Consider the following 70,460-nt stretch of genomic DNA (forward strand, 5'->3'; position numbering starts at 1 on the left):
CCGGCTGGAGATGACGCACTTCTTGCTGAAGATTAAGGTCTGGGCACGCTTCTTGGGTCTGGAGATCTTGACGAACATGCACCCAACCATGAGGGCGTCGATCATGGAGCCAATGATGGACTGGGCCATCAGCAAGAGGACCCCCTCAGAGCAGTTGGCGGTCACAATGCGGGAGCCGTAGCCGATGGTCCGTTGACTTTCCACCGAGAAGAGCAAGGCGGAGATGAAGTTGTCGATGTTCTCGATGCAAGACTTCCACTCGACGTCCCCGATGTGGTTGATGTCGTCTCGTATCCAGGCATCCGTGTAATACATGATGCCAAAGACCACCCAGGTGACGATGTAACACATGCTGAAGAGGAAGAGGAACCAGCGATACTTGAGGTCCACGATGGTGGTGAAAATGTCCGAGAGGAACCTCTTCTTCTCCTGAATGTTGCCTAGGCTGACCTTACATTTCCCGACTTTGGTGACGTAACGTTGCCTCTCGTGTTTATTCCTCCCCACAAACTGTCGGTCGTCTTCGATGAGTTTGCAGAGTTTGCTCTGCCCTTTCTCCGAGGTGGGCATCGAGATGACGCTGCGGGTGAGGATCTTGTTCCGGGAAGAGTTGACGATGTTGGGCACGCTGAAAGCATGCTGGGGGTAGAGTTGGGCATTGAACTCCCGCAGGAGAGAAGGGGGCAGGGGGTCGGTCCTGGAGGGCCAGCAATATTTAGGCAGCTTGTCTGTGCTGTTGGAGAAAGGAGGCTGGTGCTTGGGAGGCCCAGCCGCACTGAAGCTGGCCTGCTCCACCATGCTGAGTCTCTTCTGCAGAAGGACCGACCGGACGTTGGGGACAGGCGCACTGCAAAGTACGGGGTGGTAGTTGCAAGACACGGTGCTTCGGTTTGCGCTCATGGTTGTGGCTCGCGGGTGGCGCTTGTCCGAAGCTGTCGTCATTTCAGCCTGGGGAGGGGGGGAGGGGAGAAAAACCAAAGGACAGGTAGTCCTTGAGTTACGACCCCAACTGTGCCCAAAATTTTCTGTTGCTAAGCAAGACATTGGTGGAAATTTCCCCCCCACACACACACTTTTACAACCTTTCTTGCCACAGCTGTTAAAGTGAATCACCGCAGTCGTTAAATTAGCCCCGTAGTCATTAAGTTAATAACATGGTTATTAAGTTAATTTGGCTTCCCCCCCCCTTAAGTTGCTGGGCAGAAGGTCGCAAAAGGGGATCACATGACCCCGGGACACTGTGACCGTCATAAATGTGAGTCAGCCATCAAGGCATCCAAACGTAAACTACACGACCATCGGGATGCTGAAACAGTCGTAAGTGTGAAAAATGGTCATAAGTTACTTCTTCCAGTGCTGCTGTAACTTTGAATGGCCACTAAACGAACCGTTGTAAGTCAAGGACTACCTGTAATTCATTAGAAGCCCCCAGATGACTTGACTTCCTCCTCCAGCCTAAGGATAGAACTGCCCTGAAAGTTTTTCGCTAAAGCACAAATCCTCATTCGTTTCAGTTTAAGAAAAACGGCCCATTCCTTCTTGCTGACTAGGCATTGGTCAAACATCTGAACTTCCCTGCAGTTCTGCCTTAACCTCAGCAACTTTAAGATGTGTAGATTTCAACTCCCAGAATTCCCCGGCCAGTATGAGAGGTGTGAAGTCTACACAAAAGTTGCCAAGGTTCTGAAACTCTCCATGAATGTATAAATCAGAGAAACGGTGGGCTGGTCACCCATGCCATCGGATCTCATTCCAACCTGTCTTATGAATATAAATCAGAATATAATAATTTAATTAGACTACTACTACAGGTGTCCTCTAAGGTTACTTTAAGAGGGACAATCCTGAGATACCAGCTGTCATTCACAAGAAAATAGGAAAAGTGAAATGGAAGGAAGATCTGGAGCTCTGGTCTCCCAATCTTGGCGACTCTAAGACAGAATTCTGGGAGTTGAAGTCCACAAGTCTCAAAGTCACCATGGTTGGAGATTCCTGATCTAAAATCACTCTGGAGACTCTAGAGCAGGGGTCAGCAACCTGTGGCTCTGGAGCCGCATGCGGCTCTTTCACCCCTCTGCTGCGGCTCCGTCACTCAAAATATGCATCACAACCACCAATGTGCGACACCTGCTGTCACGCGATTTATTGAGCTTTTCAATCCCCGGTAGGCCAACCATGGATAAATCCAAGAAAAGAAAAATTTCAGAAGAAAACAGAACGTTTAATTCAACTGCATATGCTAGTTTTGTGGCCGCTCAAGAAATAGTCAGGCACGGGAAAGATTTTGTGGCTCCTGGTGGTTTTTTTTTTTCTGTGGGAAACGGATCCAAATGGCTCTTTGAGTGTTTAAGGTTGCAGACCCCTGCTCTAGAGGCACCTAGCAACATTATTCAGTGCACCTACCTTTGGAGAAGAGATCCCATGGCTGTCTGTTTCTGTGGGAGGCCGTGGAAGATAAGCCAACATGTACTTTGCGGTGGGGATCTTAGCTGGAGGGATGGAATTCCTGCGAACCAAGGATTTATCATATTTCAGCGGCTCTTCTCCGATATCGCCGTAAATGTAGGGGTTATTTTCGAGTTGCAATTCTATGTTGCTCCTACAATTAGGAAGCACCATGGCTACTTGAGACCAAAAGCTGGTCTAATCCCAAACATCATGTTTCCTCCAAGGAGGGAGCCTTTCAGAGAAGATGGGAAAAAGAATAAGCCATGATTTGGGTAGGAAGGAAGAGAAAATGGTCATTTGAATAGAGGAGATTCTAGTTCATTCCCTTTTTCAGGCACCAATCAAGGTGTCTTAATTCAAATTTTTGAATCCAGATTTATGATTCTTTACTCAGAGATCAGACTTAAAACTATTCAAACATTTCAGGGTTCGGTTTTATCGATTATATAGGTTGATATAAAGAAAGTGAGAAGGATATAAAACAAACCAGAGATGGATGAATGAAGAACCTAAGTAAATAAAGCATTAAAATGGGGCAGAATAAATTTGATTTTTTTTAAAAAAAAAAAAATCAGTTCTAACTCTCTTATAAATGCCCCCAAAGGGTAGCTGGGGGATGTGAAACTTTCACTATAGCAACAAAAATTCACATCTGCAAAAGCTACACAGAGTTTTAAAGCCTTCCTGGTAATTAGGACGTTTCTATCATTCGTTTCTCCAATTTTGACAACTATTGTGGACTGATGGATTTGTAGGGCCTCAGCCACTGCGTACAATAATTAAGTAGTGCACCAACATCTCAAGGAATACTGATTCCACAGGCTTGACCTGTTGAACTATCAAAAGCACCAATACTGATGAACAAATAATAAAGTAGTATTGTCCTACTGCTGTAGAAGATAGAGAAGAAAATTCAAGTTGAATGAAATGGATCTGGAGATCAACGTTCAAATACACCCTTGTAAGCCAAGAGCTTTTGCAAGCCTGATACCCCAATTTTATTCCAGAAGCACCATCTAAAATAAGAGTGCTAAATACTCGTCTTTTGAGGCAGATTAGGACATCAATCCGGATAACTATCCGCTCACCTACAAACAAGAAGTTAGCCGCGGAGAAGCATACAGCTGTAATGTAGCCTCCTTATTTCTGGGCCTACCTCGCTGGGGTAGCAGGGATTCCCCCCCAGACCGAAAGAGACTGGATCCTAAGCAGTCCGAAATCTGGGAAGAACGTGAAGTTTCCCTCCCTAGTTTTAACTGATTGTTTGCTACAGTTTGGCTGTGCGTGTCCAAAGTTGCGTTGGACTGTCGACGAGTTAAAATGATGGCCTTAAAATCTTGGCTGTTTGGTCACACTGGGTGAGAGCCTGGGAAGATTGATTTTATATAACATCCCCCCCCCCTTGCATTTTATTGAGTTGTGTACTCCGTTTGTCCAGCAGCCCATCTCAAACCAGTGACAGTGAGTGACAGTGAAGAGCAGATGGCAAAACCAATTTCAGGCCGGAAGAGCAATTCACAGATGGCAAAGGCAGGAGATTCTCAGCTTTCTTCCTCTGGATTTAGAGCCCTCTGGGCATGTGCCAGGTGAAGATGTGGAGCCAGGATCTCTCTTCACGGGGGGACGGAGTCATCCAGCAGTCAGGCGGACACACAAATGTCTCTTTTTTTGCACCTTTTTTCTTTCCATACCCTGCCATCCTTTGGATTTGTTTGGGGGCGAGAGCTTTCTTGGGAGGAAGCCCCTCCCTCCCCCAAAAAAAACCCCAAAGCAAAACAATTTGAGAATAGGAAATAACAGATTGCGGTTTTATGAACTCCACCTGCAGGAGCTGGGACGATACGGCTGCTTTGGCTACATGCAGGGAACCGTATCATACCGAGGACCTGGAATTTTGGAAGGTTCTGGGACGATGCCCAGTCTATCCTTCCCCGTCGGGGTTGCATCCATTATACTGGGGCGGCAACTGTCAGAACTGCCAGACGAGATAATTCTGGGAAATGATTGTGCCAATAGAGTCAGGGGGCTTCAGAAGGGGGAAGAGCTGAGACAAACCCTCCCCAAATCAACTCTGTATTTCGCACCAGCTGAAGTTTTAGGAGATCCCTCAAGGGCATCATGGACGAAGGTGGAGGGCAATGGCAGGAACGGCCATTTTGGGCTGAGGAGAAGGCAACCTTGGAGGAGTCAAAGCTCGGCTTCCAGAGGTATCCCCAACCAACGAGTAACTGGGGAGTAAATGGAGATCATGGGAGAGGGGTAAATGGGGGAGAGATGGAGACCCTCACCCTCCTTCCTGACTAAAGCAACTGAAGGACCCACTACCACAAATACAAGTAATTGCCAGGGGAATCCTAGACTGGAAGAATCTGTCTTCGGAAGAAGGACCCAAAGAGATCTCTTTAGCCCAAACTGGTCCTAAATTGAAAGGAAACAGGAAGCAAGATCTCATATATTAATTTACACGCCGAAGGATGGCCCCCTCGGTCCATAATCTCTATTCTAGACATGGCTGGTGTTGAATGGTGCACCTACCTCATATTTGCTGCAGGATGTGATCTGAGGGCCAGGTCAGGGAGCTCCAAAGTTATGGGGAAGCCTCTTGTTCTGCAGAAATCTGTCCGGCTGGTCCTTCTTGAGCCCTCCAGCTGTGCTCAAGAGCAGAGGTTCAATTTAAGCCGCATCCTTCTCCCAGAAAGATTTTCATCCATCCTGGAAGGGCGAGCCATCTCCGTCTCCCACTCGGAGCCTTCAACATTCACAGAAGTGAGGAAGGGAGCCAGAAAACTGCCTTTCAATTCAGCCTTGCAAGGAGAAGGTCATCAGTTAATCTGCTTCAATGACATGCAGAATTATCTCAAGATGATTTAATCAGAGGAGGAGGAGGAGGAGGAAGAGGAGGAGGAATAACGCTGGGTGGGAGACTCGAGTGCCCATAGGGTTAATCTGCCAGCACTTCCGTCCTGGCGAAAAATGTCCATGGGCAAAAGAACCCACTTCTGCCCAGGCTTTGCAAGAGACGATGACATCTGTGGGACACAGAAAAATGCTAAGACTCCATGAGAATGACTGCTTACAGGAAAGGAAACACCGGGAATAATAATAGTAATAATAATAATAAATATATATACACAAAGAGAGCTCAAGAGGAAAACTGGATTTCACCCTGAGTTTCATCTCCTCCACCTGGAAAATTCCTGAAAAACTCCTGTGGAGAGATTAAACGTCTAATTTTACACCTCCACCTACCTATAAAGGCATTTAAGGAGACGCACACCCAGGCAAGGCTAGGCAGAGGAAAAACCAGTTAACCGAAACGCTGGAGCCTAATCCCCAGAAGGAGTTCCAGGGAGAACGTTTGAATGACAAAACCATGAAGTGGTGAAAACTTGGGTGAAAGACACGGCAGGCTTAAGGAGTCCCGTGGGGCTCCCCGTGACTTTTGTTTCTCACCCAGGACCGTTTCACAACTTCTTGCAGGCTTGAAGTGAAGTGGGTTGAAAAGACACATCCCAAGCCAGCATCCAGGTATGAACACGGTTGCAATTTGCGAAGGCCTCGTTGTCCTCGCTTGGCCAATTTTTGCTGCTAAACTCTTAAAACAAGCAAATCAAACAGAATCCCCATTTTCCTCCCCAATGTCACCAGCTTCTGAACCTCAACATTCTAGGGGTATTCCCTGGTCTTACAAGGATACTTCACAGGAAGGAACTTCTCCTCAGAGGGGTTAAGAGGATCCATCAGAAATAAAGTGAAGTTTCAATTCTGTCGAAATTAATATTTGAGGAGGGGAGAAGACACCTGGACGGTAGGAGCTGAAGTCTACACATCTTAAGAGTTGCTGAGAAACTCTGTTCTAGAGATTCCTTGACTTGCCCAGATATGAAATGGAGCAGTGTTTTCCTTTTTTACATTTTTATTTTTATTATATAAAATATAAAATACAAAAAAAAGAAGAAAAGAAAATAGGAAATAGGAAATTAAGCGAGGGAAAGGGAACAGGGAAAGGGGGTGTGTGAAATACAAGGGGAAAGAGAAAAAGAAAGAAAAGGGGACATTGACTTCCAACGAGTACAGTACAAGATAAACACACTCCAGCCTCAACTTTTTGCTTTTACACATTAATATATAACTAGCCATTTCTATGAGACCAAATCTTTCTAATCAACAACACCAAAGTTTCACTTTTTTTTTCCTTCACAAGCACAAACTCCAGAAGTGACATCCAAATAAGAACATACTTTTCTCTTAAAATAAAGTGATCAAGTTAACCATTCCTGCTTTATCTTCCTTGCTATGGAAATAACGTGTATTTCTATTTGCACCTAATAAACTGTCACCATTTTTATTTACAAAATGCATTGTATTCTTTCAAATTCTTTGGCCTAAAAAAAAAAAAGATGGAGCAGTATTTATCCTAAGCCTCGCAGGGTCCCTTTTTCCTTTTCTCTTTCCACCTGGTGGCCCTGAGATTGGGATGGTTGGGGCGCCCTCTTGCCCCACCTCAGCCCAGTCCGACAGGAAGGACTTAGGCAACGCATTTGAGCAATTTATGGGTCAGGGCAGGGAGTCTGCAAAGTGGGTGGAACGAGACTTCCGCCCCGTGCATATTCACTCTCCAAGGACCAGTATTTTGCCCTGGAGGATTCTTGCAAACTGAGATGCTGCTAATGATTTTAATATTAAATCCTGTCCGGTCTAGTAAGGTGGTAAGCCAAAAGTATTGCAGCAAGATCTCGCTGATGTGACTTGGTCCATTTTTGCAACGAAACATGTAGATAAAAGACGAAGAGAGGTCTGGATGAGGCAGAATGGTGAGCTTGGATGCTCTACTAATGTCTGATTGAAGGAACCTGCACAATGAAGAACGGTTGCAGGAACTGGGTACGTCTAGTTTAATGAAAAGAAGGATTAGGGGAGACATGATAGCAGCCTTCCAATATCTCAGGGGCTGCCCCAAAGAAGAGGGAGTCAAGTTATTCTCCAAAGCACCAAAGAAGGCAGGACAAGAAGCAATGGGTGGAAACTCATCAAGGAGAGAAGCAACTTAGAACTAAGGAGAAATTTCCTGACAGTGAAAACAATTAATCAGTGGAACGAATTGCCTCCAGAAGTTGTCAATGCTCTAACACTGGAAGTTTTTAAGAAGAGGTGTGGTAACCATTTGTCTGAAGTGGTGTAGGGTTTCCTGCCTAAGCAGGGGGTTGGACTAGAAGACCTCCAAGGTCCCTTCCAACTCTGATTATATTATATTATATTATATTATATTATATTATATTATATTATATTATATTATATTATATTATATTATATTATATTATTATTATATTATCATATCATATCATATATCATATCATATCATATCATATCATATCATATCATATCATATTATATTATATTATATTATTATTATATTATTATATTATATTATATTATATATTTATTATATGGAAATAAGAGACTGCTCAACCCCTGGAGTTGGAAGCCTTTCATGACCCGTGGAGGTCCTCAGCAGCCCCTCCTGACCTAAGCTGCAGCTTGAACCCTGGCCTTCCTTTTTAAAACAGGAATCAACCCAAGGGTGCAGCTTTACAATCCCTCCTGAAGGGATTTCCCAGCCTTACTTGGGATTTCCTTGTCCAGGACCGCTGCCTTGTCTCTTTTTCCACCTCATTTCTGGTTCCTACCAAACCACCTTCCAGCTCCTGAAATAAACACCAGCCCGAGCTTCAAATTGTGAGGAACAAAGAAGTTTGCTGCTATCAATGGATATCAGAAACCACTTTGCATCTGGTGCAGTGGGTGGGGGGGGAGGAAAGAAAGCTGAAGACGTTATGAAGTCACGGCCAAGCACTGTTCTAAATCCAGGTGCCAGAGAGGAGAAAGCCATCAAGCTGTAGTCAAACTTCCTAGGGAAGCCTTGAAATAGCAGTGGTTAACTTGCTGGTTATATATAGCTGTTGAGCCCCTGTTGTAAACGGCTCAAGGTTTATTAATACATACAGGAAATCTTAATTACTTTGACGGTGCTCTCTGGGAACAAGTTGGCAAGTGGCATTTGCTGCAACCTTAAACTTCATTGTCCCAAAGGTGCTTTTTTTCCAAGAGGCAACTGGACTTTCTGGTTTTTCTTGGAAGAAGTTTCGCTTCTCATCCAAGAAGCTTCTTCAGCTCTGCTCTTCGGCTCATCCAAGAAGCTTCTTCAGTGAGTGGAAGAAGCTTCTTGGGTGAGAAGCGAAACGTCTTCCAAGAAAAACCAGAAAGTCCGGTTGCCTCTTGAAAAAGCACAACATGGGACAAACATGACCTGGATGACGGAGAATCTCCATAGACTTCCATTTCTTCCTTCTTACCACCCTCTCCTTCCTTCCTTCCCTCCCTCCCTCTCTCCTCTTTCTCACTTCCTTTGTTCCTTCCCCACCATCCAGCCAGAGCTGAAGAAGCTTCTTGGATGAGAAGCGAAACGTCTTCAGAGAAAACCCCCCAGAAAGTCCAGTTGCCTCTTGAAAAAGTACTTTTGGGACAACCAGAACCTGGGTGACTGAGAATCTCCAAAGACATTTAAACTTCATTCGAGACGCTCCAAGGTCTTCTCCAACGTGCAACATATACCTTAATTCCTGAGAAAGGGCTCTTGTAAGTCCAATTACCAGTGTTTATCAACCTTAAGAGATGTCCGATGCCTGGACTTCAACTGAGAGGATTCCCTGGTCAGTACGCTGGGAGTTGAAGTCCAGGCATTTTAACATGGTCAAATCGGACCTATACAGACAGAGCTCCAAGTTGGATCATTAAGCTGAGTTTGCCTCATTGTGAGTTCATTGCTAATACTTGGGAGGTATGGATGGTTGTGTTTTCCTGTCAGGCTACCCTTAGAGGCAGTATTTTTGATCCAGGAACAGCGGTGAAATCCAAATCTTTTTACTAATGGTTCTGTGGGCATGGCTTGGTGGGCATGTCAGGGGAAGAATATTGCAAAATCTCCATTCCCACCCCACTCCTGGGGCCAGCCAGAGGTGGTATTTGCTGGTTCTCCGAACTACTCAAAATTTCCGCTACCGGTTCTCCAGAACCTGTCAGAACCTGCTGGATTTCACCCCTGTCCAGGCTGGGATGAATGGATTTGATCCACTCCTGGCTTTTCTTGGAGTAGATCCAGAGAAGTCAATGGGATTCAAGTGTTAATTCAATTCTACTTGATTTATATATGGCTCTGCTCCGGGTATGATTCAAGCTGTCTGCTCCATTTATCCCTCAAGATCTAGTGCTGCTATTAACCATGCTGGGTTTCCTTCTTTGCACAAGTCATCCTTCGCGCCCTGTAAGATTTCATCATTCACTTGTTCTGCCACGCCTGAATTTTGGACCTGAGTTTTGGGACAAACTGGTCGAGTTGACCTGAAATGTATTTATTTATTTATTTATTTATTGCATTGTCACAATACATCCTGAAAGATGCCAGCCTCTCCCTTTGGTTCGGTGAACTTGGATAGCATTCTGGTTTCTGCACTTGTGTTTTGAGCTCCCTCCAGCTCAGGTGAGCCCGTGAGATGTGCTGGCCTCACCTGCTCAGGTCAGCTTTGCATTTCACGGCCTGGGATCTGACTGAGATTCAGAACTGTTGAAGTAGCATCAGTTGTCCTGTTGCTGTTTTTATTGTGGTTTTCAAGCGACTAACCAGTAGCTAAAGGGTACCTGGAGAGGAGTTGGGTTTTGTTTTGTTTTAAAACGTTGGAAGAAGAAATCACGGCACAAAAAGAAGGGGGGGGGAAAAAGAAGCAATAAGAAAAGACATAAGTCGACTACACTGTACAGGAAGTCCTTGACTTATGACTACAATTGAGCCAAAGCCTTCTGTTGCTAAGCGAAACATTGAAGCAAATTTTGCCCCATCTTACAATCTTTCTTGCCACGGTTGCTAAGTGAATCACCGCACTTGTTAAGTTAGTAACACGGTCGTTAAATGAATCCGGCTTCCTCACATTGACTTTGCTACTCAGAATTTCACAACAGGTGATCACATGACCCAGGGGGGTTACGACAGTCAGTAGAGAGAGTCACTTGCCAAGCGTCTAAATTTTGATCACAGAACCGGTGGGGATGCTGCAACCGTCATAAGTGTGAAAAACGGTCATAAGTCGGTTTTTCAGTACCGTTGCAACTTTGAATGGTCCCTAAATGAACTGTTGTTAGTCAAGGACTATCTCTACATCCTTTGTTCCTATCACTGGTCCTTTGATCTGAAAACTTTCTCCCCGTTTGAGAAACAATTGCAAGGAAACTGCAGCTCTGACCTCCTACAATTTTCTTGGGGGGGAGAAATAGATGTAGGATTTAGCCTTGACAACTTCAAAAGATTAACAGCGAGGTGTAAACTGGTTTGGTTAAGAGGAAGCAGATAATGAAGGTATGTTTGTTCTCCTGCTGAATGGGTCCTAATTGTTAGAAGTATAATTACCTGTGTTGAATATGGAAAGACGGGGCAGGCACACCCAGAGAGAGAGAGAAACAGGGACTAGCTCCTTGCTCAAAAGCTCAAATAAGCACTCAGCTTACTTTATAAATTGGACCGGGAAGCTTTTTTCCTCAACACAAACAGCCAGAAACCCCACAGGTGCTTACTCTGCCTTCCAGCGGTACAGAGTCAAGATAACTTATTGGCAGCACCGTCACCAATCCCAATGGGATAGTTTCTAATAATTGGGAAAAGAGCTTCTCGGATGGCTTTGCCCTGAATTCCAGAAAAGCATGGAATTCCTCCCCGAATCATCTTTCAAGAGAGACCCGCTGTGGACGGCGCAGGTTTTATTTTGGGCCTAAAAGAAGAGAAGATAACAATGGTTTGATTTTCCAGAAAAGCTCATCGGAATTCCTCTTTTTTTTTAAGAAAGGTGAGGTTTTCTTTTCTACTCACTTTGTTTATAATTGATGTTAGCCTTCAACAGGCTAGAGCAAGTACCAATATTCCAGTCTAAAGATCAAACTCCTGGAAGAGGAAAGCAGCAGCAGCAGCACCTTACTTGCTATCGGAAGAAAGATGAGTAGGAAAGAGACAGTAATCCTGCAATAACAAGGAAAATCCTTTTACAGATAGACGTTGTTTGTGTATCGGCTTATGGAAGACGACACCTGGAAGGCAACACACTTCCAACTTGTGTGAAATCCACTTTGTTTTTGCGACACGGACTAGCTTCCATTATATTATATATATATATATATATATATATATATATATATATATCTCAACCGGCTTTGGAAGTGCCTGTTCATGAACGTGTACGAACCGAGGGCATAACTCGTAACCAATGAAACTCATTATTTGTTACACCATCCAGGAAGTGAGAGACAGGATTTTAGTCCTTCGGTATCATCCGTGGATGGCTTTGTTTGTGTGGCTTGCTGAATGCAAGGCGTCTTGTGTTCGAAAGAGATTGGAAAGTGTGTTTCTGGAGCTCAGCAAACGGTGAGATTTCTGCTTTCTGGACTTGGAAGGGTTTGTTTTAAAAAAAACCAGGAAGCAGAGGGTTGGGTTCTCTTTTTGCTTTTTTATTTTTTTTAAAGAAAGAAATAAGGCCAACCAGGTATGAAAAAAGACTTGTGGCCACACCCAAGAATTAATGCTATCAGAATCAGTTTCTCCACCTATACTGTTAAGAAAGAAAAGAATTGGCACCACATCAGATCTATTCTGTCCTTGCAGCCAATTATAGCAGGTTCCTGACAGCATAAAATGCTGCAGGAACGTTTTCATCCACGCTTTGGACAAAAAGCTCAAAGGTCATCTTAAGAAGAGGCCATCCAACACTCCAGGTATGGATTGGCACCAGAGCACCACCATTCAGCTGAGTGGCCTGCTCGTCTCCCTCTTCGGTTGGCTCCTGTCGTGCGTGACGACTTACGTGCCTCTCTGGAAGAGCCTCAACTTGGAACTCAACGACCTTGAAATCTGGAATATGGGCCTTTGGCAGACCTGTGTCAGTCAAGCGGTCTTGCAGTGTGAAAACTACGCTTCCCTCCTGGCCCTGCCTTTGGAGATCAAGATTTCCAGGGTTCTGATGGTGACTTCCAACGGACTGGGCTTCCTGGCATTCTCCTTGGCTCTTTTGGGATCAAACTGCCTGAAGACCAGCGACTCAAGGCAGAAGAGACCCTTGGGGATCACAGGCGGCGTTCTCTTCTGCATTTCTGGAATGACAACTCTTGTTCCCATCTCCTGGGTTGCCTACAACACGGTGCAAGACTTTTGGGATCAAACCATACCAGATGTCGTTCCGAGGTGGGAATTCGGCGACGCCCTTTTCCTGGGCTGGTTTGCTGCATTTTTCCTCCTGTTGGGTGGCTGCCTTGTCATCGGTGCTGCCTGTTTCCTAAAGACCCCGAAGGCATCTAAGAGGCCGGCAATCCACCACAAAGGGAAGATAGCCACGCTCGCCATCCAGCATCCACACTCTTCCCCTAAAATTGCAGACCTTGTCATCTGACGGCCCTTTCCTGAGCTTCTGGATCCCGCCTGGAATGGGACGATGGTTCAACGCGTGGAACATTGAAGAGCTAGGGTTTAGGTTTCTGCAAAGGATGGCTTGGGAAATCACACTGACAAGGGGACAACCCGGCATCGTGTTGTGTTGTGTTGTGTAGCTTGTTCTCCCTAAGTGCAAATTAGAAATGTATTATTGAGTATGTGCTGTTCCAGGGTCCGTGGGCCTGTATCTACTCTTATGCAGAAGACAATGCTTTCTCTCCTCCCTGCCCCCACCTTTAATCTTTTGGAGAAGCATGACATAAGAAACACCCTGGTTTAATGATGGAAGGAATGTCAGTCGAGGATAGAATGTCTGTAAAAATAAAGGTCCATTCAACAAGCATTGTTAGGCTTTAAAAAGCAATTAAGCGCTTACAAGAAATTGGAACTCTCTTACTTGGCAAAAGAGGCAGATCAGCAATCTTGGGCAGAGACTTTGTGCTACTCGGATAATAGTTTCAGAAGGGGGAAGAAGAAAGCAATCTGTAAGCCAAGGCACTAGGTGAGCTTCCACGGATGAATTCAGGAGCCAGCCTTGTTTTGTTCAGCCAACTCTCCTTTCGAATAGTCTTAGCATCTGAAGCCTCCTTAAGGCAACCTCTCGTCGACAGGGGACTCAGCAGCTGGATTGTTGTGCCACCCTTTTTTGATAGAAAGGTCACGTAGGAAGAGTTTCCAACTTCAAAACAGTTCTAGAGTCAACCTTCTGCAATCGGAGGCATGCGCTGGCAGGCTGCCAACCTCTTTGGGGATCACAGCCAGAGGTGATGGAGCAATTTATTTATTCCCCAAATCTAAGGAAATTAAAGGGGTTGTTGGTTTGTGTGTGTGTGAAGTAACTGTCACGGGCGGCATTGCCTTGAGGCTTCAGAATTACTGCTGAAAATTAGAAGCAGTAATTTTCTTCTAATTTTACTAAGTCTGTTTTCAGGGATAGAAACAAAACCACAAATACCTTTAAATAGGGTAATATTTATTGCACTTTGAAACCAGAAATCTCATCAGATTTGTATTTCCCATCTCAATTTGTTAGCATTCTAATAAAAAACAGATTGCTCTAAAAGATCTTGAGGAAAAAAATATAACCATTAAAAGTGTGACTTATGCAGCTTGGTTCTGTCCTGACTTCAGTGCATACTTTGCCAATACTACCCTGGTAATTAAACTTCGGTGATCTGACGTTCAAAAAATTATTTGGGGGAAGGTTCAAGGAAGCGGCTTCCAATCTCGGCCTTCTGCTGGTTCTGCAGTTTTGTCCTCCTCTTCCTCCTCCCCTGGCACAAATGCCAGTGCTTAAACCAGCAGCCAGGGCAACAGCTGCATGCCAAGTGGCTCACCCGTAAGAATGGCTGCCTAAGAGAGCAGAGGGACTGCTAACACTGCGAGAAAACCTTGTTAACAATTAAGGTTCCTTCACCCAGATCTATCCTGTGTGTTATTTAACCCCCTGCCGATGGCTTGACTTATGCCCGAACTTGCTGTACTTGAAGGTCAACAAGGATCAAGTGCCCCTTGCCAGTATTTTCCATGCAGTCCTCCTCCCAATTAATTGCACCATTCATGGAGCCCAGCGGTGCCGTATTAACATACTGGGGGATCAACATGTGTGGCAGGTGCCTTTAAAAAGTTCACGGGGTCCACACAGAATGCGCTCAAGAAGCCCCTGAAACCACTGGCCTGATCAAGCGCCAACTTGGCAAAATGGAATTGTCTGTATACAACGCTTAGTGTAAAAGGGCAGATTTCTCCTAAAAACTCTCCCCACAAGCTCCTTGCAGGAACTACAGTCAATAATTAGCAAGTGGGTCTTCCAAAATCCATGCCTGCATGCAACTAGGGCATGTCCGAGACCCCCACCCCTGCCACCTCTTTCCTAGACATGCACAGCTGTTCGGGCGGAAGGAGGAGTCTTTCAGTGCAGCCCCCCTGTCACTCGAGGATCCATCCTTCCCCGGAGTCGTCTGGCAACCGGATTCCGCTCCTGGGGTGGGGGGTGGGGGCTCAGGGGGCCTGCGGGGCTTGAGCCGAGAGAGCTGGCCGCTCTTATTTCACGGCCACCGCTGAGGCCCTGTGAATGGACTCCATCACAGCTGCGAATCGGCTGCAGAGGTCGTAGGGTGAGTTGGGGCGGATCTTGGGGGGCTCTTTGAGAACCACCCCTTCCGGGGAACAATCCAGCAGGCGGGGCAGGAACTCGCCCAGCTTCATCTGCAACTTCTCTGCAGGAGAAGAAAGAGAAGGTTAAGGACCACCAGCAAGCTTGGCCCCTTCAAAGCAGCTCCTCAGTAGCTCCGCGTAAGATGGAGGAGACATCTCAGGTCTGTCAGGAGAGGGACGGTATGCTGCCAAAGAGCTTCTGCCAAAGAGCTTCCCACTAGAGCAGTGTTTCTCAACCTTGGTAGCTTATAGATGGGTGGACTTCAACTCCCAGAATCCCCCAGCCAGCAGCGCTGGCTGGGGGATTCTGGGAGTTGAAGTCCACCCATCTTCAAGCTTCCAAGGTTGAGAAACACTGCCCTAGAGGAACCTGGAAGGAGGTCAGCCCCATCCTGCCAGCAACCTCGGAGAACCCCTGGGGAGCTTGTGAGGTGACCGTTTTGCCTTTGAGTGGTTGTTATTCTCACAATCTTGGCTTTCTTTATGATTAATTGTTTTAAGGGTTGTCGTATTGTTTTAGCGGTGGCAGTTGTATGTTACCCAGAGTTGTGTTCGGGGTGTTGGGCAGCTACATAAATTTCTACATAAATAAATAAAAAAAAATACAGCATCTTAATTAATCCAGATGACCTTATTTTCTTTAGCTCTTTTTTTTTTGTTCCCAAGAATGAGCCTTTCCCTCGGGCAGAACCACCTGCCTCCCAGAAATCTGGGATTTCTTCTCTCAGGCTTCTCTGAGGAAACTGGATGGGCTGCTGCGCTTTTGATGGCTCTGGATCTCCAGGGTCAGCCTGCTGCCACAAAAATGGAGTAACCAGGAGTCTCCTGAATGCACAGAGGTTGCGCCTTAACCACTTCAGGCCACAGAGAATGCTTTGCTGCAACTCCTCCCCAAGAAGCAAGCTCAGGCATGCCCCCTCCCTCAACGGAGGAAGGCGTTGAAACTTGCTTGCACTGGAGTAACCATCAGTTGACAAGCTTCTCCTCTTAAAGTCACAGAGAACTCCAGGTCCAGAGTGATTTGAATCTATTATCCAGGACTATCAACCACACAGGATATATAACCTGGTCCTCCAGAGGGAAATTCAATCTTCCATCATCTTCCGAGTGTTGGCAGAGCTAGCAGAGAGGGCCAAATGAGCTGCCTTTATCAACGAAAATACATCCCCGTTTTATGGCTGCTTGGAAACTGCTTCTAGATGTTGTGCTTGAGGCAGGGGGGAAAAAAATGAAACCCTGATTTGCTGATAAGTTTGTTGCGATAGAAACGGCTGGTGTATTCCAAGCATGCAAAACTAAAAAAACCGAAGCTGAAATGTTATTACCTTCATTCTACTGAGCTGAAAAGAATTGGAGGTTAATGCTTTTCTTTCTGTTGTTTCCTATTTACACTTTGCACTCTCCCCGCCCTCCCCTTCCCCATTGTCCTACTATCATTATTTTTACTTCCATTTTGATAACTTTAATAAAATTCTCTATACACTAAAAAAAAAACCACCCACCCACCCACCATTGCAATGTAGAGGAATGAGTGGAGAGACCAGCAGATAAAAGTCAAAGCTTCGTGAATATGCAGATGATTCCTTACAAGTACCAACAAACAGAATCCCGAGAGGCAACGAGAGCAGGCAGAAGGAAGTTGGTGTGGTGCCCAGGACACCTGTCTTACCACCCACGTCCTTTCCCAGGTAGGCACACCAGCGGTTCCTCATGACTTCGATGGCGTCCAGGTCGTCTCTGGAGACATGGTTGCTCATGATCAGGTGCATGCAGGGGATGATGAGCTCGTTCAGGACGCTCACCCCTTCGTCCACTTCCTTCCCGTCGTTGCTTTCGAAGAGGGCGGCTGCAGCGTCGTTCAGCCTCTGCGGAAAAGCACCGGCGGGAGTCGGTTGGTGAGGAACTCGAGAGAGGCCCGTCCCAGCATTCAGACGGGGCGTTTTATTAAAATAATATTTATTAAATTTCCAAAGTTTAAAATACACAGTACAAAAAGAAACATAATACACAAAAAAAGCAAGAAAAAAAAAACACACACACACAAAACAAAAAATATAAACAACCAGAAATAAACATATCAAAATTTCAATACTAAGAACAACTTTTCTGCATCGGTGTCTCTAACCTATTTAGCCTCTTTACACAAATTCTGCTTCTAAATATCTCTATCTTAAACTTACATCTTTATTTAAATTATCTTGATTTCTATTTACAATTTGATCTCATAACAAAAACATCCCTTAAGTTTTATGTTTACTCTCCAGCCAGGAATACCATTTATTCCATATTAAATAGTACTCGGTGTCCTCCCTCTCCTTCATTTTCCTAGATAATCTGTCCATCTCTGCACATTCGTATATATTTTTTTTTATTATAATTTGATCTGGAAGGGTGTCTGGTTGTTTCCAGTTTTGTGCTATCACAATTCTACTTGCCGTTAGTATGTGTAATATGATATATTGTATACTTTTCTGCATTTTCCCTTCCAGAATATCCAGGAGAAAGAACTCTGGCTTTCTTTCTATCTTCTGCCCTGTTATTTCATCCAGCCATTTTTTAATCTTGCCCCAAGATTTCCTTAGGACAGGTCCACCACATGTGGTAGAATATCCCTTGTTTGTGTCCACACCTCCAACAATTCGGACGGGACGTTTTAAAACAACCGAGCCTGGGTCTTTGGCCCAGCTATTCCTTTTCTATAAAGCGGTATTTCTCGAGCTCGGCCACTTGAAGACGGCTGGACTTCAACTCCCAGAATTCCCCAGCCAGCCATGCCTCTGAAGGCCTGGAAGGCTGAGAAACACAGTACAGTTAGTGCCGCGTTTGTCAAGAGGACTGGGGGATTCTGGGAGTTGAAGTCCAGCCATCAAGAGAACCGGTTACGCGCAGAATCTGTTGGGGAGGGCTAAAAAATAAAAAAGGAAATAGCCGAAAGAATGACCCCCGAAGTTAAACTGGTGTTAAAGTTCTAAATTTTCAACAACTTCTAAATTAAGAGCAGCAGGCTGGGAGGATAACCATTGGCAGGCACTTGATGTGAATTTTTTAAAAAATACAGGTAGTCCTCAATTTACCACAATTTATGTTGCTAAGTGAGAAATTTGTCAAGTGCGTTTTGTCCCATTTTACGACTTTCCTCGCCACCTCTGTTATGTGAATCATTGCAGTTCTTAAATTAGTTAACAGGGTGGTGAAGTGAATCTGGTTTCCCCACTCACTGACTGACAGACTTTGCTTGTCAGGAGGTCGCAAGAGGGGATCACGTGACACCCCCCCCGGGACACGGCAACTGTCATAAATGTGAGTCAGCTGTCAACTATCCGACTGTAAGTCACGTGACCATGGGGGGGGGTGTGCAGCAACGGTCGTAAGTGTGAAAAGTGGTCGTAAATCCCATTTTTCAGTGCCGTTGTAACTTCAAATGGTCAGTAAATGAAGTGTTGTCAGTCGAGGACTACCGGAGCATTCATCGATATCCCATTTTCAACATAAGCCCGAATGACAGCGAGAGGAATGATGTGAAAACTCTGGCCCCCACCTGCCCACCCACCCACCCACCCGCTTGAAAGAGTGGGAAGAAGGGGAAGGTTCCCGTGAATACCCACCAAGAGGCACTTCCTTCTGTAAAGAGCGATCAGAGAGGAGTCCGCACCCCGGTTGGTTCCTTTGGCCTGCAGGACGGTGTTGGTCTCGTAAGCGTACACCAGGTAGGTCAGGGCCTCGCAGTATCTTTAAGAGGGCAAGAAAAGAGTGTGTGTGTGTGTGTGTCTCATATCATCCAGTCACTGCGATGGACGGATACACACACATCCAGTCTCGGGTGGCTCACAACTGCTCCACCTTCAGGCCATCCTTTTTTATTTGATTTATTCTAGAGCAGTGTTTCTCAACCTTGGTAGCTTGAAGATGGGTGGACTTCAACTCCCAGAATCCCACAGCCAGCAGCACTGGCTGGGGGATTCTGGGAGTTGAAGTCCACCCATCTTCAAGCTTCCAAGGTTAAGAAACACTGCCTTAGCCCATCACGAACCTTCAAGGCTCATAAAGTAAAATCTTTCTCTGCCAAAGAGAAATATTCAACCCAATATATAGGGAGTCCCCAACTTATGACCACAACTGAGCTCAATTGGGGGATTTTGGGAGTTGAAGTCCACCCATCTTCAAGCTTCCAAGGTTGAGAAACACTGGTTTAGAGGCAAAAGGCTTCATCAAGGGGAGTTTAACTGAAGTCAAGATGTTTTAGAATTGCCTCCTGTACTTAAAATCGCCAGAAATATATCACTGTTTCGATCCGATGAGGAGGAAAGGTAAAAAGGTTCCCCTCGCACATATGTGCCAGTCGTTCCTGACTCTAGGGGGCGGTGCTCATCTCCATTTCAGAGCCGAAGAGCCAGCGCTGTCCGAAAACGTCTCTGTGGTCATGTGGCCGGCATGACTCAATGCCAAAGGCGTATGGAACGCTGTTCCCTTCCCACCAAAGGTGGTCCCTATTTTTCTACTTGCATTTTTTACCTGCTTTCGAACTGCTAGGTTGGCAGAAGCTGGGACAAGGAACAGGAGCTCACTCCCGTTATGCAGCACTAGGGATTCGAACCGCTGAACTGCCGACCTTTCGATCGACAAGCTCAGTGTCCTTCAGAAGTGCAGGAGGAATTTGAACAACCTGCCTCGGTTCCCGCCCGTGAGAACGCTCAGGGTGTTTTGAGTCGCACATATTTGGCTTTCTGGACAAAACAGAACTTTTATTATTGCTTATTAAAATCGAGTCGTTTCTCCTCGGATTGTACAAAATTGTATAATGATTTGGCTAAGTGCACAAAAGGGAGGCAGAGTGGCCCAAACCCAATATTGCCCATTTGTAGATGACTCAAGATATGTCGGGACACATTCACCACGCTCTGTCTGTCGAAACATCAACTCAACAGGCCTGAAGCCTTCAGCAATTCCTTCCTAAAATCTCCGCGGATGAACTTACTGGTTTTTCTGATAGAGCTCCAACCCCGTCAAGAGATAAACGGACACCTTGCGGAACAAGCTGTAGTCTTCGTGCCATTTCTGTCCAGAAACAGAAAATACAAGTTTGGTCATTGTAATGTTGGACTCCCCACTCCCTCCTTCCATGTTGGTGCTTCTGCCCTGCCGTGGCTTGCTTGAAACCAAAGGTGGCCTCCGGCATCCCCAAGTCATGCCAAGAAAGAGAAGAGGTAAATGATTCAATTTAGATGCGTACTGTGGCTAAAGGTAAGCTAACGGATATGCGTAATGAGCACCCCAAAGTGTTATTTCAACAGAGCAGGCTGTGACCAGAGAATCAGGAGCTGGTCTGCTTTTCGCCAAAGCTGTGTGTCTCTGTGTGTGTTTTGAAAGTCAGGACTTTGTACCTTGTACTCTTCCATGTCTACCTCATCTGGGCCAATTCCTTTCAGCTTTTCTCGTGCCACCTTCATAATGCTAATGGACCTGTTTCCCAGAACAGAGAGAAGGAATATTGTGAATCCAGGTGGAGTGGCATCTAGACAGACATTTTCAATTTAATTTGCTTCCATCAAAACTGAGGGTCAGTGCTTTCCCAGTAACTCCCGCGATACCTGGAACCCAAAGATGGTTCCTTTAGGTCTCTCAGGCGTGCCCTAACCCGAATGAAACATCTGCAAGCAAACCACCAAGTGCCGAGAGCATCAAGGATGCCACAGAGCTCAACCGTGAGCTACAAACTGTCTCCTCGCGTCCCTCTCTACCTTCTTTGAACCAACCTTTCATCGTAGCTGAGGTTTTTGTCCGCAAACTGCTCCAGTAGGGTCCGTTCCACCACCTGCTTGGGGGCATCGTTCTGCAGCAAGTAAACTAAGACGTGCTGAAGGCGGGGATCATTCTGGGGTGTTGGGGTCTCTCTCGACAAGGAGTACAGTCTGGAATATTCTTCATGGAATGCCTGGGGAAGTCGGTGGTTGAAACGGTTATCGTTCTAGCTTGTTATGAATCCATCATGTAGTTTCTCCCCTTGTTTTGCAGCTGATTCAAAGGGGAGGGAGATTTCTTTGTCCCTGACAGGCTACGACTCTACAGCAGGGGTGTCAAACACAAGGCCCTTGGGCCAGATCCGGCTCATAATTTAATAGTTTATTGTCACTGTATGCATATACACAGTATACCCATACAACGAAATTCACTTAACACCCAGAGACCAAGCCCAACTCACATAACAATCCCCAGACACCCTCCCACCCACCACAAATTCCCCACCCCTAAAGCCACCCAAGCATCTACACAACAGACCAAGTAATGCTGTCCAACAGCTGACTGATGGTGGCCCTTTAGTTCATTGTTGAGTGCAATTATAGCTCTGGGATAAAAACTATTCAGAAGACGTGTGGTCCGAGTTTTAATTGTTCTGTATCTCCTGCCAGAAAGCAACAGTCTGAACACAATGTGGTTGGATTGGCCCATGGAGCCATCCTGGAAAATGTAAGGGGCCAACTCGCGTTGCTTCGGCCTGGTCTACCCAGTGAGAAGAGGAAACATGCCAGTAGTTTGGGGAGTGGCATCAAGCTGGCCATGCCCGCCCAGTCGGCCCCCCCGCCAGGTCAACCACAGCCCTGATGCGGCCCTCAATGAAATTGTGTTTGACACCCCTGCTCTACAGGAACCTGCTGGATGTGCCAGAGACAGCAAGATAGTAGAATGAACAAATGTCCTCAATATTAATCCGGTCCAGTCATAAAGTGATTACTGTTTAAGATTGTCTACAATAGCTCTTTTTAGCTCACTGTTTATTTTTGGGCATTTTCCTATTTTATTGCTCTTCCATGCTGATCAGAGAAGGCTGCTTGTACAGCATAGATGGATTCTAAGTGTCCAGAATTCCTACAATTGTAAAACACAAGGGCCACTTCAGGCGCTAAGGGACACATTAAGGTGTATGTGATCTGGGACAAAGGAATAAAGAATACATGAAATTTATCTTGAAAGTATTTTTTTTTTCCTAGCTGTGGAAAGGATTTCCACAAAGGAGTTGGATAGCTCCCACTTTCTGCTTTGAATCCAGAAGACTTCCAGATTTCTGGCATTTCAGCTGGGAGGATGAACCTTTCCTACTTAGAATTTTGTATAAATAGGAAATGGGCTCAGATACCAAGCAGATACACTACATTAGCAGGCGGAGCAAGTAATCCCCTCTGGAGGGAAGTCCCCCTCTTCTGTCTTGGATCCGTGTTATTGGTCTAAAACTCTCTCCCTAAAGGACGGGTCAGGTGAGGCATAAGTACCACTCCTGCAGAATCTGGCATCCAGCTGGGCACCTGGCCACCACCTGCTTCTGCCTACCATCCCATTCCAAGACAGCAAAAAGGAAAGGAGACAGGCCCCCAACCCAGAGAAGAGGCCTCATCCCTTGTGGACAGAGAAAACAAGGCACGTGCGCTTAGGTGTAAAGTACTACCTTGACTAGCCCTGCTTCAGACCCATCGCGATCAAAGGTCTGGCGAGCTTTAGCAATGGCCAGGATCACCCCTTGCATGGCGGGGCTTAGCATCACCTGCCACAGAGAAGAGGAAAGAGGAAAGAGAGAGAGAGAGACAGGGGGGGGGGGGGGGAAAGGCTGGATTGAAACAAGGATATTGTTTTTGGGTGGGTCCCCCATTTCCAGATTCTTAGAAAGTAACTGACAGAAGAGACTCTATAGCTCAGGGTTGAAATGAGGGGTCCTTGGTGCTCTCTGAGCTTGGTTGTGATCTTGCAGACATTTCATGACCCAACTAGGAAACATCATCAGTGCTACAGGGAGTGGGGATTGGACTTCTACTACTGATGATATTACCTAGTTGGGTCATGAAATGTCTGCAAGAAGACAACTACGTTCAGAGAGCACCATGGACCACACGGATAACCAACAGCGATAAATAAGGAGCCACATAGCCTCTCCATACAGCACAACCACATTGTCAACCCTGAAGGGAATCTGGCCAAGGCCCTCTCGGAGGCTTCAGGGTTGCCACGAAGCTGAAGGAGAGGCAGGGAGGGGCAGGGAAATAGCTAGGTGGGGTTTTGTAGCCCAAAACAAGGATGTTTTCCTGTGGGAACCACGGTCACTCCGACAGGTGGCTGGCCAGGGGAGGAGCGAAGTCACCAAGCAACCGGCCAGCACCTTGATTGGACAGAGTGATCAGCGACTTGGGGGAAAGGGGAAACTTTTACTTTTTAATCAGGTGAAAGCCGTGGGAACCTTCAGAGTCGGCTTTCGCCAGTTGTGCCAATATGAGGTATCCCATAAATTGTCCTTTGAGGAATCTGCCTGCCTTGAGAGGTTTTGCTTTCTAGGGGTGCATCACTTGGAGCGCTGGCACACATTTTCCAGGCAGACCCAGCTGTGCTGCCTGTTTGTGTGCCAGTTGTGTGTTGATAACCAACCACCGATAAAGCCCCGCGGGAAAGGAGAGGACGTTTCGAAGTGCGGCTGGGGTTTTCCCGCTTTGAGAAGCAGGCCATCAAGAGCAGAACGGGCATTGTGACTAGTCCCTCTCCTCCCAGAGACGGTACCTCCTCGTTATAGCCATCCGCATCCGATCTAACTAGGATCTTCCCCACACTGGGAATCTCCACTTCCGAGACTTGAGAGCTGGGCGGGGCAGAAGGCTCCCTCCGCTCCGCTTCCGGGGGCTCTTCTGCCTGCGGCGTGGGGTCGGCTTCCTCTGAGGGGTCCTTCTCTGCATCTGCCTCCTTGGGCTGTGGCAGCACCGAGGGGAGGAGGAGAGGGAGGAGGAGGAGGAGGAGAAGGGAGTGAGAGGAAGGCAAGAGGCGCAAGCAAGAGAGGCCCAAGGAGGGCAAGAGGCTCAGCAGGGCAGGTGGAAGGAGGAACGCCAACGATGAGCCTCACCTGGTCAAGAGCAGCTGGGATGCCATCCTTCTCGTAGACGTCGGCTGCCTTGGCGATGGCTTGGGCAGTTTGCTCCTTGGCCATCACGGCGTGCTCGGAGGAGAGCGAATGCGGCCCACACTCGCGGGGGAAGGAGCGTTCTAGAAGGAGAAAGGAAATTCCAGAGGAATTTTCCATGGTTTACGCTTTCCCAAAGGTATTACAGGGAGCTGTTGAGGTCGAGGCTGGCAGGACCCAAATCTGCAGCTAAAGGATGCTGGGACTGCTAAAGGCTGAAGGGGGTAGTCTCCAGAAGACGGCCAGGGGGGAAAAAAGGAGCTACTAAACAGCACCCACATTTAGCCTAGGGAAGATTCAGGGGAAATCAGAGAGAAAAATCTAACTTTGGGAGCCTGCCCCAGCTAGCACCCACTACAAGGATCATTGCAGCTGGGGAATTCTGGGAGTTGAAGTCCGCCAGGCTTAAAGTTGCCAAGGTTGGAGACCCCTGCTCTAGGACATTTGAGGGGACCGCAACAGAGAACCCAAAACAGATGGAACGGGCCCATCAATGTGTTTCTCTCAGCCTGGTCAAAGCTCTCTAGGCTTTTTTTGCGTGACAATCCTTTCCTGGCCTGCAATTTCCACTCCCTGATTGCTGGTATCAGAAGGCGAAGGAAGATCGCCTTCCCCTTTCCTCACCTTGACTTGAGTCGGAAGACAAGCTCTGGGACTCCAGAGGTTCAGAGGATTGTTCCATCTGGGCCATTTTGCAGGACTGCTCTTCCAGCTCGGCCATCTCCTGTTCTACCCTCCAGTTGTCTTCTTCGATGTAGCGTTGAAGTTCCAGAGGCAGCACTTCTACTTCTCTCTCCGGTTGTCCATCGTCATAAACTGCCAAAGGAAGATGAACAGAGGGTCTGAACACCTCTTGGACAACAAAAGCAAGGGAGGCGGTGAAGGTTGATAGTTGCCCTTTTCCTCTTATTAGGATGCTGTGGCCGCAAGTTGCTACTGGCTGATGGTTATATAGTGTCTCCAGCATCGAAGACCAGGAGGGATCTGTGGTGCTGTGTGTGCACGTACAGGGCCAAAAAGATGAAGAGTACAAAGACTCCCATCTCTTTCCTGCCTTTGAGACCCAATAATTGAGGAACTTTATGTATATTTGTACCTTCATGTCAGTCTTGACTCCTGGCAATTGTATAGACCCGGGATGGTGGACTTATGGCACGTGTGCCACAGGTAGCACATGGAGCCGTAACTGTGGACATGCGAGCATTGCCCTAGTTCAGCTCCAGCACGCAGGGGCACACCAGCCAGCTGATTTTCGGGCCTTCCAAGCCCACCGGAAGTCAGAAAACAGGCTGTTTCTGGCCTACGGAGGGCCTGGGGAGGGGGGAGGCCATTTTCACCTTCCCCAGGCTTCTAGAAAGCCTCTGGAGCCTGGGGATGGCGAAAAACAGGCCTTCCGGTCCCACCAGAAGTTGGAAAATGGGCCGTTTCCAGGCTCCAGAGGACCTTGGGTGGGGGGGAGACCGTTTTTTGCCCTCCCCAGGCTCCAAGAAAGCATCTGGAGCCTAGGGAGGGCGAAAAAACGGCCTACTGGGCCCACTGTGCCATCCTGTGCGGGGGGGGGCGCATTGAATTATGGGTGTGGGCACTCGTGCGACCCCCGCTTTTGGCACACAATGGCAAAAAGGTTAGCCATCACTGATATAGACAGATTCATCCAGTTTTCAGATGGGGTTTGCCCTTCCCGTCTTCAACTGACCCCAGACTGCTGACCGATTCCTAAATTTATTCCTCTTGGAACTAAACTGCTTCTATCCCCAAATATATCAAACCGGGATGGCGAGAGAGATTCTCCTTAACCTCCGCTCATTTCAAGTAATGCATCTCCCCACAAAGGCAGAAGGTATAAAAGAAGAGACCATGGTCCACTCTCAACCAGAGGACAAGAAAGCTCTTCTTAAGCAGCCCTTCTCAACATATCCAGAGGCCTCCGGCCCCCGAGAAGGAAGAGGCCTCGCCAAGAACCGAGTTCAGATCCTCACCTGCTGCGAAGTGTGGTAGCTTTTTACTAACATAAATAAGGCAATAGGCGCTAGCATTTTTCAAGCCGCCAAACGAATCCCTTTCGAGTTCCTCCCAGGAGGATTCAGCCACGGCGATGTCGTTGTATTTAAGCCACGTCTTCTGAGGCAGGCTGTAGATGTAGGCCCAGTAATGGCCAGCGTTGGCCTGGCCTTCGTGGACCAACACAGCATGCAAGTGATAAGGGACCTGGAAAACACACACACACACAAACGCAGACGCCATCGGTTCTCGGGTTTATTTTTAGAGAGGTGAAGTAACATGACCATGGGAAGATTCGATGAGGCAAATTCTCAGCTGTTGCGCCTGTAAGAACGATCCATTCATATAATCAAGGCTTAGCACAGATTCCTTTCCAGGGGGGAACTTTCCATGTTGGTAAGCAGGGATGCAGAGACCATTTGTGACCAGACCAGTCAGGTCCAGAGCCAGCCACCAAGGACACGCCCAACGGACTGACACTCAATGGAAGCCATTTGCCAGAGAGGACTCTAGCAACTAGCAAGGCCTTGACGGGTGATCCTGTTGGGGATGGAAGAACTCAACGCTGTACAATTCAGAACACACCCAAGCTCCTGTTGGTTATCTACTAAACCAGGGGTCTCCAAACTTGGCAGCTTTAAGACCTGTGGACTTCAATTTCCAGAATTCCTCAGCCTGACTGACTGAGGAATTCTGACCGTCTGACTGGCTGAGGAATTCTGGGCGGTGAAGTCCACAAGTCTTAAAGTTGCCAGGTTTGGAGGCCTCTGGAATAGAGGGAAAAGGCAGGAGCTCTCCAAACAAAAAACAGGATGTTCCAGCTCTTCCATTAAAATGCTCAGCCTCTGCAGTCTCTTTGGAGAGGCAGTGGGGAACCAATCAGGCCAGTTATGATACTCAGAAGTTCCACCTTGCATTTCAACGCGTGGCAAAAAACAGCAGGCAGGTACAAGTGCCTGTGCTTTAGCTATGATTGACATGAAACCGTTTTCAAAAACAAGGTAAAATCATTGTTTGTAAGAGAATATAGTGTCTGAATTCCCAAGCATTTCCCAAATTAAATCCTAGAAATTTAATTTGAGACCTCCAGGCTAATTTTATATGGAGCAACAAATTACCTTATCAGAAAAATGGAAAGTATTAACTGATTCAACCACGAATCCCTCCCTTTCTTTTATATGACAACAAGGTTTTATTCTGGGGGAACTGGTGCCAATACGAGGTCAGAAGCACTCACACAACCAGGAAGAAAGGCAGACACCCTACCTGGCAGAGTTGAGGGTCAGCATAGACATGATCCATGGACTCAGAAAGCATCAGCATGGAAGTCTTCAAGTCTGTCAATCAAAACAAAAGACTAAACGAGCGAGCAACGGTTAAGTTTTCTTAAAGAAAAGGAATTTTTTTTTTACCAATCTCTAAAGATGCTTCAGACCACAAGAGACTGATTGTGACTGATCACAGGTGTCCCTCAAAGTTGCATGTCAGGTCAATTTGTGGAAAGCAAGGGGAATGACCCATTCTCCACCCTGGAGAAAATGCTCATATTCAGGGAAAGGGTGGCCCTGAATGATGGCTGGATTTATGGAGGGGACCTGGATGATTCAAGAGTTTGAAGGTGTCCTCTTTGGCCCAACAAAATGTTGTCCTTCACCAAGGAAACTTCAGCCCTCGGCCCAACCAGGAAAACTGCAAAAATGCTCCGAGAGAGATGAGTTATGACTTCCTATCCCACAAACAGAAAGAAGGGACTTAAACACTGTGAAAGGTACATGGTATCGCCTCTCGCCACCTTCTCCAGTTCGGGGAAAGAGCGGAATGGAAATCATCCCGTGTGCAAATGGGAAAATCTCAGCTGCTAAACAGCAACTCTGGAGTGACATGTGAAATTATCTGGGCGCAGACCTTCTATATCTTGCTCGACTTCTTCCCTCCACTTCTGCAGGCAGGAAATGACCAGGCTCATCTCATCTGCGGAGACGGCCCGAGGAGGAACGGGCTCTTCTGACATCTCCCCTGGGCACCTGGGTGGAGGGAAGGATGTGCTCAATCAGCGGATGGGAGCTGGGGATCTTGGCCGGTGCTGCTAGCGCTCCTCAAAAGCCAGAGATGGCAGTGGGACTTAAATCAGGAGGACTGCTTTAAAAAGGCAGCTGACCCAACATGCATTTTCCTTTTAGAGGAGTGTTTCTCAACCTTCGTAGCTTGAAGATGGGTGGACTTCAACTCCCAGAATCCCCCAGCCAGCGCTGCTGGATGGGGGATTCTGGGAGTTGAAGTCCACCCATCTTCAAGCTTCCAAGGTTGAGAAACACTGTTTTAGTGTTTCTAAACCGGCATCATTTCTAGGGGCCAAAATAATCAGATGTTATCACCTGATTGCTTCAATCTGGATACAGCCATGATGGAAAGCATGGACCAGGTTTACCTGCTTGGCTCGGGATGGGTTTCCGAGGGTTCTTTTTCGGCGTTAGTTTCTGCTGTTGTCAGAGTCGCTGCGCAGGACAGCTTGGTCCTTGCAAATTCAAGAACGGACTGCAGCATATCCGGCAAGGGGAAGCGGTCGGAGCCAGAGCCGTATCTCAGGTACCTGATTAGGAGGAAACCATCATCAGTCCCACTTCAAAATCATCGGTCTTCCCTAACTCGATTTAGCAAGGCCTTCCCTTTCCAGGGGATCAAGTAGCAACGGCACCTACTGTATATACCGCTTCAAAGTGGCTTTACAGCCCTCTCTAATCGCAGATTTACAGAGTCAGCCTCTTGCCCCCAACAATCTGGGTCCTCATTTTACCCACCTCGGAAGGATGGAAGGCTGAGTCAACCTTGAGCAGGTCAGGATTGAATTCCTGGCAATATTGCATTCTAATCACTGTGCCACCATGGTTCAAAACTATCACATCGGTGATAAGAAGTTTATTTTCCTTTACCCCTTGAACATGGGGCAAATATTAAATCATGGTTGACTACTGATATTTTTGGAGTACGAGTCCCATTTTCCTGTCCTGCTCCTGGACCTCTTCGAACAGATTCTTCAAATGTTACAAGGGACAGAAGCCTCTCCTTCCGGGGCTGCATTACAGAAGTAGAATAGAGAATGAGCTGGCAGGTTGGCTGTCATGTCTGAAGAAGCACCTTGTGTGCAGCTCTCCGGAAAATCTGAAATAAAACTACACGGGTAGGGAGAAGCTTCTAAAAAGCCATACCCCTACCCAAGGACAAAAAGAGGAACTGAACAGGGCTTTTTTTCATGACAAGGAAGGGCGCCCTTCTTTTGGGAGAAGGGCGGTATACAAATTCAATAAATAAAGAAAGAAAGAGAGAGAGGGCAGCTGGTTGAGCTTCAGCTCAGGTATTCTGCAAGGGAAAATTCAGAGTTTGAGAAAGACTGCCTACTTTTCCAACTGCTGCTGTAGAGCCGTCATCTGGTCTTTCAATTTCCCAATCTCCTCTCTTTTTGCTTGAATAATTTCTTTATTGCCATACATAAACCTAAAGGAAACATAGTTTTGACAGCTGCGTGCTCTCCCTTATCGCAACCCCACAATATCTTTTTTGCAGGTTTGGAAGTCTCAAGACATAAAGCTTCCCCTCCCCACCCCTCCCCCCACCTTTCTTACCTATCCATGTAAATGACTGGCGGGAATTCTAGCTTGTTGTGAATCTTCTCCGGCTGCCCAAGGGATTGATTGAACTCAAAACGGGAAAGTTCAAAGGTCAGGACTGGGGGGAGTTTTGTAAACCAGCGCTGAAATAGACACACAACGGGTTCAGGTGGATGGGTGTTTCTTTCATTAACAGTCTTCTCCTGTTCTAAGCAGGAGAAACAATTACTTAGATCCCACTTCACGTCATACCCAGAAAAAGAGAAATCACTGTTGGAGTTCAGCAAATTTGATTGTATGATTTTGGTGGGGAAAAAAAAATCAGCATTTCTCGAGACAGGAAGGCCTCCCACGAATCACGTGCTAAGTGCCACAAAGCAGATGTACACAACTTCAATGGGTTTGCAGCCGTGTTTCACAACACTGGCCACTTACGGACTTCAACTCCCAGAATTCACCAGCCAGCACAGCATGTATGAATTGAAGTCCACACATTTTAGGATGAGAAACACTGAATTAGAACCGCATACAGCAAATGGATGGGCCAAGTCTCTTTTTTTTAGGAAAAGCGGGGGATCGGAAATTTTAAGGGCAAAATTGGTGCCTCCCACCCCCACTTTCTTTCCACACCCATCAACATATTTAAAAAGGTGAAAGTCCCCAGGCTCATCCAGTCTGGAGGATTGCAAAAGTGGAGGGGCACTTTGGCAACCTGCTCCATAGGTGCTGTGCTCCTGCCTCAAATGCTATTTCCTAATTTTGACAAAACCGTTTCAAACTGAACATGGGATGAAAACAATGTCACTGCAATTCTACAAGCCCTATTGGAAAAACTCCTGCCAAGAACTCCGGCTTTTAATAGACTCCTCTCAACTCCTGCCAGACGGGCCCCTCGTGATCAAAGCGGCACCTCCCCTTGGAAGCTATTTGTGGCTAGTCTGTTCTACTGGAAGAGATGAAAAGGTGCTGCAACGTTTTCACTCTTTCCGATGTATTTGGGAGAAGCCCTTCGCCTCCCCTGGTTCTCTGGTTGCATCACTGAAGAAGAAGTGAAAGGAATGCCTTTCACTAAACCAGTCAAAAAAGTTTCTCAGCTGGACATTTTGTTCTGGGCCAAAGGCAGAGCGGCTGGAGCCATTCAGATTCCCCTGGATACAAATGGGAAGACTGAATACTCCCATTCCTCCCACAGGGCTGAAGGGTTTCTGAGGCGAATGTCTACGCAGATTCTCAGTCATCCAAGTCATGGTTGCCTCAAAGGGGCTTTTTCCAAAAAAAACAAAACAAAACTGGACTTCCTTGGTTTTTTTCTCCGAAAATGTTTTGCTTCTCATCCAAGCAGCTTCATCAGTTCTGCCTGGGTGGTGGGAGGGAGGGAAGGGAGATGGGAGGATCCTGTCAGAATTCATCCTCCCATCCCCCACCACCGTCCAACCAGAACTGATGACGCTTCTTGGATGAGAAGCAAAATGTCTTTTTCTTCCTCAAGGGAACAAACATAGTCCAGTTGCCTTTCGGAAAAGCACCTGTCAGGTTTCGATGTCATCTCACATTTACTCTAGTGCTGACAGCACCTTTAAGATTTCTTAGGTGCTTTAAATGTTTTCCACATATTTGGTCTTTGGACCACAAACTGAACTACAATGCTTTGGTTAACATCTTCCAGGCAGATGTAGAAAATGTGCAAATCCTGAATTCTTCTCTTCTCTCTATTCCAGTGTTTCTCAACCTTGGGGACTCCAAGAAGCCTGGACTTCAACTCCCAGAATCCCTCAGTCGGCCGTAGGAACCACAGGAAGCAAACTAGGATAGTCCTGAACAGATTCCCAGTATATTGGATGCAAGCAACAGGATTACTTTAGGACTAATTAAGTTAAAGCCAGATTTTTGGAGAGTGAAAAAAAAAAAAGAGAGTGCAACATATACTCAGATACAAAGACAAAGTTACAAACAAGAAAAGCATACCATTAAATCAAAAACTGTAGTTTTATCCCCCGAAAATACGGAGGCACTGGCTCTTTCCCACGGGCAGGCTTCAACAGAAAGAAAAATATTTTTATCACACTCGCACCCCAGACACAACACGCGAAATATAAAGGTCGCACGCTGCATGGTGTTAAGTCGTTCCACAGCATTCCCTTAACTCCAGCGTGCTCTCGTACATCATATTCTATGTTTTCAAGTTGGTAACTGACAAGTTTGTCCCGGCTCCGTGGGAGTTGTGTAAATGCCACAACACTCACCTCTTGCGTGTAGGTCAGCGCCTGCTTGGAAGGGCCTGGCTCGCTCTCCTTCTCCACCAGGGCTCCTTCCAAGCATTCCTGCAAGTTCTTGTAGCCGTTGACCTGCAGGGGGTACTGGCCAAAGGTCTCGATTTTGGAAAACTGCTTCCCTAAATAGGGGAGGGGAGACGCCCATCAATTTAAGGAGAACAAAACCAAATCCCAAACAGATCCTCCTTTGAAGTGTGGTAGATATAAAACCCAGAGGAGGCAGCAACGGCGCTGAGAAGACTGCCGGGCCAATTCCCAAGGCCTTCCAGCTTACCTTCGTGAACTCCTTCGGTGAGGAAAGTCCCATAAAAAAGCTGGACCATGGGGTTCTCCGATTTGTCCTGGGAATTCCTGTCGCAGGAGGAGAAAGCAAGGAGAACAGGAATTGACTATGGAATTGGGTTTGCCTAGTCGAATGAGAAGAAGGATCCGGGGCGACATGAGGGTAGGGGTCCAATATTTGAGGAAGAGGGGCTCAGCCTTTTCTCCAAAGCAACTGAAGGCAGGAGAAGCAGCAGTGGGTGGAAACTAATCAAGGAGAGAAGCAACCTGGAATTAAAAGAGAAACTTCCTGATAGTGAGGACAATTAACCACTGGAATGACTTCCCTCTCTTCTTCAACTTCTGTGGCCGCTCCATCACCGGAGGCTTTCGAGAAGAGACTGTACAGCCACTTGTCTGGAATGGTATACGGTCTCCTGCCTGAGCAGGGGGTTGGACTACAACAGGGGGTCTCCAACCTTGGGAACTTTAAGACTTGCGGACTTCAACTCGCAGATTGCTGGCTGAGGAATTCTGGGAGTTGAAGTCCACAAGTCTTAAAGTTCCCAAGGTTGGAGACCTCTGGACGGGAAGACCTCCAAGGTCCCTTCCAACTCTGTTATTCTGAAAGCAAACTCACCATTTTTCTTTAAAGAACAGGTTGGTAAGACCAATCCCCAAGGCGATTTGTCTGGAAGCTAAGCAATGCACTTTAGGGGATTCATCTAGATCTCGCCAAGCTTGGGGGGGGGGGCAGATGGGAGCTCAGGATGCAACGCCCTTCCCTTCTAGGGGTCCCCCATTTCTACAAATAGCCCTCATAGAGGAGCAGACTAGAACACAGGGGCTTCCTATAGGCAGGCAGCCGCCAGCTACAACCAGGAATTCAGCCCAGGACTCAACCCTTCCTGAACAGCCGTATGTGATGGGATATTTGTGTGTCGATTCCCTCACATGTACAGTGCTTGGTCATAGGGAGTCCGGGTGTGAAACCTGAGACCTCGGGAATTTTAAGAGCTCATTTGGTTACAAGCCAACTGTATTGGCGTTCGCCATCATTGAATTCAGGTGCTCGGAACAAGTCAAGTTACTCGAAGTCAGAAATACACTTTTACTTCGTTCAGGATCGCCCACATGCCCACTCAGGCCCCCCTGACACCTGCCTGTAGCACACAGAGAGAATCACACCATCCTATAAAGTGGAAAACAACAGGCATTGGGGTTTTTTGTTAAAAAAAAAAATCTTCACAGCAAATTCTGGCAACTGGGCGGCAGCTTCACAAAACTAAATCGCCGAAGCTCCTTTAGACTCACTCGGCCTCCACTGTCAGTTGGAAAGCATCTTCCAGCCAGTCCAGGAGTTTGTGGGTGAACTCGCTCACATCTTGCTAAAAAAGGAGACAAAGGGAGCAGCAAAGGTTAGCTTCTGAACAGTTTTCTTCACTGTTTTTATATAACATTGGATGTCTTTCATTTTTCATTTTCAAACGACTTTACACATTTTTAACGTTTCTGGATTTTAGAGTTGTGAACTGCCTTTAAATTAAAATTTCTCTGCTGGCTGGGGAATTTTGGGAGTTGAAATCCACACAACTTAAAGCCAGCCAGGTTGAGAAACACTCCCGTACAGCCTAGTCCAAGTTAAAGACCATCCTTGCCAGGGTGATCCTGGGTTGAGGGGCAGCCTGGATCTGGGAAGACCCCGAGGGTGCCTTCACCTGTTGCTCCTCGGGAGATCTGAATGCCCCTTTGAGAAGTTCGAGGGCCGTTGTCGGGTCTACAAATTTGCGGCGTGTTCCCAGCATTAAAGCAAAGAGATATTGGAGTTCCTGCATGAATGCGATGTTCCTCTTTTCCTGCAAAACAACAAGAGGTGCCATAAAAAAGCAATTAAACAACTGGCTGAGAAAGGGTCCTTGGTCAGAAAAGTGGGGCCAGTTCACATTCAGAAGTTATATTCGCTGGAGTGGTGGGTGGCGCACAATTCATACAAGCCGGACTCCCTTCACAAACCATCTGAAGCCAAAACTAACCAGGGCACATTGTGGCTTGGAATCTTGTGTTGATTCATACCAGACAGGATTCCCGCAATAAATGGCTGGCTTTGCAGCCGAGAGGAGAGGAAAGAGACTGGCATCACCAGGGGTGCTGATGGGAACAGGGCTATCCAACAGCACCCCAACCCGTTTACTTCCTCCAAATTCACCACCGAGAAAAATTCCAGAGAAAGCCTTTGGGGGGAGGGGGGCAGCAACCCCAGCATCGTCTCTCCAGGTCAGAGTTCATGATCACACATCCTGTTGCCACCTGTCTGTTTTTAGCTCTTTGGGGTCATTCAATCAAAAGGTGACCTGTAGCGGGGAGGGGAGCCCAAACAAATAGCATCGGCATTCTAACAAATGGGACCTTAAGAGGCCCAGACTCTGATTAGGGTGACAGTCAAGAAGACGGAAGAGGTTCCAAACTTGCTAGAGAAAACTAAAATTGGGAACATTAATCATACCATCGAATCACAGCTTGTGTTCTAGATTCTGAACACGGGAGAGTCCTTAAAATTTCTGGAGAAATCAGAAATGTCTCTTTCATCTTTTAACTGCCTCCCACCCTTGCAGGTTGTCAGTATTCGGCCAGCCCTGTTGTACCAACGTGGCTCAGGAAGACGGGTTCCCCTCCCGTCACCCAGGAGTCACTTACACTTCGGCTGCGGCAGTTGTCCAGGATGGCTTCGGGCAGGGAATAGTTGAGGACCAGGTGCCGGAATTCTGGCAGCTGGAAGAGAGACTGACAGCACCCCTGAAATTAACCTCCCGCTCCATCGGTGACTGTATGTCAAGTCTATATAATACTCATCAAAGAGGACTTCAGCCAAAGGAGAGGCTTGGGGTGGCCACAGCTGCCTCCCAACAGGTAAGGGCCATCCTCTCCATCCTCCCACAGGCTCCATTAGGTAAATTAAAGCCCAGCCCAGGAAGAGAAAGCAGCCAGGGAAGCCTGGACTAATTAGCTCTTACATCAATTGGAGAAAAACAGGGGTTAATGAAGAGAATTTAATGAAGTGGCTTAATCTCAGCCACTTTTAACAAGGGTGGACTTCGACTCCCAGAATTCTCCAGCCAGCAGATGGGAACTTCAGCTCCCAGAATTCCACAGCCAGCTGAAGTCCACTCGTCTTAAAGTGGCCGAGCGAGAGTTCGATGGCGCCCCACTGTCAGCAGAGACCCAGAGAAGCGCCAGCACCCCAAATTACCTGTATGACTGCACTGAACCAGCAGGTGTTTCCAATGTTCTTCATCCCAACCGGCCATCCGCTGACCCTCCTCCAGTCCCGCTGAGTGGTGTTCTCTCCCCAAACTTCACAGCGTTTCCTTTTGGAACGGTTTTTGTTTTCGGCTACGCTGGGCTCGTGGGCTCTGCCAGAAACACAAACAGCAGCCACTGCAAGGACGTCTTTTTGGGCTAGAGGCAACTAGTCCTCTTCACTACTCATCTCTTGGGGAACACACGGTCCCCAAGAGGACAATGGTCATCCCTCTTTCAGTAGTTTTTGGCCCTCAAGGAAAACCTGTTCTGCTAGGAAGGCAGATTATGCTGGTCAGCTGGACACTTCCTGAAAATGGAAAACTCTGATCGGAATAGATTTGGCCACATGTTTCTCCTGGGGACATGGGGAGCATGCAAACACAACAGGGGCCTGGATAGGGGCAGAGAAAGGAGCCTGGGAGTTTTCCCAACGGCGACAATGCAGAATAAATACAACAATGACCTACACATTCGTGGTTGCAGCAAAGTCCTTCTTCTCGGTTGAGAAATCTTGGCTGCCAGAAAGAAGGGGTTCCTGAATATCACCATGATCTTGTGGGGCTTCATTCTGAGCTGGAAATTAAGAGAGCAGGCAATATTAGTTATTAGTGGAGTTAAAACGCTCCGTCTTCCCACCCACAGAAGCCCAAGGGCGCTTCTCATTTCATAGCAATGTTCTCATCCAGAGAGGCACATAAAGATCAGACGGCATCACGGAGTCTTTGTGATCTGTTGACATCTTACCAGCTTGCTTGGCTCTTCATGTCATCCTCCCCCTCCCCCACCTCAAGAACAAAAGTGACTCAACGCAGCCTCCCCCCACCCGATGACCAAGGTTTCCGAGAACTGCTCTTCCACTCTATCCCAAAGGCGCTAGCTGGGGCTTAGCAAGAGTGTTGAAGGGCCCTTCCTGGTCTCCGCTTCTATTTATAAAGACTCCGTCCCAGAGGGACAGAATTGGTTGGGTAGGTTTTCAGAGTCTGCACATGGCTTTCCTTGGAAAACCCAATGCTGGATGGATGGATGGATGGGAAAAGTCTATGGAGGAGAAAGGAAGGGCTTACTGGCGGCCTGTCTTTCCCTTCCCTCAGAGTCGGAAGCAGCGGGGTCTCCCTCGGACTCTCCGTCACTGACTTTGGTGAGGAAGCCAACCGCCTGCATTAGGTTTCCATCGGCAGCCTGAGGAGAAACAAAGACGGCAGGAGATGATGACTTTCTGCTCCTCCTCTACAGCAGCGCTTCTCAAACATGGCCACTTTTAAGATGCGTGGACTTCAACTCCCAGAATTCCCCAGCCAGCTTTGCTGGGAATTCTGGGAGTCGAGGTCCACGCATCTTAAAGTTGAAGTGCACATATATTAAGCTGCCACGGTTGAGGAACACTGCTCTAGAGGGATTTTTTTGTCCTGGTTAATTGCTAGAGCAGGACATCTTTAAGAAGAACAAAAAGTACATTTAAAAGTGGACACTCGACTTCATATCCCATGCTGGAGCAGCCCATGCACACACACACACCCCAGACCAGATGGCACTGGCTGCGAATCACAGGAGGAAGAACAGGAACAGAGCTGCGTATTGGCCAGGGAATGTGGACAGCTGTCCGAATGCCACAGTTTGTCCAGGCTGGGAACAACCCCTCTGGGAGAGCGGGGCTGCCCGTTTTGGATTTCAAGGGCCAAAACAAGCGGAGAAGCAGCTGGAAACAGAGTGGGTGGCAATGCCCTCCATGGTGGCAGGGAGGGTCTGCCTTCCAGAACCTGCTTTAAAGACCTTTGCCACAGCCCTAATTTCAAGGCAGACACCTTCTTAATGGGGAGCAGGTTAAGGAGCCCATTTCAGCCAAGGGGACCAACCTTCAGTGCCGCCTGGAGGAACTGCGGATTGTGGATGCCCGTGATCTCCTTCAGCTGGCTTAGGAGCAAACTGCAGGCCTGCAGGGTTAAAGAGGAACAGAGAGGCTGTGATCAGAAAGGGAAGAGACAGGGCAGGCAGCAGGGCAAGGCCAAGAAAACAGGAAAGCACTTAAAAAAAAAAAAAGGTTGGTAGACCCAAATGCCAATGGGTCGAACAAAGGTTCTCATTTATTTAATTCCGGGCCACTCACAACAGCAACCAATAAAAACAAATAAAACTGCCCCACTTTATGCAGGAGAAGACACCAGACTTTGGGCCCTATCAATACTTGGCATCAATGCTACTTGTCTTGTCAGGAATGCGATTACTTTTGATTAGCAGGTGTCCCTATTCTTGTGACACCACCAGCACATAGCCAGAATCCCCACAAAAGACGAGGGGCCTATACATTGGTTAAATAAACAAATCAAATACTTCGAAGGAAGCCCTGCCTCTGTTTTAGCGAGATCTTCCTGGCCTGACACACTTGGCTTGGCTAAAAATAATTCTATGTTGAATGTTTTGAGCCTCCTCTACAGGGAAATCCAAACATCCCAACTGAGATGGCTACTTATCTTCAGAAAACCAGAACATCCAACCTGAGCAACTTTTCAAAGGCTACAAGTGTTCATAAAACAAACAAAGTACCGTATTTTTCGCAGTATAAGACGCACCTTTTTCCCTACAAAAAGAGGGTGAAAATCTGGGTGTGTCTTATACTCCGAATGTAGCCCTGCCTAGCCTCACAAACGGAGGCTGAAAGAAGCCTCTGAAAGAAGCTTCAGAAAAAAAGCCTCTGAAAGGCTTTTATCTAAAACAATATGGCAAGCAACAAAAGAAGAATCAGTAAAGGGTCTAACCAAACTATGCTAACAAATCTGGAGAATGACACAATAACCAGCAGATTGGAAGAGGTTAATCTATATATCAATACCAAAGAAAGGAGATGGAACAGAGTACAGATAGTCCTTTAGAATAAAAGCCTCTGAAAGAAGTTTCAGAAAAAAAAGCCTCCAAACAGAGCTTCAGAAAAAAAGCCTTTTTTTCTGAAGCTCTGTTTTGGAGGCTTTCAGAGGCTGAAAAGAAAGCAAGGCTCATAGCTCACAACCAACGAACCTGTGGCTAAAATTCACCTCTGGGAACAGCTGATTGGGGGTATTTCGGGAGGCGGATCCACCCACCAATCAGTTTTTTTCTTATTTTCCTTCCCAAAAATTAAGTTGCATCTTATACTCTGAAAAATATGGTACCACTTCTTCTGTTTTCTTTTTCAAGGCAAGTTAGAACTTTTATCTTGGAAGGAGAAAGAATGCGAGTGAAACACACCAGCCCAAAGGCCGCTTTCTCCCCAAATCTGGAAGCTGAGTATTTATTCTACCACGCAGCCCTGGCAGATGCTCCGTAGACAGACATACAAGGAGCCCAAAGAATGCGCAGAGCTTTGGGGAGAAGCTATTTTAAGCCGGCTGCGCATGCCATCGCGGCTGGTCACTTCTCGTTTACAACAAGGTGTCAGAGATACGCAGCCCACTGAAAAGGGCGCTCCAATCAGCAAACTGGCATTTGCACAAACCAGTTTAAAAGAAAATGGGAAGAGGTACCGGGAAAGAGACAGGGGTTTAGGGAGCGATGGCAGAGCAGCATCTAAGTTAGGTTCCAATGGGCCAAATTCCAGATTACATTTCAAACAGGCCCTAAATTCTTGTTCAGTTTGTGCAGAAGCTTTTCTTAAAAAAGAAATGAGCAACCACATTCCGTTACTTTCCAAGGTGTCATTAGAGGAAAAAATATAGAGAAAATTCTTCTCGTTGATTCTCGGCCTACCATCAACATTATGCCTACATAGTTGCAAAAAAAACCCCTATCTTTAGAGAACAGGGATATCCAAAAACAAAACAAAACAAAGGCTCAAAAAGCAAAAAGAATCCTAACAAACACAACAGTGAGGCTCTAACAGCTACATGTGCTATTAAGAAATTTTGTAACTAATTATCTGAAGTGCAATTTTCATTTCTTCAATATCTGGAGAACTCTATCTTCAGGGTGTTGTACAATATTTTCAGAGTATCATGATTATCCCAAGAATTCCTTGGAAGTATACAATTAGACGACTCAAATAAAACCTACAAGCAAAAAATAGCTAACTATACCCAGCAATTCTTTGGTAAGATGACAATGGGACAGAGTGGGTGATGCAAGTTAGGCTAAATTGTACTTATCCTGGGAGCTCGAAATAAAATTAGCAATTTTTAGCTGGCCCTCGAATTCCAGGAAAAATCAGGTTAAGGACCCCCCCCAAGCAAGATTATTTTGTTATCCTGCCCCAATATTAACACCCCATCAGCTTCAGTCATTTAAATGTTACAAAACACAATAGGGATGCAATATAAATTACTGGCTTTGAAATTTTGTATATCTATGTGTTTTATTTCATGGCTGTGCACCGCCCTGAGTCCTTCGGGAGTAGGGCGGTATAGAAATTCAATAATAAATAAATAAAAATAAAAAATATTGTTTGGAGACCCATTTCTAGAAGACTAGGAAAACCATCATCCTGCAGAGGTACCAGGCACCTGCGATTTGTCAGAAATGGGTGTAGGGTCTCCTGCTTGGGTGGGGGGTTGGCAGGTTCCTTCCAACTCTGTTAATCTGTTAAAATTTAGAGTGCTGTCTGGTCCTTCGGAAATAAATCATTTATTGTTAGAAGGCGCAACCTCCACCCTATGGGTATCTTGCTCCCTGCTTTGTCAATTTTAAGTCCAATTAAACGTTAAAAGTTATTATTCTAATATTTTAAGGTTTCATCTTGTGGCTTTTTACTTGTTGTAAACCGCCTAGAGTCATCTCTAGGCAAGATGAGCAGCACACACCTTAAATAAATTGCAACGAGACTCGATTAAACTCTGTATTGGGTCCCAATCAGTACAAAAAGTGCCCAATCTCCTTTAAACCGCTACTCCCATTTCTGGAACCGTGCAACTAAATAATAAAGCGAATAAAACTGCATTCCCGGACAGGTCGCAGGCAGCAGCTCCCTCATCCCAACTCCAATGTGGCGACTGAGACTTTGTCCACCAGGATGAGCCGGGTGTGTGTGGGGGGTGTCTTTTTTCTCTTTGGCCGCCAAAGCCGCAACTTAAAAAGCATGGCGATGTCAATGCTTCAAATACACAAAAAAACCAGAAAAGAAATATACAAGAAACCCAGAAAAGAAATACACAAAAAACCCACAAAAGAAATACACAAAACCCCACAAAAGAAATACACAAAAAACCCAGAAAAGAAATATAAAAAACCCACAAAATACACGAAAAACCCACAAAAAGAAACCCACAAAAACCCACAAAAGAAACACACAAAAGAAATACACAAAAACCCCACAAAAGAAACCCACAAAAACCCACAAGAGAAACACACAAAAGAAATACACAAAAAAACTCACAAAATACACATACCCCCCAAAAAGAAACCCACAAAAACCCACAAAAGAAACTCACAAAATACACAAACACCCCACAAAAGAAACCCACAAAAACCCACAAAAGAAACCCACAAAAACACACAAAAGAAATACACAAAAAAACTCACAAAATACACATACCCCCCAAAAAGAAACCCACAAAAACCCACAAAAGAAACTCACAAAATACACAAACACCCCACAAAAGAAACACACAAAAACCCCACAAAAGAAACCCACAAAAGAAATACACACAAAAAAAGTACAATGCAAAATATAAAAGAAGAAAGAAGAAAGACCAGAGAAAGAGCCAATCCATCCTTCTTAAGACCCCCAGGGGCTTCCTTGCCAGGGGGGGTCAAAGAAGGGGCTTCCTGAGGGTGGGGGGGTGATGGGGGGGTTCCACCAAAGGGGGCCAGAGTGAAAGTGTGAGGGACGGTGGGGGGGGTCTTTATTTTAAGAGGAGGGGTCTCCAGCCTGTTTGAGCAGGGGGGGTCCTGCAGGGGAGCCCCCCCTCCCTCCCCCCTCCCTCCCCAGCCTTCAGGTGCTTCCTTCCCCCCCCACAACTAGAGGGGGGGTCCTGGGGGGAGGGGTCCGAGGCTGCTTTAGGGGAGGGGGCGCGCCTGGCCCCGCAGAGGGACCCCTCCCCTCCCCCTCCCCTCCCCCTCCCCCTCCCCCTGGGGGAAAGGCCCGGGAGGGGGGAGGGGAGCCGCGCCCTTGACCCACCTCGCGGGGTTGTTGTGGGGGTCGCTGCCTCACCTGCGCTGCCCCGCCGGCCGCGGCCCGCTCGTCCTGGCCCTGCTGCTGCAGCTCGGCCGTCATCCTCCTCCTCTTCCTCCTCCGGCCCTTCGCCCACCGGACAGCCCGCCGGACCCGAGGAGACGGAGAGAGGGGGGCTCGGGGGGGGGAAGAGAGGAGGGTGCGGCTCCGCCCCTTTAACGGACGCCCCCTCGGCCCCGCCCACGGAGAAGGCGCCCGCGCCGATTGGCTCGCGCCGGCCGCGCCCCCTTCGCCGGCCACGCCCTGGCGGAGGCTGTTCACGTTGCCGCCCCCCGGGGAGTTTCAGGGCCCCGCCCACCGCCGTTCTTGAAGACGGTGCAGCCGCCCTCCGCCCGAAAGGCGCCGGGCAGGTCCTTCCAGTCTAAGGCGCCGACGGGTCGAGGGGAGGTCAGGTGACCGCGGTGGGCGGGGTTCCCTCCGTAGCGCGGGAAAACTGGGGGCTCTGACAGCCAATCCGGAGCCGGGGGCGTGTTCTGTTGAGACACACACACACACACACACACCTCCTTTCAACTCCGAAGCAGGCCGAAGTCCAACCGGTCGAGATTGGATCTTTTTTTTAAAAAAAAACTTTAAAAACTTTAAAAACTTTTTTCCCCTCCAAAGGGGCTCCAGGTCCCATTCTCCCCTTCCCAGCCTGGGACAGCGCAGAGAGAAAAGTCCCAACCGGGCTCAGAGTTAGGGGGAGGCGCGTGGAAGGAAAAGGCACCACGGGGTGATCCGACCTGTGCCTCCCACGCTGCCCTCCCTGACTCTGGTGGGCTGGAGGAGCCCCCGAGGAGCGGCTGAGCCACGGACCGAGCTCGGGGTGCCTCTTGCCGGCCCTTTTGGGCTCCGCCCGGCGTGGCCAGAGGGTGTTTTTTTTTTTTTTTGCAGGGGTGGGATGGATGACCTCCCTGTGCCCCTCAACTTGGTCTTAGCCTCGTGCTTCTCGGGGCGCTCCGGGTCCCCCGCCCTGCCCACCGCACGGCTACCGCAGGGCGAGACGGAGCCCTGCCTGCCCTCCAACCAGGGCCGACCGTGCCAGGCGGGGGTAGCTGGAAAAGTGCCCTGGAGCCGATGCCGGCTAGAGCTGTCCCGCCCGAAGAAGCGACTCCCGAGCGCTCCCGGAAACCCGAAGGGCCGCTGCACCTGTTCGATGGGAACCTGCCTTTGCCCGCCTCCCCCTTAAAAAGGAAAAGCCGCCGGGGAAGACCCGGGGAAGACCGGCGGGGCCTCCGAGGTCATCCAGCCCACCCTCTCTGGCCCGGGAGACTGCCTCGCGCTCAAAGCGTTTCTGGACAGCCGCGCAGAGCCCCCGTCTCTGTCTCCCGGGTTTCTCTCCCGTCTTGCGGGCCAGACAGACTTGGTAATGGGGGTCACTCATCCCACGAGCCTCCAGCCCAAAAAGCAACGAGGAGGCGAGACGGGTTGCGGGGGAGACATCGCCCCTCGTCTCTAGAGAACTTCCCCGGCAGGGGTTCTCCACCGGTTGCCTGAATTAAGAGCACGATGCTGCAGCGAACTTAGGGAGAGTTATGCAGATCTTCTAATAAAATAGAGCGGGGAAGGGACCCTGGAGGTCTTCTAGTCCAGCCCCCTGCTCCAGCAGGAGAACCTATACCACTTCAGATAAGTGGCTGTCCAGTCTCTTCTTAAAAGCCTTCAGTGTTGGGGCACCCACAACTTCTGGTGGCAAGCTGTTCCACCGGTTAATTGTCCTCACTGTTAGGAAAGTTCTCCTTAATTCCAGGTTGCTTCTCTCCTGGATTAATTTCCAACCGTTGTTTCTTCTCCTGCTCTGGAGGACTTTGGAGAATAATTTGAGCCAGTGGTGAAATCCAATTTTTTTTTACTACCGATTCTGTGGGCGTGGCTTGGTGGGCGTGGTGTGGCTTGGTGGGTGTGGCATGGGAAGGATACTGCAAAATCCCTATTCCCTCCCCACTCCTGGGGGAAGGATATTGCAAAATATCCATTCCCACCCCACTCTGGGGCCAGCCAGAGGTGGTATTTGCCAGTTCTCTGAACTACTCAAAATTTCCGCTACTGGTTCTCCAGAACCTGCTGGATTTCACCCCTGATTTGAGCCCCTCTTCTTTGTGGCAGCCCCTCAAATAGTGGACTACTGCTACCCCCAATTCTTCTTTTCTTTAGACTAGCAAAGACCCAAATCCTGCAGCCGTTCTTCCTATGTTTTCGTCTCCAGGCCAACATCTCATGGAACTTTACTCCCCAATTCTCCAAATAATTTTATAAATTGATACATACAAAATTACTACATTGGGATTATAATTCATGTATATTGATGGGAGATTGGAACGGAGTGATAGACCCTAGTATTGATAAGAAAAGAATAGCACAATTTACTAAATTGCGATCCAGACTGCCTAAGACTTTTTTTTGACATGATGGAGGATATGGAATTAAGAGACATTTGGCGTGAACGGAATTATAGAGAACAAGATTTTACATTTTTTTCAGCCTTCCCTCTCTTGAGTGGTGCGTCTTCAGCCACTGACTCAGAGAGATGCCCTGGCATTTTGCATTATTCAGACCCCCAACCCTTTTTTTTTTTTTTTAAATTGCAAGTATAAAATTCAGGCCCTGCGTTGGAACGAGCTTCAAAAGGAAACCCAAATCAATCCCGATCCTCCTTTCTCACGCTCAAGTTCAGGCTCTGGACACGCCCGTTTTGTACCCCCAAGCAGGGGGGAGCCCCTCCCCTCCCCAAGTTTGCCAAAGAGTTAAAATATCTTTAGAAACCCCCCCTCCCCAAAGACAACATGCTTCGTGGTGTGAAAAGTTTGGGAGGAGGATCCGTGTGCCTGTTCACACACATGCAAAGCAAGACAAATAGGAGAATCAGTATAGCAGCCTTCGATACGTGCCCATTAAAAAGAAAAAAATGCTAATGCACTGACTTCTTTCCTGGGGGGGCTTGTGTGTTTACCTGGGGGGCAGCAACCTACAAGCCATGTAAATCAGCAAATATCTCCTGGCAGGTCCCCCTCGGCGTGTTTGCGGTGCTCCACTTGGGGAGCTGTCGATGCCGCTTCTGCTAGCAATAATCCAACCTAATCCTCCTCCCTTGGGGAGGGGGAGGCCTTGTCGCCCACCTCTTCCTCTCCCCCCTGCCCACTCCCGCCTTCCTCGCCTGTCCAGATGTGGCATGGAGAGAAAGGGGGCGGCTAGCTTGCCTTCCTCCCCCCTCCCCCCTAAATTTGTACATCTGTCATAATTCCTGTCATTTTCGGCTCCACTGCCAGGGGAAGGAACAAAGCAAGCTGGTGATTAACTTCAAAGAACTTTGTTGGAGAGGAATAAAGATATTTAGGGCCTATTTTGCGAACTAATTGCATTTGCATATTTATGGGATTTACTGATATAGCAGTAATTAAAAACTATTTAGTAGTCTTAAAGGACACATAACTCAGTTGCTGTTTGCATAATAAACACATCCCTTATTACGTTTATTATGTTTGCATAATAAACCTTTCACATCTCGATAATTCAGAGGGCCATTCCGGAGAGGCCGCGCCTAGATTGGCGGCTTTCTGAGCGAGCGGAACTGGGGCACAGCGAAAAGAGGGGGAAAATGCCCAAGTTCACACTCCGTGCCATCACATCCTTGCTAGGAGGAGGGAGGGGGAGATCAGCCCCCACCCTCATCCCCCGTGCTTTGCAAGAACTGAGCCTGGAATTGAACCTCCCTGGATTCTAGCGCCTGCCTGCCCAGTTCAGCCAGCAATCTCGGGGGTCTCTCGGGGAGGTGGCGGCTGAGCTGTCCCCAAAAGTCTTTCTGAACTTTTTTTTTTCCACAATACATACAGATGCATTGGGTGTGGGGGGGGTCTATTGCCTCTGCTAACTGTTAGTCTGGGCTTTGTGGAAATTCTCACACCCAAAGTGATCTTGTTCTGCCAAACTCAGGTCTCCGTCCATCCACCGGTGGACTCTCGAGCTCTAAGACCCAACAGAGCAACGGAATGGGCTATCTCAGGGGTCAGCAACCCGCAGCTCTGGAGCCGCATGTGGCTCTTTCATCCCTCTGCTGTGGCTCCCTGTTGCTGGTTGGCGCCACAATTTGGAGAGGAGCTTCCGGTTAAGCGCGGGGGAAGCATGGCGTCCCAGGAGGAGACTCTATGGTAAGGGGTGGGTTTTCTGGTCAGTTCCACAATTGATAGGGCTTTTGGTTAGGACAAGTAGAGGAAAAAGGACACCGCGCTAGGAGGAGACTCTATGGTGGGGGAACCGGACTTCCGGTTGGCTCCAGAATTGAATTGAGGGGAGGGGCTTCCAATTAGGACCTTTGTGGCTCTTTGAGGGTTTAAGGTTGCTGACCCCTGGACTATCTGGAGTTTCTCAGTCATCCAGGCCAGGATGGTCCTAAAGATGTTTTTTCAAAAGACCCCTGGACTTCCTTTGTTTGTTTGTTTTCTCTTGAAGACGTTTCGCTTCTCATCCAAGAAGCTTCTTCAGTTCTGACAGAATGGTAGGAAATGGAAAGATTTAGGACCGCGAGGAATATAAATCCTCCCATTCCCCTCCATTCAGTCGGAACTGAAGAAGCTTCTTGGATGAGAAGCGAAACTTCTTCAAGAGAAAAAAAAACAAAGGAAGTCCAGTTGCCTTTGAAAAAGTCCCTTTTGGGACTATTTGGACATGCTCAGGAGCCTCATGACTTGCTTCACAATACAGCTGGAGGTGAATGAGACTGGCTCCCTTGTGCTTCTAAATGCCAGGTTTGTCTCCCGGCACGATGGGAGAAGCTTGGGCAACGGGGCATCTCTTGGACACATTCCTTGCCACACCAGTTTGTTGCTGCCCTGCAAACCTTCCCACCTCTGGCTTCCTTCCATCAGTTCCTCGCCGCCAGCATCGGAGCTGCTGGGATGGGCCCCATCCAGGCCCAGCCTCCAGGCCCTGCCATCCTTCATAAAAAGTGGGGAGAGCCAGCCAGCCAAGCACGTGCCGCGAGAGAACATCTCATTTACCGTTTCCTGCTGGGACTCTTGTGCTTCAGCAGCTCATCAAAAGAGCCATCAGAAGCGCAGCGAGCGAGCGAGCGAGAGCCAGCCAGCGCCAGCCTGGACCCCCCAGATGAGATTTTGCTCACACACGTTGGCAATTTGCTGCGGCGATGCTGGCTCCCGAGGGGTTTTGCCGGCACGGGCACCAAAAACAAAGAGAATCTCTCTTTTTTTTGCAGTTCCAAGGGGCTCCTTGGGGAAAGTGTCACTTGTAATTTGGGGCCTCGGTGTCACCTTCTCCCCCTCCCGTGGTTTGCTCAGATATTTTTATCCCGCCTGCAAAGAAACCCATTTGGGGAAGTGCAGAGGTAGGTAGCTGGCTTGCCTGGAAAAGGAGAAGGGAAGGAGGGAAGTGCCTGCCTGCAGCATTCAGACAAAAATCTCATTAGCTCTCAACCCACCGGGGTTCCTGGGTTCACTAATTCCTGTTTCACTTTCATTTCCGTGGCCGAGAAATGGAAGCCCAATTATCAGGAAGTCGAGTCTATTATCGCCACCAAGAACTCCCAAATTAAAATGATTTTGGTGAGAGAGGCGGTTGGGGAATTAATGGGTGAGACCTGTCCAAGGAGGAGGACGCTCAGCCCAGGTTAAGTAGGACACACCTGACTCACCTGTTCACCAGGGCCATGAGCCCATGCCAATTCTGTCCCATTGCCTACCTAAGCTCCCAGCAGCCCCCTTCCATAAGAAAGTTGGATAATCCTGAGCCCCACATGAGATTGTGGTTTGCTTCAGGGGTGAAATCTACTTACTTTCCTTACCGGTTTGGAAGTGTGCATGCGTCACAGTTAAAACCAGGAAGTAATGACACTTGGCCAGGTGGGCGGTAGCCGTCGCTACCGGATCGTGGAACCACCGGCCAAGATCGCTATCAGATCGGGCGATCTGGTCCGATCCAGGAGCATTTCACCCCTGGTTTGCTTCCAAGTGAGGGTGAACGAGATTGCAGCCTCCGTTACTATATATCTGCTAAGATCTAGAGAGCCACTAAGGGTCCACCAGGATGCGTTCTCATTGGCTCAACAAAGCAGCTCCTCCATCAATGAGAATCGGGATATTTTTTTGCCCAGAATGCTCCATTGTTGTGGTGAAATAGGATGAAAAAGGACTGATGGATCTAAAGGTAGCTTTTTCATTTGAATCCAGAGAGAATTCCCTTTAAAATAGAGAGTTTCGGGCTTATTATTTCCCTGGACTCAGATCGCTTCTATGCTATTCTTGAGTTGCGCCTGATACCATGGGATCTCACGTGGCCCAGTAAGGTTACCATTAAAGAACTTCTGCAGAATCCTGGGGAGGTCTTCTCAGATGGGAAAGATGGACCCCAGGCTGGCTCCCAACCTAACAGCTTCCAATAATTCATGGGAGATAGTGGAGACTACTACAGTATCTTCTATTGATGTTGGAGAAGAGCAGGCAGAACTGGGGTCGGAGTTAAATGCATCACCAGCTTAGAATCATTACGTTCCCACAAACGGTTTAAGTCAAACCCTGTTGAATTCTGTTGATCCTTATCAGGCCCCAATTTAATACTGAGTTTTACTTGAATAGAGGCTTCCACAAAATATCTTCTGAACTGCAACTTATGGTCTTGATCCTTTGCCCCTGATTGCTCAACGGTTGCAAAGTGGGCAGTAGGCAGTAGGCAGGAGAGGCGGTTTTTGCTTTTATTTCTTCATAAGTGTTCGCGGTGTTTCCTTGAGAAGCGGCAGCCTCCGAAGACGCGGCAGCCGAGGACACAGCAGGTGCAGCCGCTAATCGAGGCAGCCTTGGGCAGCCAATGTCGTGCCTGGAGCTCTCTCACTGCCTCTCGCTGCCTTCCTCTGCTGATCTTTCGCCTCCTGTTTTGTACCCATAAAAGGGGGGATCCATCTGACGTTCCCCCGTTCTTAGGAGGGCCTTGGGGAAATCTGATTAGACAGACAATCTAGTCAACAAAGAAAAAGGCCCAATTTGTTTAGATTGAGTTTCGTCTTCGATGCCGAATTCCGCCTACCTTCCCATTCCACTCCAACGAGTGGAGCCTCCCCGGCAGACGGCAAACATCTGTTCCAGCAGGATGGCAAACCGGCGGAAGACGAATCAGAAGATGGAGGAATTACCGGGGATGTTTGCTAACCACCAATTTAAGGCTAAGTAAGCTCCCTATGATAGGAAGACTAATGAATTCCAATCCTCTCAAATATCGTTTGCTTTTAACAAGCAAGATGGAAAGGCGCTGTGTGCAGGCAGGCCCAGGCAGGGAAGGGCTGTTGTGAGAAGAGTTGGGAACAATGCAGCAAGGGAAGCAATTATCTGGAGAGAACATCGGAAAGGAGTCAAGTTTCACTTCTGCCTTCTTCCTAACTTTCTCCCTCTTTTGGGTATTGGAGGACGAGGTCACAGGAAGGAGCTTCCTCAATGGTGGCCAAAGCTGGCTGGGGAATTCTGGGAGTTGAAGTCCGCAAATCGTAAAAGTTGCAAAAGGTTGGAGATCCCTGCCTTGGAGTTTTCTCAGGCTCTCCTTGAGATCTGCAGGAAGGAGGGAGCTGGTTTCTTCATGCCGTTCCCCGGAGCAGGGATGAGGGGGGGAAAGGAAATCTTTGTTTAGATGAGCTTCTCAACTGGGAGCGAACACTTCATTAATTTTAAAGGGAGCAGTCTGCCACTGTTATTAATGTGGGAGCGGATAAAGGAAAGTGTTTAAATAGAATCACGCCCCAAAAATCCTCCTTAGGAAGGATTCCTCTCTGCAGAAAACATCCCCCAGTTGTCCATGTGGCCGATCCTGAGCATTTCAGACTGGTCTTCGGACAGCTGGACAAGGAAAAGGTTTCCCGGCGGTTGCTTCCTTCCCCGTTTGCAAGGATGGGACGGTTGTCCTGCAAACAAGCCCAAGGGACCATATCACAGGATTTCCGACCATACAAGGTGGAAGCATGGAAGGATGGCGAGCAGGGATCTAGTGGATTCAGAGATAAGGAATCTCTGAGAACTCATGAGTTGTGTTCACCAGGGCCTTCATGTCCTGGGCACAGATGGTGAATCCAGTGAGACAGCTCTCATCACTTCTCTCCAAAATTTATCTCGAAAATGTAGGATCAGTGGTGGGTTGCTCCCGGTTCAGTCCGGTTCTTGTGAACTGGTAGTAATGGCAGTGGGAGGCTCCGCCCACCTGCCCTGACGTCATCACTGATGATCTGTGCATGCACTCCCGTTGTGAACTAGTAGTAAAGGTAAGTGGAACCCACCCCTGTGTAGGGTGATTTCCCGTAGGAACCTGTGCTCCAGACACAGATGCAGATAGAGTGTCAAAAGGCATCAGTTTTTATTGGGGGTAAAAAGGGGGGGAAGGTAAACTTCAGCCACCTCGTACTGAAAGACAACATTTTTTGCATTTGTACATATTCACATCGATTGAGGCTGCAGAAGTATTGCTCACATATTCAAATAACTGGGAGAAGACTGGTTGGTTGTCAGGCTTCCTCCCTCCCTCCCTCCCTTCCTCCTCCTCCTCCTTCCTCTTCTTTCTGTATAGGTTCCATATTCTCTGAGGCTTTTTCGCTGGAGAAATGAGGAGGGTGAGACTGGACTCCCCAATCTACAACTTTGTGGCTGAAAGTCGGCCTCTGTTGGTGTCACAAGGCAGCTATGCAAGATTGAGTGCCAGTGGGGGCCTCTGCCGATGAGACAGTTGGCATCTAACCTTGGGTAATATTCTAGCTCATGCATGGAAGTGTTGAATGGGCATGGAATGAGATTGATTCCATTCATTAGCGCCAATGGACTGCAAATACCTTTTGTGTACTTATTATTACCGGGCGGTAATGGATAATGAAATGGCATAATATCGCTAACACCTGAAGGGTGTCTAATGGCCGATGTGGCTAAATCGAAATCACGTCTTCTTCTTCTTTTGCTTCTGTTCCTTTGCTGGGGAATTTGAAGGCAATGAAATGGCTAACTTGGAAGAAGAGGGACAGGAAAGCTGAGCCGAGGAGCAGGAAGTTCAGGACCACGGACAGTTCCCCGGGAAGTGGGCCAGGCGGAGGGCCAACTTCATTGGCTTGGATATTCAGACCCAACTGTCCATCAAATCCATCAGATCGTCTCTCTGAACCGAATCCAACTTTCCTGTTGAATCAAAAACTTTAATCAAACTGGGGGATCCGATGCCTCTGCATGGATCAGTGAATTGAGAAGGACTTTCCCATATTTCCTAAAAGTGGAAATTTTTTCCACTTTTTTCCAGCTCCCTATAATAGCAATGGTTAGAATGCAGTACTTCAGGCTAAATCACTGCTCACTCCAGGAGTTCGATCCTGACTGGCTCAGAGTTGACTCAGCCTTCCGTCCTTCCGAGGTCGGTAAAATGATATTGGAAAGAGAAAAAAGGACCAACTGAGGAACAGATAGTCAATAAGATACTTGACTGCGCAGAAATGTGCAGATTAACGTATGTGTTAAACGGAAAGGAGGATTCAGAATTTTATACGATCTGGGATCTGTGGTATAGGTGGTTAGAAATTAAATGCAAAAGTTAATACTCATGTGGAACAATGCACAACGATTAGTTAACCCTATATATTATTGTACTCTAATTAAACAGTAATTATTTTTACACATAAGAATTTTTGTATAAACTGTATAAATAATTAGATAATTGACTAGATACCGCACTTGTAAATATACAATATGACTACACGTTGCCGAACCGTATAGTTTGAATTGTAATATGTTCTTAATTCAATAAAATTTCATAAAAAAAAAACCAAACTTCTGATGGTACTCTGCTTTATGAGCTCCATGACTCTGGTGGTGACACAACAATATCCTTAACACTCTTTATACTCTTGCACACACCCACACACCCACACCAAAGCTGTACCTTTTATTTTATTTTTTTGAATTTATTTTATTTTTTTAAACAAAACATAAAACAACCATCATCCATTACAATTACAGAAAGTGTGTCGATCAGTTACAAATCTTTTGTGCTTAATCCCATATTCATAATATACAAGTTATCTCGCTTCTCATATTTATCAATCTGTTATATCTCTTTGTATTATTGTTCTAATTTGTCATTATTTAACAATGGCTTTTTCATCCTATAAAAAAACCTTTTCATATATTAAAATCCCTAATAAAAATATCTCTGGTTTAAAGTCAGTGTGTTTCTTTGTCATTTTTTTCCAATCATGTATGGATTTTAGTCCAATATCTTTTGGCTTCTACAGACATGTCCACCACATATGGTAATATGAGCCCAGTATCTGTTGACATTTCCAGCATTAAAGCTGCACCTTTTAGAGCTCCAAGTGCCCTCTTCAAGATGCTTCAGAAGATTTCCTAAAATATCATCCTGATTGTCATAAAATTTAATAAAGGCTCATTTGTAGTAAGATCGTATTATGGTCCGAGTACAGCAGCTGATACATCAACAGCAATTAAGAGGAGCAGAGTGAAATAAAAATGTTTTAAGTGGTTTCTGAAAAAGTCCCAGCCAAAGGCTCTAATTTCCTTCCTAACCTTCCCCCCCCCCTTTCTACTTTCCCCACCTCCTGCTCCCTCCCCTCCCCACCACTGGCAACTAAGTGCCAACAACCCCTTGAAATCAGCGGGGCAGCTGACGAGCAACGAAATACCATTGATTTGGACCCATCCATTCCATCCCTGTCATGTAATTAGATTTAAAAAGTTACCTGCCTGCTTAATTCGTGACTCCCGCCCTTCCGTGGCTGCTGGAAAATGCAGGCTGGAGAGTCCGTGGCTTGAAGAGCGACGTTACCATTTCTGTAGCCGCAGAGAAAGACGTAAAGGAACCGAGAAGGGTTGAGGAGGCCTTTTCATCGCCCCAAAAGCATCTTGAGGGGAATTCTAAAGAGAAAGAGGGAACGAAGGCGCAGGCTAGATTGTGGCTGATCGGACTCACGGGTTGCATTGGTTTCGTCCTGCAAGTAAGAAATAAAAGGACGACAAAGACCTCAATGTCACCATTTTGACAGCATGACAATCTTCACCAAGGGGCCTCGGCTGTTCCTCTCCTCAGATCACACCTGCTTCCAACCTTCTGGTGGTCCCATCATGTTTCCATCCAGGGGTGAAATCCAGCAGGTTCTGACAGGTTCTGGAGAACCGGTCGCAGAAATTTTGAGTAGTTCAGAGAGCCTTGGTAGTACAGTGGTCTAAAGCACCCTGTTATTAAGACCAGCTGCCTGCAATTACTGCAGGTTCGAATCTCGCCAGGCTCAAGGTTGACTCAGCCTTCCATCCTTTCTAAGGTAGGTAAATTGAGGACCCAGTTTGTGGGGGCAATAAGCTGACTTTGTATAAATATACAAAAGGTTGAAGGCTATTGCTGAGCGCATTGTAAGCCACCCTGAGTCTCTGGAGAAGGGCAGCATATAAATCAAACTAAAAAAAAAACAAACCCAGCAAATACCACCTCTGGCTGGCCCCAGAGTGGGGTGGGAATGGAGATTTTGCAATATCCTTCCCCCAGGAGTGGGGAGGGAATGGGGATTTTGCAGTATCCTTCCCCTGCCACGCCCACCAAGCCACGCCCACAGAAAACAGTAGTAAAAATTATTTGAATTCCACGTTGGTTGCATCCAACGATCCTTTCAGTCCAACAATAGAAGAAATCTGAGCGATCCTATTGGGGTCCATGGTCTATTTTGCCCCCAAGAGAATCTGTGACTAGACAAAATTTCCAGCGAGGATAAAGTTCTCCTCCTCCTCCTTAAAGAAATCCACAGTCAACCCCACCCAATTCTTTACAACACCTGCAAATTCTTAGCGCGAGTATCTTCAGCTGCTCAGCGGTAGGCCACCGGCATCTTCAGGTCCCAGGCCGCCTCTTTTTAGGCTGAGTTATTTACCTAAAGAGACATTTACGGCTTTGTAATTAGCAAGGCAACACACAGACCCCATTTCCCCGCCCCCACAAATGCTGGTGATGAGCTGCTTCTTCGTATGGGAGCAAAACCCATCAGTGTCGGAAATGACCCATGACAGCGATTAAATTACCACAGGGTGTAGCGCTGCCACCTCTCTCCTCACAAAATACTCCAAGCTTTCCAACGGATCCAGATCCAGGAGCTGCAGGGAAGGTCCCGTAGTACTTACATTTCGGTTTCGTTTCGCTGAACTGAATTACAACCACCCGCTACTCAGCCTACGGGACAAGCGAGAGTCTACAGCATTTCAAGTGATGAGGGACCACATTTCTAGCCCACTGAGAATTGCCTCCCCTTCCCAAATGGGAGATGTTAAAGCAGAGGCTGCAGTGGAGGGGAAAAGCCAGAAAGAATTAAGGAGCACGGGAGCACGGAGAAGGCCAGCCGAGGGCTTCCTTTCTGGGAATCTTGGTGGAGTTGATGGTGGAACCTCCCTGTGAGATGTAAATGCCTTATTCCCTATTGTGTAAATAATGTATATATGGGACATCGGGGGTTAACTTATTCTTTGGTTCCTAATGTATTCATAATTCACCACTCCCACCTTTGGCTCCACCCCTTGTGTATATAAGGAGCCACCTTCACCATTTTCCTTGCTTCTATCTGTGAATATTCAGTGAATATAGAATGCCTGTTATAATTAAAGAGAAATATATTTAAACCTCTAACTCTTATTATCATTATTGAGTCTGATCCTGAAAATATTGCAACAAGCTGGTAGCAGAGGATGGTTAATTGACTCAATAAATACTTAAAAATGTCTAAGAAAGATAGACCCAACACCAGGGCCTACAGCAAAGAAATAGAAACTGAACAAGAAATAATCAACGAATCCACAAACGCGATTTCGAGAGAATCCGAAGAATACACCACTGAAGAAGAAGAACTAATAAATGAAAATAATGACCAGGAGGAAATCGAAATAGAAAATAACGAACTCAGGTCAGAGATATTAAAACTATTAAAAAGCCAGAAGAATGATGAAAGCCTCATCGCGAATCTCCAAGAAATGCTGAAAAACAGCGGAGCAGCGAGAGAGAAAAACATCGCTAAAGAGAAACCCAAAGACCAAAAAACTGTGAGTGATATGACTACAGAGAAAGTCGTTATGAAAAAGAAAAGATGTGATCCCGCGCGAAATTTTGAATGGCAGCCATCTTGGTTTCAACAAGCCTCCAAAGTGAGCGAAGCAGAGCCAATCAAAATGCTCAGTTCAAAATTTCTGGCGCGAAAAACGTTATCAGACAACGAAAGTGAAAAGGAAGATTCAAACTCTTCAGAAGAACCAGAATCAGAAAGCGAAGATGACTTAACGAAATCCCAAGTAAAGTCAGCAATGAAAACGCTTCTTGCTGCATTTGGGCCAAAATTAAAAATTTCCAAAGCGACAACGAAGAAGCTAGAGAACAAGCCGATACCTCAAGACCTGCACGCTCCCATCCTGACTTCGAGAGCGACGACGCCCGAGCCCAGAGAGCCATGTCGATTCCGCCCTACACCGCAGACCGGATCAAGTACCAATGCACACAAAAGAAAGAGAAGAGCAGTCGCCGCCATCAAGACTCCTAAAACCGAGCCAGAAACCGACTCGTCTGAAGAGGAGCGGAGCGAGCGAGCTGCAATGGAGAGAACCTTCCACGACGACGCCAAAGAAGAAATGAGCAACGCGCATGTGCGAAACTACGTAGACGGTCCGGAAAGACTTGAACTGGCCAGAGAACCGCGCAGACTCGTTGCGAGCATCCCCATGCCGTTTTGCAATTTCCTGCACTTGCGAGACCACGGACTACCTCAGGTTGTAAGTAATGGACAAAATAATGTGGGAAACTTACCCAGTGACTTCCCAAAACTTAGAGTTGATGGCATTAATTTGCAAGAATGGTATCAACAGCTCCAGGTTGTCTTTATGAAAGAAAATTTACTATTCTTTATCACTAGTCCTCCAAGAAGACCTTGGACTTTAAAAATAGATTGTTTACATCATAGAGCATTTTTCTTAATAATATCTAGCGTGTCTCCTGCAATGTATCATAGCATCAAACCAAACCTAACTGTTTCAGAAATAATTCAATGCATGTTTAATCTGTTTCACAGCGATAGTGTAGCTACCACTACAAGAATGTCTAAGGATTTCTTTTCTTCCAGAGTAAAACCAGGGGTTTCCATAAGTGAGCATTTGATATCTCTAAACAAAATAAGAGCTGAGCTGCATTTGAGGGGGGAAGTGATTTCAGATCAAACAATGAAAAGTGTTATTATCAATTCACTTGATTCATCATGGGATAATTTTATGTCACACTTAGACACCATCAATCTAGGATATTTATCCATAGAAAGTCTATCTAACAAATTGATAGCAGAAGACAATTCAAGAAAAAATCGTTCCAGCAATCACACAGAACACAAATCTTTTAGGAAGGTAGCTTTCCAAGAAAAATACAATGAAGCTTTTAAATGCCATAATTGTGGGTCCAGGGAACACAATAGAAGAGACTGTCCCAAAATCTCAAAGGAGAGACATAGGTCAGAGTATAGGAGCAAATACAATTATAGACAGTCTTCCACAGATAGACATAAATATAGAAGCCCACCAAATTATAGAGAAAGTAGAGGGGGTAGAGAAAATTCAAAAGAGAGAAAATCTGGTTCACTGAATGGACTAAATAAACAAGACAGCACTAAAACACCACAAAATGAGAACAATAATTGGCTTATTGATTCTGGGGCAACCAACCACACCACTAATAACAAAAATATATTGTCTTCATTTACAGAAGATAAATTTGTAATAAAGGTAGCTAATCAAGAAAAGGTTCAAGTATTAGGCAGAGGAAATGTGACCTTGCCTGGCCTAGGAAAAATAGAGGGGGTATTGTTAATTCCAGAAATACCTCATAACATACTAAGTGCTATAAAACTAAGCAGAGATTCTGACATCAATATAGTTTTCTCAAAGGGGAAAGCAACTTTAGAGAAGGACAAAACAAATGTAGGCACTGTGATGATTAAAGGAGGCCTACCCTATCTAATAACAAAAGAAAGATGGTTACATAACATTGATTCAAATATGGAAGATAGTATTGAGGCAGATGATGAAAATGTTAGTAACAGTGACAATGATGAATGTAAAATATCTCATGATCACGCAAATACACACAATGAGAAGAAACCAAGAATAGGTAAACCAATTCATGATGAGTGTGCTCACATCTTGCATAGGAAGTTAGGACATGCAAGTTTTCCTGTAGTACAAAAAATGACTGAACACGCAGAAGGTGTCAAAATAAAAAATTGTGAAAATTATTTGGAATGCTCAGTATGTAAATCCACTAAACTAAAAACTAGTCCCAGACCAAAAAAATCCAACAGATCAACTAACAAAATTTTTGACTTAGTACATATGGACTTAGTTGGTCCATTAACTCCATCAATCACTTATAGAAAACGTTACTTCCTAACAATAGTAGACGATTACAGTCGCTATGGTTTTGTTTACACATTAAAACACAAGGATGAAACCTTCCAGAAATTTAAGGAATTCTACAAACGCATAGAAACACAACATAATATCAGAATAAAACAAATTATGACAGATAGGGGATGTGAATTCATGTCTAAAGAATTCTCCCAATGGTTAAAGGATAGAGGAATGATACATTTCACATCTAGTCCATTTTCTGCGTTCCAAAACGGGATTGCAGAGAGAAAGAATTCCACACTACAAACCATGATTAGGTGCACATTAGAGGATGCTGGTTTAGGCAAACAATTTTGGTCAGAAGCCTTACATTATTCAAATTACACTCAAAACAGAACCTGGTCCAGTATTGTGAATAAAACACCATATGAGGTGATGTATAATAGGAAACCCAAATTAGCACACATGCACATATTTGGAGTCACTGCAGACGTACACATACCTAAGCAGTTGAGAAGAAAGGGAGAAAACGTATCCAGAAGATTAAGATTTATGGGATATGAAACTGGCACCAAAGGGTACAGATTCATTGATAATAATAACAAATTTATAGTTTCCAGAACAGCTGTGTTCCATGAACAGGCCAATTGGTCTAAATTACATCTTAATGAAATATTTCCAAATAAATGCAAAGATACAAAATCTTGTGAGGAAGGGACAATAGAAAATCAAAATATCAACAAAAATAAAAACAAAACCAAAACTTGGACAAATAGTCAGCACAAAATAAAGACAGACACATTAACCAAAAAAGAAGCAAGATATTTGCATGATTACCATAGCAAACCTGAAAGAGCTATTAGAAACAATAGAAATCAAATACCAAATAAATACAGAGATTACATAATGCATATGGATGGTGAACAAATGACACCTAATACATATGAGGAAGTATTAAAACTCCCTCGTGAAGAAAAGGAAAAGTGGGAACTAGCTATGAAAAAAGAGATGGAAAGTTTGCAAGGATTAAATGTGTTTACACCTGCGATTGCACCTAAAGATAAAACAATTATAGGTACCAGGTGGATTTATAAAATTAAGAATCTAGAAGGAGGCAATACTCTATACAAAGCTAGATTGGTTGCACAAGGTTATGCACAAAAATATCCGGAGGACTATACTGACACGTACTCCCCCACAGTAAGAACAGAGAGTGTTAAAACAGCTCTAGTAGTGGCATCTGCACTCAATCTTGATGTATTTCAATATGACATACAGACTGCGTATTTACACGCAAAGCTAGATAAGGAAATATATGTAAGAGCACCACACAGTCAATACACTAATAAGAATGAAATTTGGCTATTGAACAAGAGTCTATACGGATTAAAGCAATCTGGCAAAAGATGGTACGATTGCTTGGTAAAAGTGCTTAAGACCATGGATTTCAACGCTACCACTGCTGATAACTGTTTCTTTGTAAAAAAGAGTGATGATCACATTGAATTTGTATTAATTTATGTAGATGATATTTTATATATAGGAAAACACAAGGAGAGAAGAGAAACCTTTGTAAACAAACTAAACGAACATTTCTCGTTGAAATCTCTAGGTAAAGTAAACAAATACCTTGGTGTACAAATTAACAAAACTAGAAGGGGATTCAAACTTACTCAGAAAGATAAAATCATTGAACTTCTGAACAAATGCAATTTAAACAATGCCAAACCCTGTGACACTCCTATGCAAACTGATTTCCTTAGAAACACTGATGAATCTTCCCCTGAATTCAAGGATAATACATTTTATAGATCAGTCATAGGTTCACTTCTTTATATATCTAATTGGACCAGACCAGATATTGCATTACCACTCAACTTATTGTCAAGATATGTTAGCAAACCAACATTGTATCATTGGGAAGCAGTCAAAAGAATTCTAAGATATCTGAAAAGTACATTAGACTTTTGCTTAGTATTAGAACCTAGTAATAATAAAGAACCAAAACTTACATGTTACGCAGATGCGGATTGGGCTGGAGATATATCATGCAGAAAGAGTACTTCTGGTTATATTTTTCTATTAAATGACTGTCCAGTTTACTGGTACACTGGTAAACAAGAACTGGTAGCCACTTCGACCACAGAAGCGGAATATGTTTGTTTGTCCAAAGCTGCAAATAACCTTGTATGGTTTAATGATTTGATTTCAGATGTTTGGAAAAAACCTGCTTTACCTTTTGTTATGCATGAAGATAATAAAGCAGCCATTGAAATATCCAGATCCGATGCCATTGGGCAAAGGTCCAGGCATATAGATATAAAATTTAAGCATGTGAGACAATTGTCTCAAGATGGATTTATCAAAGCAGTGCATTGTGATACCTCTGAACAATTAGCTGACATATTGACGAAGCCTTTACCTTCAAAACAGCACAAATATTTAACATCAAAATTATATGTCTTATATTGTCCTGAATCTGAATGTAATTGGTGTTGTATAGCGAACCGGCATTTAGAGGGGGATTTGTGAGATGTAAATGCCTTATTCCCTATTGTGTAAATAATGTATATATGGGACATCGGGGGTTAACTTATTCTTTGGTTCCTAATGTATTCATAATTCACCACTCCCACCTTTGGCTCCACCCCTTGTGTATATAAGGAGCCACCTTCACCATTTTCCTTGCTTCTATCTGTGAATATTCAGTGAATATAGAATGCCTGTTATAATTAAAGAGAAATATATTTAAACCTCTAACTCTTATTATCATTATTGAGTCTGATCCTGAAAATATTGCAACACTCCCTTTACAATGACAAGGGGGGGGGGTTACTCACTCCTCATGGGGTCCCTGAGTTGCTAAACCTGTGTGGGGATCCCAGGGGTTGCCCAAAGTTGTTTGGTCCGGGTTGCAGTGATATGGCAGCCAGGTGATACAGAAGGTGGCAATTCTTTGCTGCCATCTGTGGTCATCGGGTGCCCAGATACCGTGTCCCCACCTTGTGCCATAAGTTGGTGAGTTGGGGCAGAGAGATGGGTGGCATAGAGGATCCGGTGGCAACACTCAGCCTCGAGATGCTGCCATCACTATACTGCAATCAATCAGAATAGACCTGGAAGGGACCTCTTCTAGTCCAACCCCCTACTCAAGGAGGAGGCCCTATATGCCATTTCAGACAGGGGGCTGCCCAGTCAATCTCTCTCTCTCTCTCTCTTTTTTTTTTTTAATTTGATTTATATGCCGCCCTTCTCCGGAGACTCAGGGCAGCTACAATGCGTTAAGCAATAGCCTTCATTCTTTTGTATATTTATACAAAGCCAGCTTATTGCCCCCACAAACTGGGTCCTCAATTTACCCACCTTAGAAAGGATGGAAGGCTGAGTCAACCTTGAGCCTGGGGAGAATTGAACTCGCAGTAATTGCAGGCAGCTGGATGTTAAATGCTGCCTTAGGAGGCATTAGCCTCCTACGCCACTCAGGCTCTTCTTAGAAACCTCCAGGGATGGAGCACCCACAGCTTCTCAAGGCAGCTTCTCTCCCACTGGTCAATTGTTCTCACTGTTAGGAAGTCCCAAAGGTGCTTTTTTTCAAGAGGCATTTGGGCTTTCTGGTTTTTCTTTGAAGAGGTTTCACTTCCCATCCAAGAAGCTTCTTCAGCTCTTCACCGTTAGGAAGTTTCTCCTGGAATTATGCAGAATTTATGGCACTGCTCCTGGCCATGGAGGCCCCGCAGGAGAAGGTGGGGACATCTGCAGCTTGTGAGAACGAGGAAGAAGCACACCTTAACCCAAGTTTACCTGGCTTTGGCCAGCTGGGCTCCCCCTGCAAAGGCCGGCCTGCAGACATCTTGGGTGATTGGTTAATGGCCTTCTGTTCCTGCCTAGCCTGGGTTTTTTTTTTTTTTCATTTGCAAGGAGATGTTCAGTGAAGTGGTGGGTTTCAAAAATTTTTACTACTGGTTCTGTGGGAGTGACTTGGTGGGCGTGGCATGGCTTGGTGGGCGTGGCAGGGGAAGGATACTGTAAAATCTCCATTCCCACCCACTCCAGGGGAAGGTTACTGCAAAATCCCCATTTCCTCCCAATCAGTTGGGACTCCGGAGGCAGAGAATAGATGAGGGCGGGGTCAGTCAGAATTTTTACTACCAGTTCTCCGAACTACTCAAAATTTCCACTAATGGTTCTCCAGAACTGGACAGAACCTGCTGAAACCCACCTCTGGTTCAGGGCCTTGGAGAGTTTGGTCTGTGCTAGCCCCCTGCCCGTTTCTCCATCTCGGAAAAAGGTGGCGTGCGCAGACGTGGCTGAATCGGTGTGACTGGTGGCATGCCACCCCAAGGCTGTGTCAATTTCCACAAAATGGAAGGCCCGCGCAGCCCAACATATCGTCACCTGCCCGATATCCTTCAAAAACCCATTAGCTTTTATGGGGAGCTTGTCTCCATCAAGGAAAGGAATGGCTCACTACGCAGCCCTTCCGAATGCAGCTCTCCATCTCAAACAGGGGGCAGGGGCTCTGGCTTGGGGGTGGGGTCTTCTCCACAGCTTCAAAGATCTTTGCTAACTGTGGGAAATGGGGGCAGGGGGGAGGAGAGAGAAACCAGGATCCAGTCCTATTCCTTCCCCCCTCCCACTTTCTCAGAAAGTAATTGGAACAAAATTCAGTGAGTGGAATGGGATGAAGTCAGCCGAATGAGACAAGCATTTATGAAGACTTTCTTAGTCCCTATTCCCCTCCCCCCTCCCTCCCTCCTCCCCCCTCTCTGTCTAATGAGAATGTGAATTTCAAAAAGCAGGGAAAATTCAGAAAGGTGATTCTTGGAATGAAATTCAAAGCAAGTCACAGGTTCACCTTCAGTCCTTGACCAAGCCGCACCCAAGAACAGGGATCTCCTAAGAGGTACCCTGGCTAAGCACCTATCACCACTCCCCAAAATGCGTCTCAGGCTTGGGAAAAAAAATTGGCCATACCCTTCTCTGAAATGAGAAGCAGGAGGAAACAGGGTATGCAATCCTTCGTGCAATCCCAACCCTCACCCACAAACTTGTAAATGCAGGGGGCCAGCATTCCATTTCGTGTTTTGTCTTGCGACAAACAGCTGCCAAGGAAGCTCTGACTGATCTTCTTGGGTTGCACAGCAAGAGGGCAGAGTTTGGGCGTTGTAGGAGTTAGAAAGCGCCGTTTTCTTTTCATCCTGCCTGAAACAAAAAAGACGAGTAAAAAAAAAAACCCTCTGACCTCAAAAATTGGAAAACTTTCAGGTCAGCTGATTTAGTAGACACTTTATTCCTACTCTATAAACCAGAAGATAAAATTGCTATTCATTTTGCCTAGATAGGAGCATCTCTAGGACATGACTCTGCAGAATATTAAATGCGAGTCCACTTTTAAGTTCAGGTCACGTAGAACCATGCAGATGATCACAACTTCACTCTTTCCCACGTGCGTCAAAAGGGACGACTCGAGAGTAAGGCCTGGAGATGATTGGCCCCTCCCATAAGGCTTAAAAGAGGAGCAAAGGCACGTGGGCCCTTTGCAGGAAAGCAACGTTGTTAATTCTGTTCCCAGTCGGCATCTCTGTTTGATTCTGGACTCCGTGTGGCTTTGCCAAGTAGGTCTTTGGCAACGTATCAAGGGAGATAAAGATTGGTGATTATTCCAAAGGACTTTTTGCAACTAATTGGGACTCGGCTGTGAATGAACGTAATTCACAGCTGTTGCAATAGAAGAGGTTTTTGGGACTACTCGTGTGTTTTAATGACTCAGGAAGCCTAGGTCATTAACATTGCTCCTGTTTTGTCTGGAGTGAGTGTCAGTTGCTTAGTCCTCTTTCAGATGGTTAACCAGGTCCTGGAGTCACCTTGAATTGCTTCCCCGAAGAGTAACAAGAGAAAGGAGTTCAACATAACTTAGGAAGAAGGATGCCCTTGTGCCTTGACCACTTTTCTCCATAACTATCTTCCTACCCACTTTTGATCCACTGTCCCAGGTTTGGTGGCCAAAGGGGGGAAAGTAAAACTGCTCCTCAGCTTACACAACTTGTGCCACTGAAGTGTGAAGGCCTCGGCTAGGCCATCAAGTTCAGCCATGGACTGATCTGTTCGGAGACCGCAAAGTTTATTATGGCTCAAGGAAAGCTCCTTCCTTCTTGCCTCCACTTGGCAGTCTCTAGACGCCGAGAGTCTTTGATTTCCTGGAAAACCAATTACTGAACAGCAGATTAGAGCGCTAATAAAGTCCCATTATACCATTTTCAGAAAATAAATCTGGATCGGATGCTGCCAGTTTATCTTTGATGGCTCACAATGCAGGCCTCCCTTCTGCCAGGCATCCTGTGAGCCGTCGGGGATGGATGGGGCAAAGGCAGGGAAGTGGGGAGGAATACCAAAGGCCAGGCTAGCAAGATAATTAGATGGGGCCCGGAAAATCAGTCTTGAAAGTTTCTCTGTGTCCCAGCTTAGGATGAATAATTTGACGAGCCGTTCCCTTTATTTGTTTTATTGAATTTATTAGCACCTCCCAAGAAGGTAGGAAGGTCAGCTCAGCTCTGAAGCAGGATCTGACCAAGGGCTCCTCTCCACCTCCTTTCCTCACTTGGAGGTCAACAAGAGGCATTCAGGGATTTCCAAGCAAGGGTCAAAGGCCACTGACCTGCTCCTCAGCCACAAGACATTGCCTTTTGATGGGCAATAAGCCCCATAAAATCTCCCCACATCCCGTTGCCTTTATGAGTTGGGCCCTCCGCGAATTTTCCCAGGCTCCTTTTCAACTTTAAACTCTTCGATGGGTGGCTCTCACCCTAACCGATGACTCTGGTTGTGCAAAAGCTTCATCATGGCCGGCCAGCTGTGATTCAACTGCCCGCTGCATTTTCTTTTATTTATTATCAACATTCGATAACAGCCCCCCCTCTTTCCCAGCCATTTCCACTTTGCCGGGAGGAGGCTTTCTATCCGCTAACAGAGTCAGGTAATCAAATTAGCACTGCTTTTACACTCACTTTCTCTGCAACGTGACAACTGGCAGTTAAGGGCCAAGTCCATCAGTACCAAGTACTAATTTCTTAACTCCCTTAAGTGACTCTGTGCTGCTCTGGGATGCAGCTGGATCCGGATGGAGATGGATGAGGTGAGGTGAGCACCCTCCTGTGCCCCCTCCCTTCTGGCCTGCTGCTGGAAGATGGGGATTCTCTCCTTCCCTGTACCAACAACACTCCTCCCTCTCTATATATCCCTATTATCTGCCTATGTGTAGGAGCACGGTGGCTCATGAAGTTAGAATGCTGGGCTGATGGTTGGCAGCCTCATGTTGAAGACCTGTTGCTGCTGTGGGATGGGATGAGCTCCTGACAAATGTTCCAGCTCCGAGCAACTCCGTGGTTCAAAAGTGGGTGAACACAAGTACATAAATGGGGACCATTTCACAGGGACATGAAAGGAGGCCCCAACTGGATGGTCTCCCAGGCAATGGTGATGTCACCAGCAAATCCTTTCACCATGGAAGCACTTCAGTGCTTCTGACCCTGAAGTATTAGTATTACCTGTCTATATCTGTCTTTCTCTGTATAGCTCTCTCAGTCAACTATCTATCTATCTATCTATCTATCTATCTATCTATCTATCTATCCATCATCTATCTATCTATCTATCTATCTATCTATCTATCTATCTATCTATCATGTATCTAGCTATCTAGCTATCTAGCTAGCTATCCTTTTCCCTGAAAATGAGACCCAACTGGAAAATAAGTCCCAGCATGATTTTTCAGGATGCTTGTAATATAAGCCCTACCCCCAAAATAAGTCCCAGTTAAGATTGTCAGTCAGATGGGTGCATTTAATACTGTATTTCCCTCAAAATAAGACCTAACCAGAAAATAAGCCCTAATGCGTACCAGAAACATGGTATCTGTCTATCTGTCTGTCTGTCCATCCATCATCTCTCTCTCTCTCTCTCTCTCTCTCTCTCTCTCTCTCTCTCATCTACCTACTTACGTACCTGCCTGTTTATTTATTTATTTATTTATTTATTTATTAGTCCAATTTATATGCTGCCCTTCTCCGTAGACTCAGGGTGGCTTACAATGCATTATAGCAATAGCCTGCATACTTTTTTGTATATACCTGCTTATTAGGGCTTTCGGCCTCCTCCAAGCGGTGTTGTTTTATACAAAGTCAGCTTATTGCCTCCACAGTCCGGGTCCTCGAAAGGATGGAAGGCTGAGTCAACCTTGAGCCTGGTGAGATTCGAACTTGCAGTAATTGCAGGCAGCTGGCAGCTAAGTGCTAGCACTTAACAGCACTTTAGTCCGCTGCACCACTGAGGCTCTATTAGGGATTAACAAGAGGGTAAACCTCACCTTGGGTGCTGGTGCTTCCTTCCCTCCGTCTAATTTCCAAGATTGTCCCACTGAAGCTGGGGATTTCTGCCCAATCCTCATCTCTTACCCAGATTTTCACACTGGAGGCAGAAATTGGCCACTGCAGGGGGCGGTGGACTTGGTGACACAAGGGCAGAGCTTGGGTCCACAGTCTTGGCTTTTTTGACTCCTCCCTGGGGATGCCACTGTGGGCTGCCCTGAAGAGCTAAGACCCGAAGTGGACTGGCCAGTGTGGGGGATGCTGTGAGATCCAGATTCAAGTCTGCGCTCAGTCACAGAAGTTCACTGCTGAATCGGGGTCAACCTCCTCTCTCTGACCCACCTGCCTCTCAGGTCTTTTCTTGGCTGGGTATAATCAGAAGGGACCTTGAGAGAAACTCCCCAGAGCTCTTGTGGGAAGGAGAGAAGAATACAGGTGGATAGAACAGCATTGTTGTTGCTCTCCTCCTCATGCAAAAGATCAAAGGGTCAAGAAGAACTGGTTGAAAGGGTAGCAGATCCCTTCCCTCTAGCCCCGTGATGGCGAATCTATGGTGAATCTATGTCACAGGTAGCACACAGTGCCCTCTCTGTGGGCACACGAGCCGTCACCCCAGTTCAGCTCTGCCATCCATGCGCACATGCCTCCTGCCGGCCAGCTGGTCATCGGGTCTCTGCTGTGCATGTGAGGGGTGCGGGGTGCATGCGGAGGTGCTGCGAGCGTATGCACCGGGGTGTGTGTGGGGTGTGCAGGGATGCCACATGTGCATGCACAGGGGGTGGGGCGCATGCACAGGGCCGTGCACACATTGCATTTTGGGGGTTCATGCCCACGCTTTGGGCACTCGGCCTGGAAAAAGTTAGCCATCACTGCTCTAGCCCCTCTTCATGGCTTCCAGATGACAGACCCATGGAGTGTGAATTAGCCCAGCCAGAGGCCCCAATGCTAGTTGTGGGAGCGGGGGTCTCTTTCAGGCTGACAGCCACTTCCTGCACCCATCATGGGTCCACCAGAGATCTCAACTCTTCCCTCATTAGAATTCTTGAGGTGTGGAGCCAAGGGCAGCCCTGCCAGGGATGGCGCCAATATTATCTGCTCATGATCACCATCCTTGAGAGGTTCAGGAGAGACCCTGGCTGAAACGCCCCCCCACCCCAGCAATTTGTCAAGACAACCTCAAGCAGGATTCGTGCAATGCATCTCCTGTCTCGGCTTGTCACATGGTGTGGATCTGCCCCCGGGGGCCGTCTCCACAAGAGGCAGCAGCCAAGGGGATCCGTCCATGATCAGCTTGCATGACATCAGCCGGGGGAGGGCAGGCAGGGAGTGAGTCTCTTCGAATCTTCTCTGCCTGAAACTTGAGGCAATGGAGAGGGACTGATGGGCGCATCAATTATGCATTTTTAAAAAATCCAACAGATAGGGGAAAACGAGAAAGGAGGAGAGCCGAGCACTCACAGCTTCCTTAATTACATTTAATTTCTCTGCGGAGGCAAAAGGCAGAGGAAGGGGGTGGGAGCGAATTGCAAGCTGCTGTCCACGAGCTGAAGAAGGAAGACGAGTTAAGCTCTTTCCACCCTCTTGGAAGCATCCATGGCTCGTTCTGCCCTGGGAGTCTCCTTGCTCCTGCTTGCCGTGGCTTCCACGGTGCATTGCAAAGGTAAGAAACTCAAGCAAAAGTTAAGTGGGATGGGTTACCTGCCTTGTGCCTTGGGACAAAAGTGTGGAGGGATTTGCAGGAGTGGGGTCCGCGTAGAGAGATGGCCAGTGTCTTCCAACTCGACCACACACCTGTGCTTCGGAAGTTGAGGGATGTTGAAAAGAACGAGGGTGAACAGCCCTTGATGCTGGTGGGAAAATGGATGGGTCGAGGGTTTTGGAGTTTGTGTCAATTATTCTTCGTCATAAAAAAAAAAGTGGCAACGATGAGGAAAATAAGTATAAATCTTTTTATCCAGGATGGGTGTGGAAATGCTCGCTCCCAAATTCAGAGAGGGACTCTGTCTAAAGAATGAAGAAGAAGGGTTAGACATATTAAGGAAGGGTGGACTGGAGCAGAGATTCACCCTGATGTCTCCATGTTCAGAGGTGTTCTACTTCCGAAGAAAAGATGCAGGGGACAAGTGAGGAGATGGGACTTGCTCTCCTGCCCAGGGATAGGGAGCCATTTTTTAGCCAGGCTTGGAAACAAGATGATCTATAGACTTTTCGTTCAAACACGCTTGTAGATTCCTCAGAAGCAAGACTCTTTCACGGAAGCTCTTGGTGGATCTAAAGAACATTCCCAAACATAGTTCTTTAGTGGTTGCAAAAGTTAAGCCTAGATTCCTCGTTGCTGCAAGAGGAACTCACTGGGGGGTCCTTGGTGCTCTCTGTGCTTGGCTGTTTTCTTGCAGATCTTTAATCACCAAACTAAGTAACATCATCAGTGCTTTTTTTCAAGAGGCAAATGGACTTTCTGGTTTTTCTTTGAAGGCATTTCACTTCTCATCCAAGAAGCTTCTTCAGCTCTGACTGGATGGAGGGGAATGGACGGATATATACTCCTTGCAGACAGCTTGGTCATTTGCATTTTTTAAATCCTTCCATTCCCCACCATCCAGTCAGAGCTGAAGAAGCTTCTTGGATGAGAAGCAAAACGTCTTCAAAGAAAAACCAGAAAGTCCAGTTTTGCCTCTTGAAAAAAGCACCTTTGGGACAACTATGACCTGGAGACTGAGAATCTCCACAGACCATCAAAAGAAGCAGAGCGTTATTTGAGTTCGGCCAATTCACATTTCATAAGCTGCAAACTTCCATCTGCATCATCAGTGCTACAGAACTCAAATTTAGCGTCCTGTTAATTGTCTTCTCCGTTGCAAGCAATCTTTTGCACCTTTGGGAAGTTCTACACTGGTTGGAAACCATGCACCAATAAATAATGACACAATTTGTGAAGCTGAAGTCTGAGACTAGTCTGGGACTCAGGAAAACAATCCTAAATTCCTTGTTGCTTGGAATGGTGGAGGCTGAATCACTGGCTGACACCAAGAGCAGAGGGAACAGATGACTGCGTAGCTGTTCAAACTTCCTGTTTCCGTAGGCACCATGCGCTGGTGCTCCTAATGTTAATCTGTTAATTAAGAGCTTTTCATCTTGCTAAGCCACAAGAATCGTGAGGAGCTGGAAAATACTAACAATTAGTGGGCCATTGGGCTTACTTGGTTGCCATCCTAAGACACATTTTGAGGCACACAAATACATCCCGTATGTTTTTCTTTCTTTTGTGCAGAATAATCTTCCAGACTGGCAACAGCTTTCTATTGTTTCCCCGAAAATAAGACCTCCCGTGATAATAAACCCAATCGGACTTTTGAGCGTATGCACTAAAATAAGCTTCCCCCAAAAAATAAGCCCTCCCCGAAAATATTTAAATGCACTGCTGGAAATCAGGTAAGACGGCATGAGGAGTCCCATCTTGCTCCATGCACCCCAAAATAATAAGACTTCCCTGAAAATAAGGCCAAGTGCTTATTTTGGGGTTCAAAAAAATATAAGACAGGGTCTTATTTTTGGGAAAACACAGGTATGTTCTCAGGGATCCAGGCATTATTCACACATGTCACCTGTAAATCTTTTACCATTGTGTTTAGGACTTCCTAAATCTCCCCATCACCAAGTGTCAAGAGTCAACTCTAAAGGCGAGAGATGTTTGAGGGCACACCAAACATTGATTTGATGGCACACCAAACATTCTGGAATCAGGACTGCTCCGTTCTACCCATGAAGCCATGTTTCTTGGGAACGGAGTGAAATGGAAAACCGTGTCTTCCCATTTGTCCCATTCCTCACAATGTGATCTCATCCTGTTGCATATGAAAACAATGGCAGTCCGGAGGGAGGAGTCAAGATGGCGACACACAAGCAGCTTCAGAGACAAGCTCCCGGATTGCAACAGATCTTGCCAATTCTTGGCTTAACCCAATGTCCCCCGAATGCCACCCAAGGGCAAGAAAAGAAACCGGGCCAGCCCCAGAACCCATACATCTAATCATGGGGTCCAGCTGCTGCCATACAACCTGCCTCTTTGCCTTTTCCAGGGGGCAAGGGACTTGGTTTCCCAGGCATTATAAAGATCTAGCCAAGGTTGGGGGTCAGTGGTGGGATTCAAGTAATTTAACAACTGGTTCTCTGCCCTAATGATTTCTTCCAACAACCAGTTTGCCAAACTGCTCAGAAAGTTAACAACCGGTTCTCCCGAAGTGGTGCGAACTGGCTGAATTCCACCACTGCTGGGGGTTCTTTATGGATCCCTCTTCAGCAAAAATATGGGGGCAGAAGAGATGGTAACTGTCCTCTTCAAAAGGAGCTAAGCAATGGAGGCAGAGACACTCCCCCCCACACACACACACACCTCAATCCTTCCAAAGATCAAAGTCTTCTTCCTGAGAAGGGGATCTTTGGCACTCTACCTGTAGACTCCAAGACAAGGTCACACGGGTTGACTCAAGATCTTCCTGAATTGATGAAACATATTTATTTGAGACGTCTACCTGGACTGTAGCCCATAAAGCTATCCCTTTTCCTTTATAATAATGGGGGTGGGATGGGGTTAGGTGAGGGGGTTGAAGGCATCCAAGAGCTGATCTTGGAGCCCGAATTGGCCACCTGTCATTTGTGTTTTCAAGAGTCACCGAGACAATAACAAAGGCAGATCCTGCTGCACAGATAGGGAGGGTGTCTGCTTGCTGCCGAATCCCCCCTAATTTGTTTTCCTGCTTCTCTTCTGCCCTCTCTGTTGTCTCGCCATCCAGCTGGCCAGATGTGCTCGTGCACAAAACGAACTCGGAGGCATTAGGGATTGTGTGAAAAGGCAGAGGGGCCTGCTTGAAAAGCCGCCTCCGAGCCTGCTTCCCCCAAGCCCTGGCAAATCTATTCCAATTAGGAGCTGCTTGGAAGGTGCGAATTGTGCCCAAGTGGTAGAAAGTCATGTACGAGAAGAGGCTTTGCAGAGAGCAGCTTCAGTGTTTGTCTCGCTTTTTCTCATCACGAGTTGCCTTGCAGGAGGAGGTTTGTCTCCGAAGCCACTGTTTTGCTGCTAGAGCCAGAAAAAAA

General features: G+C 46.7%; 4 protein-coding genes across 7 annotated transcripts in view; 2 read left to right on the top strand and 2 right to left on the bottom strand.

Moving 5' to 3' along the window:
- The window catches only part of LOC139323316 (G protein-activated inward rectifier potassium channel 4-like), a 4,604-nt gene extending 1,985 nt beyond the window's left edge, over positions 1-2,619 (bottom strand). The window contains exons 1-2 of the mRNA XM_070952635.1: positions 2,404-2,619; positions 1-948 (exon numbers count right to left, since the gene is read on the bottom strand). The exon at positions 1-948 is cut by the window's left edge and continues 304 nt beyond it. Of these exons, the coding sequence (XP_070808736.1) occupies positions 1-948; positions 2,404-2,619 (1,164 nt within the window). The remainder of the gene's footprint in view (positions 949-2,403) is intronic.
- A 9,641-nt stretch (positions 2,620-12,260) lies between these two features.
- CLDN25 (claudin 25) lies at positions 12,261-12,929 on the top strand. The gene has a single exon (XM_070952639.1). The coding sequence runs from the start codon at positions 12,261-12,263 to the stop codon at positions 12,927-12,929; it is 669 nt and encodes a 222-aa protein (XP_070808740.1).
- A 993-nt stretch (positions 12,930-13,922) lies between these two features.
- On the bottom strand, positions 13,923-41,783 carry USP28 (ubiquitin specific peptidase 28). Of its 4 annotated transcripts, none has more exons than XM_070952628.1 (26): positions 41,609-41,782; positions 37,350-37,427; positions 36,561-36,675; positions 35,964-36,069; positions 35,444-35,606; positions 34,891-34,977; positions 33,915-34,052; positions 33,511-33,584; positions 32,210-32,286; positions 31,906-32,054; positions 29,678-29,805; positions 29,454-29,549; positions 28,486-28,647; positions 27,963-28,081; positions 27,324-27,394; positions 26,036-26,264; positions 24,681-24,872; positions 24,000-24,139; positions 23,663-23,848; positions 22,566-22,661; positions 20,881-21,059; positions 20,509-20,587; positions 20,103-20,182; positions 18,733-18,856; positions 16,797-16,992; positions 13,923-15,189 (listed from the first exon to the last, which is right to left on the bottom strand). In XM_070952628.1, the coding sequence occupies exons 1-26, from the start codon at positions 41,669-41,671 to the stop codon at positions 15,014-15,016; spliced, it is 3,303 nt and encodes a 1,100-aa protein (XP_070808729.1). In that variant the 5' UTR covers positions 41,672-41,782; the 3' UTR covers positions 13,923-15,013. The 4 variants fall into 4 exon arrangements, with proteins under 4 accessions (XP_070808729.1, XP_070808728.1, XP_070808730.1 ...); XM_070952627.1 differs by having other exon boundaries at positions 41,576-41,782; XM_070952629.1 differs by lacking the exons at positions 22,566-22,661; positions 23,663-23,848 and having other exon boundaries at positions 41,576-41,783.
- Positions 41,784-66,959: 25,176 nt separating this feature from the next.
- Positions 66,960-70,460, top strand: part of LOC139323317 (5-hydroxytryptamine receptor 3A-like) — a 12,621-nt gene continuing 9,120 nt past the window's right edge. The window contains exon 1 of the mRNA XM_070952636.1: positions 66,960-67,026. Within this exon, the coding sequence (XP_070808737.1) occupies positions 66,960-67,026 (67 nt within the window). The remainder of the gene's footprint in view (positions 67,027-70,460) is intronic.

This window comes from Pituophis catenifer, unplaced genomic scaffold (genome assembly GCF_029215685.1).
Source record: "Pituophis catenifer annectens isolate HBS135680 unplaced genomic scaffold, rPitCat1.0.hap2 SCAF_12, whole genome shotgun sequence".
NCBI classification, from domain to species: domain Eukaryota; kingdom Metazoa; phylum Chordata; class Lepidosauria; order Squamata; family Colubridae; genus Pituophis; species Pituophis catenifer.

Excerpts from the sequence above, each read along its gene's own strand:
- CLDN25 (XM_070952639.1), top strand. The coding sequence starts at position 12,261 with ATGGATTGGCACCAGAGCACCACCATTCAGCTGAGTGGCCTGCTCGTC.
- USP28 (XM_070952627.1), bottom strand. The coding sequence starts at position 41,671 with ATGACGGCCGAGCTGCAGCAGCAGGGCCAGGACGAGCGGGCCGCGGCC. Across the intron at positions 36,676-37,349 it reads TCCTCCAGGCGGCACTGAAG|GCTGCCGATGGAAACCTAAT; the intron begins GTTGGTCCCCTT and ends GTTTCTCCTCAG. Across the intron at positions 22,662-23,662 it reads CGGATGGCTATAACGAGGAG|GTGATGCTAAGCCCCGCCAT; the intron begins GTACCGTCTCTG and ends TCTCTGTGGCAG.